The sequence below is a fragment of the Salvia splendens genome, chromosome 11 (genome assembly GCF_004379255.2).
Source record: "Salvia splendens isolate huo1 chromosome 11, SspV2, whole genome shotgun sequence".
Lineage (NCBI taxonomy): Eukaryota > Viridiplantae > Streptophyta > Magnoliopsida > Lamiales > Lamiaceae > Salvia > Salvia splendens.
Window position 1 is genome coordinate 19,335,436 of NC_056042.1, and position 72,089 is coordinate 19,407,524.

A 72,089-nucleotide genomic window follows, 5' to 3' on the forward strand; every position below is an offset into this window, starting at 1 on the left:
GTCCAATGGAACTCAATCATTGCATTGTTGTTCTTGTTTCCTTGATTAATTTTGGAGCCTTCCCGACTAAAGACATCCTTAGCAATGTTGCAATAATTTGAAATCTGTTCATATCCAAGTAAGACTGTTGGGTCAAATTTCTAATCCTTGTTACTAGACGGTTGGGAAATGCAGTAGTCGACTCGGATATACACAAGGAATAAGTTTCTATTGTCAGACATGCTTAAAAATGACACACCAACCAGAAGCGTCGACATAACCGACGAGATACATATATGAGTGAACGATCGATCTAACGATAAACGAATAAAGAATATGAGAAGATGTATTTACGGTCACCATCGTGCGAGGAAATTGTAGAGGAAGTACAAGCCCATTCATAGAGTTTATTGCACAAAATAAATATCGTCAACAAGGGAAAACATATTAAAGGTGACGAGAAAGAGCCACGGGACGACAAGACGATCGAGAAAAGAAATGTGTGATGATACCATGAATATTAGAAAATTGTGTGGGAGTTGGAAGACAATGCCCCGAGACCATGTCTTCCCCGAGACCAAGCAGAAGGAATGACTTGGGAAGGCTTCAAGGCGGAAGTGTATAGCAATTACGTGCCGAAGAGCGTGCCGAAGAGCTACCGGAAGGCGAAGGCGTCTGAATTCTACAATCTGACCCAAGGACGTATGATCGTGCACTCAACAGCATGACACGATATGCACCTGATCAGGTCGATACTGACGAGAAGCTGTCTGATAAGTTCCGCGAGGGACTAAGGCACGAGATAAAGATGTCATTGGCGATGAGGGATATCGACGTAATTCTAGGAATGGTTTGGTTAACCATGAATTTTGCGACGATTCGCTGTATGGAGAGACAAATATCTCTACAAGCTCCGGGAAAGGAACCCACCGTATACCATGGAATCTCGATGAACCGGCAAACCGCTAAAATATCTGCACTTCAAGCTACCGCAATGATGAAGAAAGGGCGTCCTGCATATCTCGTTTATCTCCACGGAGAGGAGATGGAGGAAAGGAAAGTGGAAGACGTCGCTGTTGTGCGAGAATTTCCAGGCGTTTTTCCCGAAGTGTTACCTGGACCGCCGCCAGATCGACAAGTGGAGTTTACGATCGACCTCGAACCAGGAGCCGCACCTGTGTCTAAGGCACCGTATCGAATGACGCCTAAAGAGTTAGAGGAACTCAAGATACAACTTCAAGAGCTCATGGACCTAGGATTCGTTAGGCCTAGTTTCTCACCGTGGGGCACACCGGTGCTTTTCGTCAAGAAAAAGGACGGGTCGATGAGAATGTGTATCGACTATAGAGAGTTGAACAAATTGACTCTCAAGAACGAGTATCCACTGCCGAGGATAGATGACCTGTTTGACCAACTCCGAGGAGCCGGTGTGTTTTCAAAGATGGACTTAAGGTCCGGATATCATCAACTGAGAGTTCAAAGGGAGGACATACCGAAGACCGCATTTCGTACAAGATATGGTCACTATGAGTTCGTTTTAATGCCGTTCGGTCTAACTAATGCACCTGCGGTATTCATGGACTGATGAACCGGGTATTCCATCCGTACTTGGATAAATTCGTTTTGGTCTTCATAGATGACGACCTTGTCTAGTCGAAGAACGGGAGGGAACACGAGGAGCATCTACGAATCACTTTGGAGACGTTGAGGACCGAGAAGATGTACGCCAAACTTAGCAAGTGTGAATTTCGGCTAAGAGAAGTAGACTTTCTTGGACACATTGTATCGGCAGAAGGAATCCAAGTGGATCCCGCCAAAGTTGAGGTTGTACAACAATGAAAGTTACCGTCGACACCAAACGAGATTCGGAGTTTCCTGGGATTGGCAGGATACTGCCGAAGGTTCATAGAAGAGTTCTCCAAGATAGCGAGACCAATGATCCAACAACTCAAGAAGGGGGTGAAAGTCAATTGGACCCCGGAATGTGAAGCAAGTTTTCAGCTTTTGAAGGAGAAACTGACCACTACACCAATCTTAACTATGCCAGAGCCTGGAATGAGTTACGTGGTCTACACTGGCGCTTCGAAGGTGGGACTAGGATACGTGTTGATGCAGAACAACAAAGTGATCGCCTACGCATCACGACAATTTAGACCGCACGAGTTGAACTACCCAACCCACGACTTGGACCTAGTAGCAGCAGCACATGCCCTAAAGATTTGGAGGCACCATCTCTACGGAGTTCGATGTGAAATCTTTACGGACCACAAGAGCCTAGAATATTTCTTCGAGCAGAGAGATTTGAACCTGCGGCAACGAAGATGGCTTGAATTAGTAAATGACTAAGTTGTGGCATCAACTACCATCCTGGCAAAGCCAATGTAGTGACAGATGCTTTGACCCGAAGGAACCATTCGCAACTAGCTATTTTTCTGACGGAAGAGGAAAGTCTAATACGAGAGTTAGTAAAATGCAATTGGAAGTGGTAAGGGCACCTGAAACAGTGGAAGGCCGAATTGCCACCTTAGTGGTTGAACCTAATCTAAGAACGAGAATCGATGCAGCACAACGGATGGATACGAAACTTGGAGAAATTCAAACTAAAGTGAGAACTGGCAAATCTAGAAGCTTTAGTGAAGAGTCCGACAACGCCCTCATTTTTGAAGGGAGACTATGCGTACCAAACGACGTGGAACTCAAGAACGAGAACATGAGGGAAGCTCATGAGACTCCATACACCGCTCACCCGGGAAGCACGAAGAGGTATCATGACTTGAAAAAGTCCTTTTGGTGGAATGGTATGAAGAGGGACATAGCGGCCTTCGTGGAGCGCTGCTTAGCCTGTCGACAGGTGAAGGCTCTATCAACGACCGTACGGAAAATTGCAACCATTAGAAATCCCCGAGTGGAAATGGGAGCACATCGCCATGGATTTTGTGACAGCATTTCCCAAGACGTAAAAAGGGAATACTGTCATATGGGTAATCATAGACCGGCTCACCAAGTGTGTGCGTTTCATACCGATTCCCGTAACGCACGGATCAAACAAGCTAGCTCAAGTGTATATAAAGGAAATAGTGCGACTGCATGGAGTCCTAGTGATGATCACGTCTGACCATGACCCGAAGTTCACATCAAGATTTTGGATCAGCCTACAACGTGAGCTAGGCACTCGACTGAATTTTAGCATGACGCTCCACCCGCAGACCGATGGACAATCCGAGAGGGTGATCCAAACTCTCGATGACATATTAAGAACCGTGGTGCTCGACCGCGGAGGAAGTTGTGAATCAGTGCTACCGCTGATCGAATTCACTTACAACAACAGCTCCCAAGCGATAATAAATATGGCTCCATATGAGGACTTGTATGGAAGAAAGTGTAGATCTCCTCTCTATTGGGATGAAGTTGGCGAACGAAGGGTACTTGGACCTGATGCAGTTAAAGAAACGATTAAAAATTGTTTGACAAGTTCGTGAAAAGATCAAAGAAGCTCAGGACAGACAAAAGTCGTAAGTGGATGTCCGACGAACCGACTTGCAATTTCAAGTCGACAACAAAGCTTTCCTCAAAGTATCCCCGTCGAGAGGGATAACGCGTTTTGGTGTTAAGGGAAAGTTGAAACCACGATTTATCGGGACTAATGAAATTTTAGAAGGAGTAGAACCCGTTGCGTACCGACTGGCGCTACCGCCAAGTCTCGGAAATGTGCATAACATCTTTCACTTATCACGGTTACGGAAATACGTGTTCGACCCAAAGCATGTGATTCATTACGAAGAAGTTGCGTTGAATTCCGACTTGAGCTACGAGGAGAGACCCCAAATGGTCCTGGACAGAAAGGTTCAGAATTTGAGAAATAAATCGATAGCTAGCGTAAAAATGTTGTGGAGAAACCACGGGTACGAAGAAGCCACGTGGGAACTTGAGGACAAGATGATGGAAATATACCCGGAACACTTCTCATGAAGGTACCAAATTTCGGGACGAAATTTCTTTTAAGAGTGGTAGGATGTAACGCCCCACTTTCGAAACCATAATTCGTGAAACATAAAATTTTTGCATTAAATGCTTTTAATGCCGTGAAGTATGTTAATTAAATGATGGGTGAATTAATTGCATGTTTTCTGTGTGACCTAATTACGTTTTGGAATTTAGATTTGATTTGATTAGTCAAATCCGTTGAGCATATGACGTGGTTGTTGAATAGTCAACATTGTTGGAGAAATGACATGGCCGTTGAATGGTCAATATCGTTGAAGATGTGACGAGGATATGGAATAATCAATCGTGTTGAAATGAGACGTGGTTGTTTGAATAATTGATGCGGGGTGAAATATATTGTGGCGAATTAAATTTTTCTAAGGGCGAGTGAGATTAAATAGGATCATCAATATTTACCTTGCCCATTTTTTTTATTTGAAATATTCGACCGCTATTTTTTTTGGAGAGAAATTCTATTTTCTTGGATTTAATTATTTGATCGGGATAATTATCCAAATTAAATCCAAAGCCAATTATTCTTTACTTTCTTCATGAGAAAACCGACCCCCATACTTGCTCATATGGAGATTTCGAAAATCTCCTAATTATGGAGAGAAGGAATTATTCATTATACTAATTGATCCCTTATTTATTCCTTTCCATGAATAAATAATAAATATCCTGACAAATCTTACCATATCTAAGGAAATCTTGTCTTACCTTATTCAATTAAATATTTGAAATTTATTCCTTGTGGAGGGAGCATAAAAATCGCCTACTCCTTATTTTAATAGTGGGATTTTATTATTTTATTCTGCTCCGTATTATTCTATTCTGCTCCGTAAAAATACCAAATTAAGTCATGGCTAATTAAATAGCCAAGACTTTAAATCCCCTCCCCCAAAATCACGCCTATTTCTCGCCTCCCTCATATTCTCCCAAATATTTATTTAATTGTGGGATAATATATCTTGCACTCTATAAATTGGAGAGAAAATCCTAACCCTAGCCACTAACTACACGCCTCCTCTCTCCCTCCCTAACGCCATTTTCTTCTCCCATTCTCTCCCAAAATTTTCTTCTATATTCCTCCATAAGTTCTTAATACTTTGAGAAGAATTTAAGTTGAAACCTCAAGTATTGTTGAAGAATCAAGATCATACTTTCTACCGATCCTTTCTAACAAAAAGAGGTATTTTTTTTATCTATCCTTTCTCATCAAACCGATTAATCGGTACTCTTGAACCCTCATGCATATAGTGAGTGTAGAGATTTCAAATATAAGGGTTTAATCGATGGGGAAACCTGTGTTTGTATGTGTGTATGCATTTTGAATGCAATTTCGTGAAGCCTAAATAAATCATTGGTGAATGATGTGTGATTATATGCAACCATGAGTGTGAAGGCTCTTTTAAGCATATGTGTGTGTTAAAAGCATGAAAAGGTTGTGTTTGAATGAATGGGGATAGAACCCTAATTAAAATTTTGAAACATGAAAAACTGTGAGTTCAGACAGTATGTTCCGACGCGTTTTTAACCGACCAAATGAACTCCTTTTTGTCCGATTCTTTTTTCTGAGTAAACTCCATGGTGTCTTCTGTGTTGTGTATGAATGTCAACCTAATTGGACGAAAGATAAATGTTTGGTGAATTTTTGAAATTAACTGCACAGTTCTGCCCGAAAATGTTTTCCCGACCAGTAGGTTACGCTTTCAATTCGACCGACCTAAAAAGGTTATTTTGACGCAATTTTTAATCTGGAAGTTATTTAATGAGTCTACTGCAGTGTGGTAAAATTTTAGCCCCAACGGAAGTCGTGTGAATTTTTAATGATTTTTACAAAATGATGTCGCAGTGCTGTCAGATTTCTATCTTTACAAAAGCAACTATGTTGTTATGTGAAATGATATACATGATTTATATATGGGTTAAAGAACCACTCTATGATGAAGTGATGTGTTATTCCAAGATGTATGCTATGATGTGATTTCCGTATGTTGATGGGGAAAAGGTAACCGTCGGGGACATGCATAATATTAAGTCAATGTTTGTGACTAATTGGTAATACATATCATCTAAAGGTGATAATGCGTGCGTGAAGTGTGATAACAAAGGGAAAGCAGTACTTGAAATCTAAACGGTCGAGGTGGGCTCTCTTTAAAATAAGGACTATGTCCTAATGTTTTATCGATGGAAATAACCATGATTATTATGTCTTGATTTATTTTTACGTGCCTATCTGATGTGGTTTTTGCCACTATTATATAAATCGAATTCGGGTCCTCGTAGGGCTACAAACCCTACTTGGATTAGTGTACATCTATGGTAGATCGTGTGCTAGCATACGGGCTGGCCGGTCTAGTGACCTGGTTTGCGGTCGCATTCCTTGTCATGTATTGGCAGATATGGCTAACGTCTATGGGAAAATGACTGATCAGTCGACTTTTACAATGAGAAATGATTTTGAGTGCCTCGGGCCTTTCTAAAGCTAAACCCCGATGGTTACTTACGTATGGCATGATAAATAACAATCTTTATGAAAATGTTTTCGGCATAAGTCCACTGAGTATTTTTATAAGTACTCAGTCCTGCATGTGTTTTCCTTATGTGCAGGTTGAGTGGCGACGAGCGGTTGGCGGTGTTGAGCAAATTAAATAAATTGATAGTATTGTCTTGAAACTCCGAGTGTCGTCGTGTCTTCACACATGACGTCATTCTTTCTCTTGGTCGTTTTCCGCTGCGATATTTTCTTTTACCTATTTGCTTTTGGGCTTGAACTTGATTTTGTTCGGTTATTTGACTTCTTTAAAGTCTTGTTGGATAATGTCAAAATCTATATCTTAATCTTTTCCTTGAATATTAATGTCCGGCCCAACTCATTATTTAAACTCGGGTCCTCATCTTGTTTTATACTTAATATCTCATTTAATATGTTGGTCAAACCTTCTTGATGAAACCCTAGCATATTTTCCTTGTTATATTTAAGTCTGTTTAAGTCGCGATCGCCGCATTTATTATACCCTAAAGGGCGGTCGTGACACATCACCCTCATGCTTTCATAACTTCACACGTCATCATACAATTACGTTCAAGACGCATACACGCATCTACACGCATACAAACACAAATTCCCACCGATTAAACCCTTAGATTTGAATTTCCTACACTCTCTACATGCATGAGGGAGTCAAGGAATGTTTAGATGGAGAGGAATAAAGAATGGAGGTTTGATTTTACCTTCTTTGGACGAAACAAACGGTAGGAACGAATATAACTCTTGATTCTTCAACAAACTTTTGGCCAAAAGGAGGGATCTTGAGTAGAGTAGATGAACAAGTGTGAGAGGAGTGGAGAAGGGGGAATGGGCGTGTACTTCAAGGGAGGGGGCGATTTTTTTTGGTGGGGGCTAGGGTTAGGTTTTGTTTTATTTATAGAGTTAAAATGAAATCTCCAATTAATTGCATGAAGATATGGAGAATTAATTAAGAGATATTTGAAGGAGATTTGGGGAATGAATTGGCGTGAACCATGGGGAGAAATAAGGAGGATTTTCGAAAATCATGGCTATTTAATTAGCCATGATTTAATTTGGTATTTCCACATAGCAGAGTAAAATAATACGGAGCAGAAACTTAATGAAAATCCTCCCAAATAATATGGTAGTAGGCGTGTGGAATATTCCTACCACAAGGAATAATTTCCAAATATTTAATAAAATAAAGTGGGGAAAGATTTGCTAGGACATTCCAATTAAAACATGGAAAGAAATAATTAAGAGATCAAAATAAATAATGAATAATTCTCTCCTCCCAAAAATTAGGAGATTTCGAAATCTCCCTTAGAAGAATAATAGGGGTCGATTTTTATCATGAAGAAATAAGATAATTAGGCTTTGAATTTAATTTGGATAATTATCCCAAAACAAATAATTAAATCCAAGAAAAAGAATTCCTCTCCAATAATTAATACTGGTCGAAATTTTCTCCATAAAAGGGCAAGGTAATTATTTATGATCCCATTTAAACCTCACTCCCCAAAATAAAATATTATTCACGGCTATATATATATATATATATTTCATTCCGCGACAAATAATTAAAGCCACGTCATAAAATCAACGGATTTGACTCGGTCAAATCAAAATTAGGTCACCAAAGCAAACACATTGCGGCAATCAAAGTAATAAGTACAATCGTCTTAGGGTTTGAAAATTAGGGTTCGAAAAGTGAGGCGTTACAAAAATAGAAATGAAATTCCTAGATGCGAATATTTATAGTAAAAGTTTAGGCAATATTTGTCACCCATGCCACCTTAGTAGTCTCTGGACTATTCGCCGGTATTGTGACCAAGAAATTATTGGAATCCGAATTTGTATGACCTCCCTAGAGGCGTACTTATTTTGGTATTGATTATGCATTACTTTGACTTATCAAATGGTGCGGGTTTTTCGCAACTCTATAATCCTGATATATTAGGTAGTGGTGATTAATATCTGGCGGTGCTAGGATTGCTATTATATTGAATCGTGCGCCAGGTGAGTCTCGTTTGATAATGTCCTCAAGAGGAGCTTGAAACAAGGTTTTATTATTCGGAACCTTGCTAGTTGGAATTTAATTATTCCATGAATAATAAATAAGCGTTTCTTGCTAAGTCCACTCTTGGAATGAAAAGATGTTAATTAATTAATTCTATAGCACACACTAGTTAATTAATTGACATTTCTATCTTAAGCGCGGGAAATGAACGATAAACAAAATGGAAACCCGGATTACTTGTAATTTCAGATTTGGATGGGCAGTGCAATATTATTTCTGTAGTGGCTGCTAATAATATTCTAATATAAGCTTGTATTAAATTGTGGGTTCAATTTGATTAGTAAAAAGCTAATTGGGGGAAGCCATATCCAAAACCTTTCATAGATCCCTCACCGGGCCTAATATGTAACTTAATATAAATATAAGAATAAAGGAGACATAAAATACACTTAATTATTTTGCTTAAATTTTCATCCATTCCTAAATAGAGAGGGGGACGAAATTTAAGTCCTAGTATCCTAGTGAGATCAGCTCACACTGATATCAGAATACATTTCGGAAACCTATCAGAGGATTTGTGGCCGAGTACTCAACATCTTCACGTGGAGAAGTAGCAAGCCATCTACGATTCTTTGGAGAATCAAGAAGGTACAATTATATTCCATAGAAAAGCATGTTTTAGGTTTCAATTAATCATAAAGCATGTTTTAATTCAAGTTATGAGCATGATACATGTGATAATTGCGCGAATAGAATTTGTCTGAATAATTTGCTAAATAGATCGTGTTCTCTGATTTATTCATGCTTCCGCTGCCAACCCCTCCAATAACAGATTGACCATTTTACCCTTTTATTGATATTTTATCTACTGTTTATCGAAATCTGTGAACTTTAATCTCATTCACTCATTTTAAGATCTAGTTTTTGTTTTGCGTTTCTATATATAGTGTCAAGTTAAATTGCATATAGTATCTAATCCACAACTAAGACCAATCCTACACCATTAAATCTTAATACAAATGCAAATTCTAAATATTGTACAAATTTCAAACTATGTTGATCACATTGTTGACACTGTGTTGATTATATAATCAAATGCAAACTCTAAATGTTGTACAAACTTCAAACTATGACCTGGATCGTTAGAAAATGTCATTGGATGTTCATGAAGGAAGATCAATAGCTGAGAAGGGATGAGAATTGGTTAGATCGTTGGTAGAATTGTTATGAGCTATTAACCGCTTTTTTGTCATGTGAAGTGATGAGCACGAGCTGCGAGAGGCTGAGACCGGAGCACATAAAAGAGCTCAACGCCAAGAACACACACACTAGATTTAAGGATCACATCTTTTTCTTTTTCACTTGATTAGCTTGGTAGAACAGAGTGAGATTAGAAGTGATAGTCGATTGATACTTATCTTTCTTGAGTCGTATTCCATCCATACGCATACATCAACAAAGAGTGAATCATCTTTTTGCCCGTGGACGTAGGTTTGTCAAATTCGAACCACTTAAAATCTCTCGTGTTATCCTTCTCGTTCAATCGCGCCTAGATTCTAACACCGTATATGAAGGGGTTGGTAGCGGAAGCGTGCGTTCTAACGGATCACATAATACGGATCTATTTAGCAGATTATTCAGACAAAATCTATTCGCTTAATTATCACATGTATCATGCTCATAACTTGAATTTCAAACATGATTTAGCACAAAAAATCCCTAAAACATGCTTGCTACGGAGTTAGCCAATTTACCTCGTTGATTCTCCAAAGAATCGTCAATTGCTCGCGCCTTCTCCACGATGAACTTCAATACTAGACCACGGATCTTCTGACTGGTGTCCCGAACTGTATTCCGACATCAGGGTGGGCTGATCTTATCGAAACACTAGGATTCGAATAAAGAAGACGGAAATTCCTCACGGAGGAGGAGCTGAAAATCTCACGGAGGAGAAATTCTCTTTGAAAAAATCGTCCCTTTCATTAATTTGGAATTGGCAAAATTTTCATGTCATTAATTTGTAAAAATTGTGTTTTCTGTCTCCTTTATTCTCCTATTTATAATAGTTAGATATTGGGCCCAGTCAGGGATCTATGGAAGGTTTTGGATATGGGCTCCCCCAATTAGCTATTTACTAATTAAATTGAACCCACAATTTAATTCAAGCTTATATTGGAATATTACGAGCAGCCACTACAGACGTAATATTGACCTCCCCATCCAAATATGAAATTACAAGTAATCCGGGTTTCCATTTTGTTTATTATTTATTTCCCGCGTTTAAGATAGAAATGTCCATTAATTAATTAAAGTCTGTTATGGACTTAATTAATTAACATCTTATTTATTCTAAGAGTGGACTTAGCAAGAAACACTTATTTATTATTCATGAAATAATTAAATTCCAACTCGCCAGTTTCCGAATAATAAAACCTTGTTCAAGCTCCTCTTGAGGACATTATCAAACGAGACTCTCCTCGCGTACGATTCAGCATAATAGCAATCCTAGCACCGCTAGATAATGATCACCACTACCCAATATACCTGGATCGTTGGGTGACGAAAAACCCGCACCTTTGGTAAGTCAAAGTAGTAGATACTCAATACCGTATGCTCAATGCTAACGTACATTGATTAAGAAATAGATATTTATCAAGACCTCGTCTTTCAGTAGATAGCATAAAGACTCGTCTTGCTGTTAGATCCATTCAGTGCTATACCACACCAACGTCATCTTATTTCAATAAGGCTTAGAAATAATCGGACTGACATTGCAACCTTTCACGATAGGTAGCCAAAGCCTATCTAGGTTGTGAAATTCTTCTTTTTCTTTTGCAAAGCATTGCATAGAACCGACTGTAGTTACCTTAAAGTGGACGACACCCACAACCAGTCTACTAAGCAAAAGACTTGGGCTTTGTTTATTTCTTATGCATTTAAATGTTTATAAAATATCTTATAAACGCACAAGCAAACACAATGTAATAATATATTGATTCTATTCGTGCAAACTGCTCGAATGATACTAAATCGGGTCAAAAGTGGATTGTAGAGTTTTTCCGTACACAAGCAAGATTCTATTCGTGCGAAGTCGCTCGAAACATGCTTTTCAGTATACTAACCCTAACAGTATATAGTAATAATTAACACTTTCTCACTCTTACTTGACTCTATCTTACTTTATTCTCTCGTCTCTATTCAATTTTTACTTTATTCTCTCTTTTACTCTCTCTTACTTTTTTATCTATCTACATAACACACTAAGCATCTCTTTCTTAAACTCCATGTTGTAAAGTTCTTCATCAACTATGAGGGAGCGGAGAGAGTATATAAGTAATACTACCACAAAATATATCCATCAAGTTCGCTCATCCTCCGCTTAGGATGTACACACATTCGACCATGGTGTATCTATAGATGTCATTATTAGGATCGATATGCTGAAAAACATGTTTTGAGTGTGTTATACGATTAGAATTGCTTATATACAACAGACTCTACAATCCAAATTCACCCAATACGAGATGTACTTTTATCACATTGTGTTTGGTTATGCATATATAAGATGTTTATCAAACATTTAATTATATAAGAAGCAAACAAGTCTAATCTTGTGCATGGTAAACTGGTTTTAAACTACGTTCACAGAAGACGGTTCTTTGTAGAAGTAAAACAATTTCACAACCTAGATAGGTTTTGACTACCTATTGCGAAAGGTTGTAGTGTCAATCCACATGTTTTCTTACCTTAGGAAATAAACGATACTTGTGGTATAGCACTGAAGGATCTAACAGTTGTAATAAGTTTTTCTTGGCTATTTACTGAAAGAAGAGGTCTCAATGATTGTTACCCCCTTCCGTTCGCGAATAAGAGTCTCATTTCTTTCTAGCATGTTTTTTTAAGAAATGTTAAGGAAAGAGAAATGTTAAGAAAGGTGGGTGGAAGAAAGTTAGTGGAATACTACACCTACTGGTATATATTAGTTTTAAATGATTAAGTGAGTGAAGTGAGTTAGTGGAATGCAGAGTCTCTTACCATTTATAATAATTATGAAACGATACTCCTATTCGCGGACGGACCTAAATGGAAGAATGAGACACTTATTCAAGGACAGAGGGAGTATTTCTTAATCATTGTTGACATAACATTGAGCATACGATATTGATTATGCACTACTTTAATTTATCAAATTGTGCGGATTTTTCGTAATATAAAATTCTTGATATCTTGGGTAGTGGTTATCAATATCTAGATGAGTTAGTATTGTTATTGCAATGAATCGTGTGTTTGATGAGTCCACTTTTATAATATCCTATAGAAGTGAAGCGTGTGTTTGCAATGAAGTGTTTCAATTTATTCCACGAATAATAAAAAAGATTATGAACTAATTAATTAAAGTCTTATAGCAGAATTAAACTAATTAATGTATATTTGTATATCTTAAACACGAGAAATAAGAAATTAAAGAGAAACTGGACTACTATTGTTTTATATATTGATCGATAATAATATTCTATTTAGAATTGAATTAAACTGGCTAGAGAGAGATGTTGGCAATGGAGGCAGGAGATATAATAATATTCTATTTAGACTTGAATTAAACTAGCTAGAGAGATATGTTGGCAATGGAGGCAGGAGATTAAATTATTTTGGATAAAAGTGGATCAGATCGGATCCGCTTGGGAAAATTACACAAAATCTAATTTTTCCCACAAAATCTAAAATTTAACTATTTTTAAAATTTAGGAAAAATTACATAGTGGCCAAAGTTAATAATTTTAGCAGCTATTACACCTCTTTATAACTATACGAAGATTTATTCTTTTCAGCTGAAACATATTCTAAACTAACGCAAATCTCAGTAGTGAGTTAAACATCCTCAAATTATACCAGCATATGTTATCAACTTATTTATCATGCACTTTCACTAGTCAGGTATGCACCCTTTACTTCCACATTGTGTAACTATGTACACAATTTTTCTATCAATATGAAAGATTTAAAAAAAAGAAAAAGAAAACTGTGATGAATATATCCTAAATGAATATTTGAGGTGTCCACCAAAAACAAAGGTGATACATAGATCCCAGCACCTATGCCAGGTCTGTGACATATGCATTTTGTTCTTTTTTGTTTGCCTACCAGGCATATTTTTACATGATAAAAATAAACAATAGGATAGAACAAATCAAAATTAGGGGGTAAAAGAGCAAAAAGAAGAGAGCATGAACTGAACTACAAGGAAAGAGACATGAATGTCAAGTGTCACCTTCATGTAATCAAGATTCAAGCATGTTTCCTTCCAACTAAACAACTTCAAGTTTTAAACATGATTTAGAAAACCAACTCTACTTGAAAATGTACATTGATAGACACTGATCAAAAAACACTGAGCAATTCTGAAAAAGAATTAACAATCAAGAATTTACCAAATCACAGTCACTGCATCCACCTCAAGTAGTGAGCAGCATAGCCTCGTGCCCGCGGCTCCTTTCAGCGAACCATGAGCTGAGGCTGCCTGAATCAGCAGGAACCGGGAAGTTGAGGTCCAACATCTCGCGATTCTTGCCTTCAACGACTCCATTGTAGTGAGCCCTCTTGTGGCCACCTAGGGCTTGACCCGAAGCAAAAACCTTGAAGCATATAGGGCACTCGCGCTCCTTCCCTTTGCTCGACTCCATCTCTCCACCACATCGATCATGATTCGAATCAGCACATAACAACAATCTACCTTCACTATGCTTCTTCTCCTCAAAACCCTCAATCAATTCAAGATTTTCATTCTCAAAACAAGATTCATCATCACCATCATCACTTCCATTGCTGCTGCCTATACCATGTTCCAAGAATTCATCATCACACACAAGATCCACCTTCATTCCCTTTTCAACCCTAAGCATCTCATCATCATCATCATCAAATTCAGATACATTTTTCTCAACATATGAGGCATTAGCAACAACACCTCCAAAGTAGGCAGAATCATCATCAGAATCCTCTGCATTCGAGTCAAGCTTGAAGAAACTCCCCACACCCCTAGAGAGCATCACCAAGCACCTAGCAGCTTCCTCTGCCTCCTCAAGATCAGAGACTCCACAATGAGACACATCCACATTGACAGTGCCTTTGTACTTAATCCTGGATCTCTTCCTCCGAATCGGGCAGAAGTCCGACAAACTCTCACCAGACTCAACAACACTAGGCACCTTCACCATCCCTCTCTTAGTAGAATGGCTCTTCATGTGACCAAACATGGCCCTCATCGAGTCGAACCCTCTACCGCATTCCTTGCACGAATGCACCTCCTTCTTGTTCTTGATCGAATGGCACCTCATGTGGCCCGAGAGAGCCCTCAACGACGCGAATTCCTTGCCGCATTCCCTGCAGGAATTCGCAGCCTTTGCGTGTTTGGGATCAGAAATCCTCCAAGATTTCTTCGGATTCTCCCTCAGCTCGTAGCTGGCATTGCTCTGATCACCACCATCTCCCAATTCTTCCACTTCTTCACTGATGGATTGATTGAGCTGATGATCATCATCATCATCTTCATCATCGCACACCATCTTGATCCCAACTAGTTTTTCTTGAGCAGCTGCTTTTTTGGAAGCTGCAATTTGGGATAAATGAACCCTCATGTGGCCTCCCAATGACTTCCCGCTAACGCAGCTTTTGCTGCAGATTCTGCACACATATCTCTGCTCCTCTTCAACTTCTCCCATTTCCCCCCCTTTTGATCCAAGAAAAGAAGAAATTTATCAAGATGAGTCGATTATCGAAGCAAGAGATGAAACAATTCGATCTGAAAGAGAGTGATTAGTTGAGAATCGGATCAGAAAAAAACTGATCTTCTCGGAGAAGAAATGCAAGATCTGGTGAGAGAGAAAAAGATTTAATCTGATTTTGAGAAAATGAAAAGAAAATCTGATTCTGCATTCAACTCAACTAGCCAAAATTAAGAGAGTGGTTACTTAAGGGCTGTTTGGCGTTGAAACATTCGTATATATATGCTCGAGAAAATTGAGAAAAAAAAATGTTATTCCCCTTTTTCTCTCTCGCGAGGAAGAAGAAGCCATTCAATTGCATGGAAGCAAAGAGAGGGCACGATATACTTGCTGCAAAGACCACTCACTACTTTTTCAATATTTTCATTTACTTAAATATTGAATAATTGCAAAAAAAAGGGTTTGATTTGATTAGGAGTAGTGTACACGCCAGTTTTGGTTTGGGTTTGGTTTACTTAAATAAAACCTCACTTAGTTAATCACCTACATTCTCTCGTCATAAGGGAGTGATACCACAAAAAGTGTCCTGTTTGAGGGGGAAAAAGATATTTAAAGAAGCTTTCAGATTACGAAATGATCTTTTAGTATTCATATATATTTGGAGAATATATAAATAGCTACTTTAAGGGGTGAGTATTCGGGTTTCGGTTCGGTTTTTTATTCAAACCGAACCAAATCCGAAAAACCAAATTTAGTTCAAAATTCTAACTGAACCGTACCCGAAAAACTGAACTTCGAAAACCGAAAAAAACCGAAATTCTCAAAAAAACTGAAAAACCAAAAAAAATATGGAGTATATATTAATATATATATATATATATATATATAGAGTAGTGATCTATGGCAAACACCTCTTAACCATATAACTAGAGAACAAATAATAGCCACAAGATCAAAAAAATCAAGGGCTAATATTAATTTTCGAATTTAATGAGATATTAGCTCCCTCAATCACAAATTTACTCCATAATAACAAGTCAGGGGTATTATTGTCATTGCACAAAAAAAATTAGATTATGTAAATTTTTACTTCATTTGAAGGTTAACTTCACGGACATGAAGCGAGTGGATCTGATCAAGGAGATCGCGGCGGAGTTCGAGCTGATCGTGAACCGGCTGTCGGAGACGGAGGTGGCGACAGTGGCGTCGGTGGTGGAGCTGGAGCCGCAGCATCTGGCGGAGATCGCGAAGCGCGCGCATAAGCTGACCGGGCCGAAGAATGTGAAGCTGAAGACGGTGATCGACAAGTCGCTGCTCGCCGGAATCATCATCCGCTATGGGAATTCCGGCTCGAAATTGAGTTTAATTACTCTTAGGTTGCTGAATGTTGTATGTGAATTCAAGAATTATTGAAGAATTCGGAGCTCTGTTCATCAAAGCTAGAATTTGCCCGAGCAAAGGCGGCGATCGGTTTCAGCTATAAATACGGCGAATTGAGCTACGGAAATTCTTGTAATAATAGTAATTGAAGTTCATCCTCTTCTAATTCGGCTAAATTTTCATTCTTAATTATTTATTTGATCAGAGAGAAATTTGTAAATGCTGATGCTAGAAGGTGTTTGATCAATCTGATTTTACTTCACTCTTGTTTAGAAAACGCTTCACTCTTGTTCACAAAACACATCACTCTTATTCTGATTTTACTTCACTCTTGTTCACAAAACACTTCACTCTTGTTCAGAAAACACTTCACTCTTGTTCACAAAACACATCACTCTTATTCTGATTTTACTTCACTCTTGTTCACAAAACACTTCACTCTTGTTCAGAAAACACTTCACTCTTGTTCACAAAACACATCACTCTTATTCTGATTTTACTTCACTCTTGTTCACAAAACACATCACTCTTATTCTGATTTTACTTCACTCTTGTTCAGAAAACGCTTCACTCTTGTTCACAAAACACATCACTCTTATTCTGATTTTACTTCACTCTTGTTCACAAAACACATCACTCTTATTCTGATTTTACTTCACTCTTGTTCACAAAACACATCACTCTTATTCTGATTTACTTCACTCTTGTTCACAAAACGCTTCACTCTTGTTCACAAAACACATCACTCTTATTCTGATTTTACTCCACTCTTGTTCACAAAACACATCACTCTTATTCTGATTTTACTTCACTCTTGTTCACAAAACACATCACTCTTATTCTGATTTTACTGCACTCTTGTTCACAAAACACTTCACTCTTGTTCAGAAAAACACTCCACTCTTGTTCACAAAACACATCACTCTTATTCTGATTTTACTTCACTCTTGTTCACAAAACACATCACTCTTATTCTGATTTTACTTCACTCTTGTTCAGAAAACGCTTCACCCTTGTTCACAAAACACATCACTCTTATTCTGATTTTACTTCACTCTTGTTCACAAAACACATCACTCTTATTCTGATTTTACTTCACTCTTGTTCACAAAACACATCACTCTTATTCTGATTTTACTTCACTCTTGTTCAGAAAACGCTTCACCCTTGTTCAAAAACACATCACTCTTATTCTGATTTTACTTCACTCTTGTTCACAAAACACATCACTCTTATTCTGATTTTACTTCACTCTTGTTCACAAAACGCTTCACTCTTGTTCACAAAACACACCACTCTTATTTTTTGAAAATCTCTTCAAACTAAACAATTTACATTTCATAAAATGAATAATTGATCAAGCTTGGGACCAAGGGCCACCTACCAATATACATACATGATACATCCCCTTTCATCACCACATTCTGATACCACAAACCTTACTTCCAACAATGCCATCCAAAAAACACAAGCCCAAGAAATCATCCATCACTAACACACCGCAGCCGCTGCCGTATCGCTCTCAACAACAGTGTCCTTGGACGGAGTTTCTCTCAACTAACATCACCGCCGCACACAATCCGTGGCGCACCAACGCAGCTCCGCTCCCGCTGTCACCAAATCACGGCTACCACCACCAACATCAACACGATGCGACTCCCATCACAACCAACCGCCCCAACTCTGCCACGTCGCCAGTGCCTGCATCAGCGCCGCCCCAAATCGAAGGAGATTTGATCGCAGATTTGGAAGGAGAAAGAAAGGAAATCACGTAAATTTGAATTTGATAATGTAATTTCCAAAAATACCCTTGGCCTATTTTATATAATTAAAATAAATAATATTTGTTCCATTAAGATGTGTGGCTGAGATTTGTTCTCTAGTTATACACTTAAGATTAGTTATATCTTGATCACTCCCCTATATATATATATATATATATAGGGAGATGATCAAAATAAGTATGTGTTTAAATCCAGAAATGCAGACCAAATCTTGGCCCTAGGATTAGATGATCTAATGGTCAATAATTAACCAAAAATACGGAAGGTCATAATTAAGCAATTTTAGGTCATATTATAATATTTGGGTTTAATGTCATGCTAAGATCGTTTTAGGTCATGCTTTGTTAGCATGACCTAAAAATTACCTAATTATGACCTAAAAGTGACCTAATTATGATATTGTTCTGCGTTTCTGTATTTAAATCTAGTTTTGCATAGATCAAAACCCTATATATATATATATATATATATTTATATATATATATATAGGACTGTGATCAATACCAAACCATTCTTAAACCTTAAACGGCGAACAACATCATTATAAGACAACCTGGAGTTCATTATAATGAACTAATAACAAACTTATAATGAACTTCAGATCTTTATATTATGCTAGAAGATGTCATTGTTTTTATATCTTTGAATGCCCTATAATGAACTACAAATAAAATTGTAATGAACTCCGCGTTGTTTTATAATGATGTGTTTGGTGTTTAGCGTTTAAAATTAGTTTGGTATATAAAACAACCATATATATATATATATATATAATATACTTTATTTTATACATATACTAATAGAATATAAATATATATATAATATAAAATTAATAGAATATGTATAATAAATATTATATAAAATATATTAAAATAATATATATTATATATATGATATAATATATTAAATTAGTAGAATAAATATATATAATATTATATTTAAAAATTTAAAATATAATTCGGTTTTTCGGTTTTTTCCGCCCGAACCGAACCGAACCGAACCGAACCGAACCGAACTGAAAAACTAAAATTTTTGTATTTTTAAAACCAAAGCGAACCAAAAAACCCAAAAAACTGAACCGAATTTCAAAATTTTGGTTTGGTTTGGTTCGATTCGGATATTTGGATTTTGGTTTTTTTACTCACCCCTAGCTACTTATTCTGTCCGCTGTTAAATGTTTTATACCATCATTGGATTTCCACCTTTCAATATTCTCTTATCACTACTTTATATATGGACTGTACACTATATTAGTTCATTCTACTCATAATTTATTATTTCATAAAATTATATAGTAGTAACTTTTGTCAATGTCACTTTCTTTTAAATTTCTTAAACTCGTGTCAAAACAAATTGGTACATTTATTCCCGGACAGTGGTAGCATTTGATATTTTATTCTATATCATTTCTCCCTTTGTCCCTTACTAAATGTAACAACTGTAATTTTGACAGTTTTATAATTAGATATCTAATTTCATTTTTACCATTTTTTTTAAATGAACCTTAAAATTCCACTTAATCATTCAACAAATATTTTTATTATAAAACTAACTTATGAAAATAAAACTTATATTTTATTAAATTTTCCATTCATTTTTATACATATTTACAAATTCTTAACAAGTCCACAAATATTTTTTTTTATAAAACTAACATATGAAAATAAGACTTATATTTTCCATTCATTTTTTAATTTTTACAAATTTTTAACAAGTCCAAATGGAACATTTATTCACGGGACAAATGAAATTTTGTTATCATTGTCTGTCAAACTTATAAATTTTGAATAAAACTAGTAAATATGATATCTTTTTTCAAACAATCTAGAAAGAAAAGTGATATGCATCAATTATTACGGGACAAATGGAGTACTTCGATTTTCCAAAATCTCAAATACCAGTCACTCCACTTTGAAAATTACACTGTATGGCATAAATAGTTACATGGAAACAACAAACGATAAAATTAAAAGGAGCTAGCATGAAAGAAGTGGGACAAAAGAAATAGAAAGTGTCTTAATACAAAATGTAACCAGAGATTATAAGGACCAAAATTAGGCCAAATATGGAGATCCTCCAACTACCAGAAAAAAACCAAAGAATGTTTAAATGAAGCAAAACAAACCTCCTCCAAAAAGGAAGCAAAATAATGATTATATAGTGAAAAAATAAAGATATAGAGGCCTAAAGTCGGCCTCAGCAGCTTGCTCCAATCCATCTCATTTATGCAACAGCGGGCATGTCCTTGAGCCACGCATCCAGCGGCTTCCCGATCGAGTAAACAATGAAACCGATTTCCCTCATCTTATTCGCATCCACCACGTTCCTCCCATCAAACACAAACGCCGGCTTCTGCATGTTGTCGTATATCCTCTGGTAATCGAGCTTCTTGAACTCGTCCCACTCCGTCAGGATGCAGACCGCGTGCGCCTCCCTGGTCGCCTCATACGCGTCCCACACACACTGCACCTTCTTCTTCGTGGTGGGGCTCACCGGCTGTAGGTGCAGGGGGTGGTCCCAGTCGAACTTGTTCATCGAGAGGTCCCGCTGGACCTGCTCCTCCGTCACCTGAGGGTCGTAGATGCTCAGCTGTGCCTTGTCGCCGAGAAGCCCCTGGCAGACGTCGATGGCGGGAGTCTCTCTCGTGTCACCGGTGTCCTTCTTGAAGGCAAAGCCCAAGATGGCCACTTTCTTGTTGGCCACCGTGTTGAACATGGACGAGACCAAGCGGTTGACAAAGCGGTTCTTCTGATAGTCGTTGATCTTGATGACTTGCTTCCAGTATTCCGCAACCTCAGGAATGCCGTTGCATTCGCAGATGTAGACCAGGTTGAGGATGTCTTTCTGGAAGCAGGATCCGCCAAATCCCACACTTGCGTTGAGGAACTTTGGGCCGATTCTTGAGTCGGTCCCAATAGCATATGCCACTTGGGTAACATCTGCTCCGGTGGCCTCACACAGAGCAGACATGGCGTTGACGGATGAGATTCTCTGTGCCAAGAACGCGTTGGCAGCCAGCTTCGACAGCTCTGCAGACCACAAATTGGTGGTGAGAATGCGATCTTCGGGAACCCAATGGGCATAAACCTCCTTCAATGCTTTAACAGCCTTGAACCCTTCTGGGGTCTCCCGGCCTCCGATGAGGACCCTGTCTGGGTTGAAAAGGTCTTGAATTGCAGTCCCTTCAGCGAGAAACTCCGGGTTCGAAAGGATCTGGTAGTTTATTCCCTTGCTGTTGTGAGTCAGGATTTTTTCAATGGCCTCAGCAGTTTTGACAGGAACCGTGGACTTCTCAACCACGATCTTGTCGGATTTCGACACATCAGCGATCATGCGGGCTGCACTCTCCCAGTAAGTCAAGTCTGCAGCTTTGCCAGCTCCAAGACCACTGGTCTTGGTAGGAGTGTTAACCGAGACAAAGACTATGTCGGCCTCAAAGACGTGTTTGTCAACATCTGTGCTGAAGAAGAGATTCTTGCCACGGCAGTGCTTCACCACATCATCGAGCCCTGGCTCGTAGATGGGAAGCTGATCGCTATTCCACCCGCTGATACGAGGAACTGAAATGTCAACTACGGTAACTTGGATATTAGGACACTTGTAAGCAATCACGGCCATGGTAGGGCCTCCTACATATCCTGCCCCAATACAGCATATCTTCACCATATTTCTTTGTTTTGGTGCCCTTCAAAACAAAATTATTCGTTCAGAATCAGAATTTACATCCACATAGAGAGTGTTAATGCTCAAATGATTTTACATAAGTCAACAGTTTTGTAGAAAAATCATCTGTTTCCATTGAAAAAATTGAGATACAAATCTCACACACTGTGCCACCAACCCCTGGTGTCTTCTGCTTTCATAAATTTTGTCATAGTTTTTCAATTAGACTAACTACTTACGAAAATAATTGCACCTTCTTCAAAAGGAATAAATTCAATATGATCAAGATTCTTGATCAGATCTACCTAAACACATTGCATGTTATGCTACGAGCTCTAAAATCCAACACGCTTAAATCATAACATCGAATAAGAAAAATGCATACTAAGGCTAAAACACAAAAAATCAATCAGAAATTCATAAAAATTGCATTTCACTCAAATCACATGAGCTCCGCTTCAGATCAGACGCAGGCAACAAAAAATTATACCTCAATTTATATCGAAGAACCCCTAAATCACATCACCATAGCCAAAATTACAAAGACGCAAATTGAACATGCACAATTCGATGATACAAACCGACGGTCGAATGTTGGCAGAAAAAGGCAAAATCAATGGATCAGTCAAAGAATAATTTACCGTCGGATCGAACGATATGTTTCGAAAGCAAAAGATATGCAAAAGTGGAATGTGTTAAGAGGGAATTAAGAGAATTCATATGAAGACAGAGAAAGTGGGTAGATGGTTATATAGTCGTTGGGGCCGAGACATCAACCTGAGAAGACAAAAACACCCTTCCACCCATAAAGTCGAATTGACTAAGTTACCATTTGGGTGTTTGGACAGTGGTGCAGTGGTTTTATGAAATTATTATAGCAAAAATAGTTTGTAGGAATATTTGAAATAGTCAAAATGACAAAGTCTCATATAAAAAGTTTGATTAAACTAGAAAATGGGATATAGGATTCTACCAGTAATGATATACATAGACTCTAGCAAATATTTCATCAATTATCCAATGACACCTACTTGCCGGGAATGTTGGGCGTGGCAAGATGTCAAGTGCCAAGGCTCAGTTATCATTAGACATATCTGGTAAACTCTCGGGCCATACGCAAAGTGAATTTACAGAGTGACCTTCATCTCAAATTACAGAGGGACCTATGGAATTGGAGGGGTTAGCCATACGCTAAGTGAATTTACAGAGTGACCTTCATCTCAAATTACAGAGGGACCTATGGAGTTGGAGGGGTTAAAAGTGTCTAGATATGTTGAAATTTTGGTTAAACACCCCCATGAGCATTGGTAAGTGCAAAACTACGTGCTTTAAAAAACTGAAATTTTACTACATATATGCTGATCCGTTCCTAAGACATATGTAACTCAAGCAATACGGCAAATCTAACACCATTAGTGTCGTCAATTATAGGTCTGCCCATCGCCCAAAGATAGAAACTGCAATTCTTAGCATTATGAAACCTTCAATTATAAATTATTTTTCAAAAACCTTCTAACTTTCCGCCCTCTAAAACTATTCACTCCCACTATTATGGAAAAAAAAACCTTTTCACTTCTTGGAGAGACTAGTTAACCTTTTCTAATTTAATTAGTGGTCACTTAAACGAAAGGAAAGGTTTGTACCATTCAATTCACAAATTTTTAGTGAATTTTTTTAGTATATTTTTCGTATAACAATTTTCGTTACTATTTATCTCGTAATAGCTCTCTAATTGAATGGGAATTTGAAAGGTTCTCTAGCATAAATTTTTTGTTATGAGTTTTCCGTAACTGTTCATTTTCCTTTACTCTTAAGTATAAAATCAAAACACTTTTCACTTTATATACTAAGATTGCAATAAAAACCATGATATGATTTTATAATAATTCTACTGACATTCATGTTATTACTCCCAAAAATCCATTTTTATATATGTATAGATTGCTATTTTAGTATGTAAGAATCATTAAATTATAAAATAATTATAATTACAATTATAATCGTTATATTGTGAGCTAAGTGAAAAGAATAAAGTAAAATAAAGAAAAAAAAGCTAGAGATAGTGAAATTTTCATTTTTAGAAATATATCATTTAAAGTGGGACATTCTAAAAAAACGTGTCACTTAGAGTTTGACGGAGGGAGTATTAATATTATTTCATTTTTTAGAAGTTGTCTTTCAAATTATTTTATTTTTTAGATGATAGTCATACAAATTCAAATAATGTGAATTAGTCGGATTTATTAATCTAGAAATGCTTGATGTTGTATGAAAGTTTAGAATTTCATATGATTATTACTTATTTAAGTATAATTTTTTTATCATATAAGTATCTTAATTACGGATCAGTTTTTGTCTATTATAGCAGGTCAAAAATCCAGTGATGTTTAGTCTGAACATAACGGTATTATAGAATAATTAATCCTTCGCTCCAAAATCAAACAAAAAATAGCCGTTACAAACAGAGCATCGAAGCTCAACGTTATTTTGTTCTCCCCAATTTCATTCAGCAATGAACTGCCAATTTCTCTCTGTAAATCCAGCAAAAATCTTCTCTCTCATAAAAGCGCAGTGATCTACAGATTCCCCTCTCTTTAAACTGAGTGTTTTGAGCAATTGTTCGGCGAATTTTGTTTCCCCATGGATTCGAGTTCAAAATCCGGCGGCGCGGTTACTCCTGCGAAAGGAAAAACCGCCCGATCGAAGTTAAATGAATCCCTACGCCATTCTGAGAATGTAAATCCGAACGTTTCGATTCCTTCGTTGATGTTCTCGAATTCTCCATTTATCATCAAATCTGAAAAGAGCGCCAAAAAATCCGCTTTCGGAAACCCTAACCCTAGCCCTAAGCAGTTAATTCGAGAGAGGAAGTTCGTGATCGCGAAGAAGAGAGTGCGCAACCAAGAGCAGAGTTCCCTGGGCGCTGACGCGGCGGATTGTGAGAAGTGTAAGAAGGCGATTGGTAAATCCAAGTGCTTCTGTGTGGCGTACGAGAGTTTGCGCGCCTCTCACGAAAATTTTTTCAAGAACCGGGATGAAACCGAAGATGAGGTTTCGGATAAACTAGAGGAGTTCGATTTGATGTCTCAGAAGGAAGGTGTAAAACTTGAAAGGAAATTGGAGGGAGATGGTTCCTTATCTGAAATTAATGAGGAAAACAAGACCGATGCTGATGAGTTCACGGAAAATGATGATACGGGTGTGAAGAGGAGTAGGGATAGGTTGATGGATGAAGCAAAAGCGTGAGAACGGACGCCAGGATCTGGCGGGGTGATGAATTTGGTGAAGGAATTTGAGAAGCTTTCGATGTTCAAATTGGGAAATTCAAGGGAAAATGATGTCGAGGAGGCGGAGAATGATATGTTAAAATTCTAATATCTTGTCCCACATCGGCTTGATGATGATCCTATCTCTTCTATATAAGTGTGGATAACCCTCCCCTTATGACCCCTTTTAAGGGGTGAGTGACCCATTTCTAATATGGTATCAGAGCGGGCCATCATCGATGATGGAGTTTATTAGTTTATTTTCTTTATCTCTTCTCTTGTGAGTGGCCCATTTCTAATATGATAAAGTTGATGTAGACTTGCTGTCGGATGATGGACTGGAGCCACAACCTACGTCTCCAGAGACACAGGTGTCATCTTCTTCGTTCTGTCCATCAAATTTTTATCTGACATCAGAGAGCTTAGGCCTTGATCTTCATCGTTCATATTCTTTCGACAGCAAAGATGGAAGGTTGGTGACTTTTGTAACTCAGATACAATTACCTATGCTGTTTTGGTAACTGATATAGGTTTCTTTGCAGCAGTATTTCAACCATAACGTCTGCTGGTGCTCAAAAGGACAGGCGAAGTGTGAGCACTTTTAACCTTAATTATCGTACTGAGGCCAATAGTGTCTCATTTTTTGGTATCATTATCTTTGTTTTTCGCATGTGCAGAGCACTGAATCAGCTGCAGATCGTGCTAGAAGACTCTGGAAGAGAAAGCAGCGGAAAGTTACCTCTCCAAAGCCATTCATTCTTAGAACCGAGGTATATGTAAATTGTAAGAGAGATTTGTTGCGATATTGGGAGACTTCATTTTGAAATGCAAAAAGAATTTATTAACCAGATAGTATCTTCATGTAAAGAAGATATTTCTTGTTAGAGGAGGTAGTCTTGTTCGGTGTCTTAACTAAATAATTTAATAGGGTTCTGTGCATAGAAACATTTCGATTCTATGTTAAGAGGGTAATGGTGATTGCGAAAAACATTCGCTATCATTTGAGCATGTTTTTTTAGCAGCCTGTTGAGTTCATAGTTAGGAATTGAATCACTCTGTTCTCTTTAAAGCAGGAATGATTGTGTTCTGCCAGTAGCTTTCCTCTAACTCAATAATTGGAAATTTTCCCATTGCAGGAAAGAGGAAGATGCAAGGAGGAAGAATTCATGAAAAAGTTACAACAGATGATTGAAGAAGAGAAGAAGATGAGGGTACCTATAGCGCAAGGTCTTCCCTGGACAACAGATGAACCCGAGGTCAAGCTTATATATCCAGTTTATACTCTCTATCTATCATGTATATCAATGCCGGTCCTTTTCATGTCAGGTTTTGTGCATATCTTTTGCTCAGAATCATTGAAATCTTCAAAGAGCTAATGATAAACTACTGTTGGCATGGCATTCTTGTTAGAGGAACTTCCTTTTTTAATGATATCAGATATCATGCTCTACGAAACTATTGGCACGAGCACCAAACACACTACCCACCCTGATCGGGCTTCCTAAAATACAGTGTGACAGACATGACAAAATGTTGGCTTTTATCAATTTTAATACTACACTTTTGTCCATTTGCCCATGTTAATAGGTTATGTATTACAGACTTGTGTTGATATGTAGATCAAGATCTAAATATAGTTCTCTCATGAATCTGAAAGTTGTTTCCATTTGGCTTAAAATATTGTGGCCATACACAATTTTTTTTAACAATTCAATAAATATGAATTGCCATTTCTCAGTGTTTAGTGAAGCCTCCTGTTAAAGAAATCACAAGGCCAGCTGATCTTGTGTTGCACAGTGATGTGAGGGCTGTAGATCGATCTGAATTTGATCATCAGGTATTTCTCTTGAATTACAGTGAATTCTATAAACTCAAGTTAGAATGCGAACATGTCGAATTGCTTGGTTTCTCTTGAAGTTGCATATAGGATCTAAATTCTGTGTTTTCTATGGTGATAACGTGTAATTGTAAGTCCAGGTGCGTGAATAATCAGCCAGACCTAGGAACGAAGATCAATCACCAGCGCAAAGAAAAAGTGAAGAAAAGCAGCGAAATCCTCAAGGGCACAAATGTCAAATCAAGAAGATTGTTACCCTAGGGATTGGAGCCACATCTATAAATAGGAGAAGAAAGAGAGGGGGAGTTCGATAGAAAAATCCGTTCTTAGTTAGAAAACTCTTTATGAGCTTTCGGCTCACTCTTTTTCACTCTTAGCTCAACACGCATTTGGTTTTCAGATGGGAAATCTGGGGTAGTGTGGTGTTGTTTTGGAAGTGTAACACCGTCCTAATAAGGGCGAAGAAACAATTTTACTTTTCCGCACGTACTTTCTCTCGCCGACTTCCTTGCCGGAAGTTCGGCTACTGTTTTGAGGCTACATTTGCAGTTTGATGCTTAATCTAGTTTCTATTTTCTGTTTCCGCTCTGATTCTGATGCTTTACTGTTTATTTACTGATTTGGATGCTTTTCGCAACTGTTGGATGTTTGAAGTTGAGATCGGAGAGATCTGAGTGGATTTGTTGGTTGTTGGCTTGATTCGGAGTTGAATCGGGAGTTGCAGGTTATGGATCTGAGTTTTGTTGGTGTTGAATCTGATGGATCTAGTGTAGATTCCATCTTTAATGTTTAAATCTGAGTACGTATTTTTGGATCTGCATGAAATTGTCTGTTATTGTTGATTTGCTTGACCTGGTAGATTAGATCTGGTGATATTTAGCTTAATCGTTTTGTTTAACGTTCGATTTGAAGTATACTCTGTTTATATGCTCTGTTTCGTTCTAGTTCATGTTTGTTTGATGAAGAATATAATAATAATCGGTAGTTAGAATCAGATCCGCCGTTTGTTTGTTAATTGCAGCTTTTTCTGTCGGTAGCTATTTAGGGAAATATGTTCTGTTACTTTTTCTTATGCTCTGTTGTCTAGCTGTTTTAGGAAACTTATATTGCTTGACCGAGGAAATTTGGCGAATGATCTAAAGTTAATTTTCAATTTCAAATCATAATTGCAATTAAATTTGAAGCACCTTTAGTTCTCTGGATCCAGTAGATAGAATAAATTAGTTTTAATTTCTCAGGTCTAGTAGTTAAAACTCAACCCTCATGTTGCGTGTTAGCAGCCAAACCCTCCCAAGTCCTCTTAATGCATTCATAACCCTTCCGTCCTCGTGGATTCGATCCCGACTTCCCTATACTAGCCAATAGTATAGATGGTTGAGGTTTTGAAGCGAGATTGTTGTGACAATGACTGAATTCTGAGAGTTTAGATCTCCTAGACCCTGTGCTCGAGTGAATCCTCTAGACCTAAGAGTTTACTTTTACAAGCAGCAGCAACGAATCACCCGAAGTCTTCAGTTATATCAACTACGGTGTCTATTTAGTGTTCTTGTCCGTGCCTAATTTTCTGTCAGTTAGACGACAGTTTTGTTTACATAATTTCATTGTCTTCTCTTAAGATTGCCATGAAAACGAATCTGATTGAACAGTACCAGATGGAAAGAGAGAGACAGCAGAAGGTATACAACTGCATTCCAAAACTTAGTCAATCAATATGAAGTTATATTTTGTTAGAGATTCTAAATAGTCCTGCTTTTGCAGCTGGAAGAAGAAGAAGAAGAAATCCGAAGACTGAGGAAGGAGCTCGTTCCTAAAGCGCAACCTATGCCGTATTTTGACAGGCCCTTCGTCACCAGAAGGTCAGGCTCACTTGTAACTCTCAAGAGCAAACTAAAACGTCACCACTCTGTGCTCATTCGTGTTAGGTCTGAGAAGAATCCGACTATACTGAAATTCGGATGACTTCACAACACAATGCCGGTGAACACTAATTCGGATCATTCATTCTTTTATGTGTATATGTTGCATTAATTAGTGAGAGGCTTGCAATTTTGGGTAGTGAAAAATGTTTTGTTTGGCACAATGGTGCGCCAGCTATATTGATTTCCTCATTCTTCCATTTTCACCGAGTTCTGATAGCACAGGTTCCGAACAAATGGTACTTATAGCAATTAAATGTGATTAAACGAAAGCCTTTTGATCGTCTAAAGGATCCACGTGGCTAGCGACTTCTCCATGTGTCGAGGCTTTACTCAACCGTAATCTTCTAACCTATTTTCGAACTCACAGTTCTCCATTTGTGTGACACATCTTAGAGAAACATATAATGATCTATTAGATATGAAGACAAGAATCATGATTGAAGAGAAGAAGGCAAAATTCCATCTCTCCTATGAGTTAGGGGACAAATGATACTCTATAATGTAGGTGCCACCTTCTCTCTATCACCGTAAGAGTTTTGTCTTCACTTCTATCCCTTTGATAAACACAGATTCTGCATGTTATTAGGGACCTTATTTATAGTATCTATAATTGCATATTTTATACTCCCCGTCCTATAAAAATATGGACAATTTAAATGACATGGGAATTAAATACACAATTACTAAAGTAAGAGAGATGAGGAAAATGATAGTTAAAGTGGATAACATCCACATTATTATTAGGCATTGTTTGGTAGCTATGTTATGTTTCGACTAGACATGATACAAATATTGATAGTTATCATAGTTTCGATTAGTTAATTTGTCTTGATTGAGTGTTTGATAGCTAAGAATAATTGTGAATTATCATATTTAGATGTTTGGTACAACAAGTTATAACTAAAGATAAAAATTAGGATTGTCAAAATTATCCTTATGAATTTAACTTAATGATTAAACTATCCTCATGTTCCCTTAATTTGGGTGGTTTTGGCAATTTGTTGACGATGAAAAATACCCTAGCATACCATTTCTTATTATATAAAATGCTAAAAATAGAGTACATATAAATATGATCATAACTTAAATTTTTTAATTTTATTTTTATTATATAATTTTATTTATATGAAAAATATTCAAGCATACTATTTCTTATCATATAAAAATGATAAAAATAAGAAATTAAATAAATATGATCATAACTATATTTGTTACTTTTATTTTGTTACATATTTTTGTATATTAAAAATACCCAAAACATACAACTTAGCATTTCTCATCATACATTAATTATATGAATAATTGTATACTCGTTCTTGTTTTATTATATTATTGCACATTATTAATTACATTAATTATTAGCATTTGTTATATTAAAATAGTATGTATCTGTATAAAATATAGTGTATATATATATATATATATAGGAAAATGATCAATACAAAACTTGATCTCAATACAAAATCCAGACCAAATTTTGACCATGAGATTTGACAATCCAATGGTCAATAATTAAACAAAAACACGGAGGGTCATTGTAAAGCAGTTTTAGGTCATATTATAAACTTTGGGTTTGAGGTCATGTTAAGATCATTTCATGTCATCCTTACTATAATGACGTAAAAATAAGCTTACAATGACCTAAAAATGACTTTTGTATGCTTGGTTCTGCATTTTTATATATATATGGCTAAAGGAGTGATCAATGTTTAACTAATTTTAAGTGTATAACTATTGAACAAATCTCAACTACACATTTTAATACTCTAAATTAATCCTATGGCTTAACTATTTTTACATATTTTAATTAAAAAGTAATTAACAAGGTCATTTTTGGAAACCATATTTTATGGGAGATTCACGCTTCCTCCATATTTGCTCACACAAAATCAAAACACCTACATTTCGGTGATGCTCTCCTCCGCTTCTCCACCAATAAACCTCCATGCTCGCGCCCTGACCTTCTCATTCTCCTCTTCCACCTCCTACAACTTCATCTCCATCTACGCCATCACCAGCGTCTTGCGCAACAACAAGAGAATCCTCTTCTTCCTCGACGGAGTCCATCGCTTCAACAAGACGCAACAAGACTTGAGCAGATTTGCTACAATCTCCATCGCTCACGCTCATGTTCAACAATCACATCTTGCAAAATCTTCATCTGAAGAGCTGATTTCCTCATCTTAATTGTCGATTTCGCGAACTGCTATATCACTTTTCCTCGCAAGAGCTGATTTCTCCATTGTCAATTGTGAATTTCACAATCTGCTATATCAGTTTTCATCGCAAGAGCTGATTTCTCCATCGGTAATAGTCGATTTCATGATATGCTAATTCAGTATTTCATCGCAAGAGTTGATTTTTCTATCTCATGAATTTATGAGAAGATCGAAGAAGTGCACTGTAAGACAATTGGTTCACTTTACCTTCATTACAGTTCACTCGCTAAAAATGCATATGAAGCATATGTTGATGTTAGTATATATATGTTTTGAGTGCTTAAACATGTAATCACAATATACTACACTATAAAAACAATACACTTCACTCTAAAGGTAGTATGCTTCACTATAAAACCCATACAACATTGTACACACAATATACTTCACTATATTATCAATATAGTTCACTATATATACAATACACTATAGTGAAGTATATTATGCATGTTTTATAGTGTTTTGTTTTTTCATTCAAGTCTAGTATATTGAGGATATAATGAACTATATTGAGCATATAGTGAAGTATATTTAGCATGTCATATAATGTACTTTTTTATTTAGTGAAGTATATTACCTTCACAGTGAATTATATTTAGCTTATAGATTTCATGCAGTGTATTAGGTATAGAGTGAAGTATATTCAGCATGCCATATAGTGTATTGTTATTTAATGATTTGAAACAAAAAATTGGACAAAGTTTCATGACCCTTGATCGTGCATTAGACTTTGTTGAAGGTCATCCTCATGATGTTGTCAGTACAAAGGGAAGTGGAAGTAGAAAGAAATCAAAGAAGGAGTCAACAATGAAGTTATCAATGAAACCAGGTCGAAAATGTGGAAACTGCCATGAGATTGGAGACCATGATTCGAGGAAATGCATAAAGGTGAATGAAAAGTCAAAACCGAGGCAGTGAGGATTTGGACAGAAATAGTTCACTTTGTAGCCTTTTTAGAGCACTTATGATTTTTAGTACTATTTAAGTGATATTTATAGTGAAGTAAATATTGATTATAGTGTACTATTTTCCATTTCAGTGAAGCATTTTGAGCGTACTGTGATGTATATTGTGCATATAGTGAAGTATATTCTGCATGCTTATAGCTTACTGTCTTTTCATTCCAGTGAAATATATTGTGTTTAGTGAACTATTATATGCTTACAGTGAAGTATATTACGTTTACAGTGAACTAGTGAAGTAAATATGCTTTATAATGAAGTAAATATGGACAATAGTGATGTAAATAGTGAACAAGATACTAACGTAAAATAAGAACTGACTATGGAATTTAAATGAAGTTTTCTACGATTGTTCATGAATGCTTGAAGTTTACAATCATTTTTTCCACATTTATGTCCATGTTTTTCCAACATTTTTTAATAATGCTTTGATGTTGTAGCCAAGTTCTTCAATGACTAATGGTTTCTTTCCGACAACATTAATGCGCTGCAATACTTTGCTCTTAGTCTTTGGAGTGTTCCCTTGCTTCTTGTAGACAATCCACATTCAGTAATTAGCAAATCTACGTCAACCCACTTGAAATATGGAATTCATTTCACCTCATTTTCTAAATTGTTACAAAATCTATCAATTGTGGTGTTGATGTCAACAACTTTGCCTTCATAGAAGCCAAGCTTCCAATCATCATCTTAACTTCTGCTTCCGTTGCTCTAGATCTTTCCCTTCGTCTTTCTTTAAGTAAACCAACAACTTTCAAAAGATTAAAAGTTAGTCTTTCTTTAAGTATATCAACAACTTTCAAAAGATTAAAAGTCGTCCTATCATTTATAGAAACTAAAAAGGATTAATAATAGAATTATATATAGTCAAAACAATTCACTATAAACACAATGTACTTCACTATAAGCATAATATACTTCACTCAAACGGTAAACTAGTACACTCATGTCAATATACTAGTTCACAATAAACAAAATATACTTCACTGTAAGCAGGGACGGAGCCAGGAATTTATACTTGGAGGGGAAAAAATATACATAGGCAAAATTCAAGTATTTTAGATGGGGAAATTAATGAGAAATTAAAATAAATAAATTTTATATTATACAAATTATATATATGTGAAGAAAATGGAGGAGGGGCATTTGCCCCTTCTTGATACATGCTGGGTTCGTCCCTGACTATAAGCATAATAGCTGTAATTGCTGCCAATGTCTTTTCCACTGAAATATCAAACATCAATAAAAGCACCATCATGCATCATAATACTTCACTCTAACCATGGAATACTTCTCTATAAGCATGCTTTTACTTCACTGAGATGAAAAAAGAGATCACTATAACCATGGAATACATCACTCTAAGCATGTTTTTACTTCATTGTGATGAAAAATCAGTGCGCTATAAGCAAGCATCGGAAACACTTCACTCTAACCATAGAATACATCACTCTAAGCAAGTTTTTACTTTACTGAGATGAAAAACCAGTGCACTATAAGCATGGATCACATACACTTCACTCTAACCATGGAATACATCACTCTAAGCGTGTTTTTACTTCATTGACGTGAAAAGACAGTGCACTATAAGCATGGATCACAGATACTTCACTCTAACCATGAAATACATCACTCTAAGCATGTTTTTTATTCACTGAGATGAAAAAACAGATCACTATAAGCAAGGATCATAGTCACTTCACTCTAACCACGGAATACATCACTCTAAACATGTTTTGTCACGACCGCCATTACTAAGGATAGTGAAGACGGGGAAAACATGACGAGGGGAGGGACTAAGGAGTGGGGAAGAAAAGAGGGACGCAAATATGAAAAACCCAGTTAACTTCAAAAAGAAATATTTTAGTTTATTGAAAAGTTAAGCAACGGATTTTAGTCTCAAAATACTTAATATCATAAAACAATATTAAATAGTGCGGAAGACTTCTAGAAATTAATTTCAAACACGGCAGCGGAAAAACAAGTATTCAAGAGAGTCAAAGGGAGACGCCTATGTATGAAGACACGACGCATCCGGAATTTCTTAAGGCTCGACTCAACATCCATCGCAACACCCCGCTCAACCTGCACATAAAGAAAACATATACAGGGCTGAGTATTTGATATACTCAGTGAACACACGCCAAAATATTTGATAAATGTTATGTCATCCATACCATAGTAAACTCGAGTTTTAACATTTTAGAAAAGAAATATCATCGAGTATCACAAAAACAGTATCATAGTCTGCCAAGGCAAAACAATCTCCCCACTTTCTCAACAATCAATCATTCACATCCTCTTACCATAGTGCGACGAAAGTGTGGCCACACTATTCGCCCACGAGACCGGCCGACTAGCAAGGACGGCTCACGATCCCCTCTGTGTACATAGCCTGATAGGGTTTGCGGCTCTACTCAGACCTGAATTCGTTTATCATAGCCCTATAGCCTAATGGAGCGAACTCACAAACTAGGCATCAAGCACAATCTCAACATAGCCCTATAGCCTAACGGAGCAAGCTCAAACGAACTAGGCATCAGACAACAATCTCAACATCAAAACAATCACGGCATGACATAACACTTTAAACCACCCTTATAACTCCGCAATCATACTTTTGAAAAGTAAAAGAGTTTAGTAAAGAAAGCCCACCTCGATTGCTTACAAACACGATTCTTCGATGAATCTTGAATTTCCAACTCCAAATTTCATCCTTGCTCTTTCGTTTCGTTCATCAACAAAAACGAAACGAACACTCAAGCATACATCAACGTGTAACACATAGCCACATCATAGGATACGTTTCTTATTCACACATGTATCATTTATTCACTCAAAACTTGACAACAAGTATTATTTTAACATGACAGAAATCTGGTAGAACTGCGCAGTCGTTTTGTAGAAATCATTAAAAATCCATCTGACCTCCGTTGGGGCTGAAATTTTATCACAACACAGTAGACACATCAAATATCATCCAGTTAAAATTTAACATCAAAATCACATCTTTAGGTTGGTCAAATCAAAAACGAAACTTACTGGACGAGAATACAAATTCTGACAGAACTACACAATTAACATTAATAATTCATTTAAAATTCATCTTTGGTCAAAAGAGGCTGAAATTTATACACAGCACAGAAAACATCTCAAAATTTACTCAGTTAAAAATTCGTGCCAAAATAAGATCGTTTGGTTAGTCAAACACACGTCGGAATCTACTGTCCGAACACCACAGTTTTTATGCTTCACAAATTCGATTATCATTCATCCAAACACATATATTCATGCTTCCAACAGATAATCATGCTTCAAAAAGATCTCACAACCAAGTTCTCATATATTCACATATCATTCACCAACGAATCATCCACAACCTCACATATACACATACATAAACGCATATCCACATACTTTCTCATGCAAAACATCAATCCCAACCGTTTAATTTTTAGATCTATGATTTCTACACTCACTATATGCATGAGGGAATCAAGAAACATGGGTTCAATGGAAAGGATGAGAAAGAGAATTCAAATATACCTTTCTTGTTAAAAAACAATCGGTAGGAAAGATAATTGATGCGATTCTTCGATGAATCTTGAATTTCCAACTCCAAATAGATGCAAGAACAAAGGATTGGTGAAAAATTGATGGAGAAGGAGAGGGGAGAAAAAAAATCGTGTGGGAGAGAGGAGAGGAAGAGAGCGGCGTGAATAATGGGGCTAGGGTTAGGGTTTGACTTATTTATTCTCTAGGTTTAATCCCACACTTAGATAAAATAATTAAATTGTGTGGAAATAAAATAAAATCCCACAATTAAAAATGAAAGTAGGCGTGTGGAATGGGAGAGATCAAGGAAAAAAATACTTAAATCCTCAAATCAAACATGAATATGATTTAAATTTGGTAAGATATGGTAAGGTTTAATTAGATTTTAAATCAATGAAGGAGACAAACAAGATACCAATTAAATCTACAAAAATAATTTCTTCTCCTAATTAATAGGAGATTTCGAAAATTTCAAGGGATGGACAAGGGGTCAAAAATCGTGTAGAATAACATAGGGACAATTTGGTTTGGATTTAATTTGGATAAATATCCCAAAACAATTAATTAAATCCAAGAAAAAAAATATTGTTTCCAATAAATAGGAGGGCCGAAAATTCCAATATAATGGCTAGAATAATTATGCATGATCTCATTTAATTTAATTCACACATTGAAAATTTAATCACATTCTTTCACATAACTCACAACAACTAATTTCACATAATTAACTCAATCACATAGAAATTAAATTTCATAATTGAATTTCCCAAAACAACATCCTCATCAAAAAAAAGTCACAAATTTTCGGGGTGCTACATGTTTTTACCTCATTGTGATGAAAAAACAGTGCACTATAAGCAAGGATCACAGACACTTCACTCTAACCATAGAATACATCACTTTAAGCATATTTTACTTCACTGTGATGAAAAAACATATCACTATAAGCACGCATCACATACACTTCACTCTAACTATGAAATACATTACTCTAAGCATGTTTTTACTTCACTGAGATGAAAAAACAGTGCACTATAAGAAAGGATCACATACACTTTACTCTAACCATGGAATACATTACTTTAAGCATATTTTTTCTTCACTAAGATGAAAAAACAGGGCACTATAAGCATGGATGACATACACTTCACTCTAACCATGAAATACATCAGTCTAAGCATGTTTTTACTTCATTGTGATAAAAAACAGAGCGCTATAAGCAAGCATTAGAAAACACTTCACTCTAACTATGGAATACATCACTCTAAGCAAGTTTTTACTTCACTGAGATGAAAAACCAGTGCATTATAAGCATGGATCACGGACACTTTACTCTAACCATGGAATACATTACTCTAAGCATGTTTTTACTTCAGTGAGATGAAAAAACAGATCACTATAAGTAAGGATCACAGACACTTCACTCTAACCACGAAATAGATCACTCTAAACATGTTTTTACTTCATTGTGAAAAAACAGTGCACTATAAGCAAGGATCACTCTAAATATGCTTTAAGTGATGTATTCCATCACTTAAAGCATATTTTACTTCACTATGCTGAAAAAACATATCATTATAAGCACGCATCACAGACACTTGAAAGAGCAGGTTTGTGCAGGTGTCGTTTCATGCAAAGGGTGTATCCTACTGATCAGTATGGAAGTCCCTGCTAAATCTGAACCTGGTATCAATAATTCCTCAACCCTCTTCTACTGGGTAGTATAGTGAAGGTAGGGGTCGAATCTCACAGAGATGAATGCGTTTTGGGAATTGTGGTGATATTCTGGAAAGGTTTGGTTAGCTACCACGCTTTGGGTTGAGACTTATCTAGACTGGAATTTAAGTTGGTACTCTACTGACTAGGAGGTGGGAAAGGTGTTGGACAGACGGCTGTGTACATGGAAAGTGGGGAACATGGTTTTCAGGAAGTATATGGAAAGTACTAGTTTACTATAAAAGGTTAAACAGAATATTAGAGGAAAAGAGGTAGTTAGGTGACTAGACTGACAGATCGGTAGGGTACCAGCTGAAAAGGTAGAAAAAGTAAAGGACAAAAGCAAAAGTAACTAAAAAGTAAAAGTAGTCCCAAACTTGGATGTAGATGTTATCTTCTTCAACATGAATAAACTCAGATCAACAATCTCAGATTTCATGAACGAGAAACACAGATTAACAAACTTCACAGCTCAGATCTACAATTAAAACTTCGAATCAAAAGATCGAACACTGAAACTGCAATTATGCTTACTGGTCAACATGCAGGGTGGCAGAAATCACGTAAACTGGATTTTCACACTTAACTAATTCAGAAGTTAAAACATGCGATTCCACACTGGAAATTACCGTAACAGCTAGATCTAAGCTATCTAGGCAGAAAGAAGCGAAAACAAACATGAACCGATGCTGGAAAACAACTTCATAGCATTTAGAAAACGTTTGGATCACAACCAAGACTTCAAAATAAGCAAAATACTGGAAATGCAAAAGATCCAACGTAGAGAAAACAAACAAGATTAACTAGAAAGCAAATAAAGATTGTTTTTGCCACTCCGGGCGATGGAACTGCTAACTACGATCGTGCTGACTGGAACGAGAGAATGGAACTCCGGCGAACTGATGATCTTCAAGTGACCATGACTGTGGCGAGGAACGAGAATTACGAAGGATAATGCTGAAGGATTGAACTACTGAGAGAATTATACCTAAGAGTGATGATGATAAATGAGTGCCCCCTCTCTCTCTCCAAGTGGCTTCCTTTTATAGGGAGGCTTACCCTTGATTTTTAGGGTAAAACCTCATGGCGAGATGACTTCTTTGCCCTTAATTGTGGTTGATCAGTCCCAGCTATCCTTCTTCTCCATCTCGAGCCATTTTTGCATGCATACTGGTCAGTATGTAATCGTTCTGATGCCCTTTTCACCTGAAATATCTGAAGCTTTGCCTACTGGCTAGAACACTCAACCTGCACACTTTGAGCAACTGTTTTGCTGATATAATCAATTATGCACATCATACTGACCAGTAACCAAGGCCTAGAATACGACTTATCAAACTGCTAACACTTACCACATGCTTGTCCTCGAGCGTGAAGAACAAACAAAAAGAAGTAAGTCGAATTCTAGCCTGGTTACTCCCCTGACCGACTCTACCTAAACTAGACTCTATACTCCGACGCAAAGAAAAACACTTGAACAACGCAGAAAAGCACAAAAACCAACACGAAAGACTAAAACACAAAGATGGGCTATATTTCAACCATCCCTCCCCTCGGGATCAGGTGCAATTCGGCCTTAGACAGCCTTGAACTTCCGCCGCCCCCCCTTTCTTCCCCAGTCAGTATATCCGCTTGTCAGGATCGCCCACACCTCTCGGCCAAACACTAGGTTCACTCAGTCACTCATACCTCACAAGGAATGTTAGGACTGCATTCTCTCAATATGCTCAACCTCGATTGCTTCGGACTTAGATCTCACGTGGAGCTACTGAAGGGCTTAAAGGTTTGTAATGGGGCTATTGGTTTGTAATGTTTTGGGGTGGATGTTCCTAAGGCTCTAGGTTCAAAATTTCCACTTTATTGAGGTGGGGGAACTGTGTGCACTTGGGCCTCTGGTTAGTTGCTTTTCTTGGCTTGCGCTTCTGGTTTTGATCTCCAACTGGTCAGTAGCTTCTTGTGGCTTCGCCACCCTTATGCCTTCTTCATTTTTTTTATGGCCAAGTTTTTCTGACCATTTTCCTTCATCTTTTCTCTCTTTTTTTTTCTTTCCCCCCCTTTTTTTTCTTTGTGGCTTCGCCACCCTTATACCTTCTTCTTCGTTTTTGGACCTGGGATAACTCCCTGGTCGATTTTCTTCCAAACTTTCTTGCCCAACTGGTTCCTGCCTTCTTATACACCTTTCTGGCCAGTAAGCTCCAATCGTCTCATGCCTTGCACACACAATCCCAGTGGCCAGGGGTGTATATCTGGGTATAAAGAGTTAAGAAAATGGGTTCTAAAGGTGGTTTTTTTTCTCTTTTTTTTGGGGGGGGGGTTTCCTACTGCCTTCAGTGTTCGCTACCCGTTGTCACTTCATCTTAGGCAGTTTGTGGCAGCCGCTCTTTTATTTTCAATATATGTGGAAAGTAGTTCCACTTAAAGCTTATAACTCACATTTTAAGAGGGCTTTCGTGTTTGGCTCTAAGGATGGGCTTTTCCCTCATACTTGCGTCATCTATCCTGGCTAGGAGGTACTAAGGGGGGTGGTTTCTCTTTTCCAGCATGTCTTATCTCCCTCAATTCCCCTCACCGTCAGCTCAAGACAGTTGAGTTTTAAGCCGAATCAATACAAAAAAAAAATTAAAAAAAACTAGACCTAACAAGAAACTAACACAAGCACAAACACAAACTACACATATACACATACATCATACTGGTCATTGCGTCCCCCTCCCACTTCACAAGTGTCGGCCCTCAGATAAGGCTGTGAAGTGGAAAAGGTAATGGCCAGTATGGTAGACACAACGACATGCTAAAAACTAAAACTTCTCACACTTAGACTATAAAATAGGCTAAGTGGGAGGGTTTAAAACCTAAGCAAAAACCAACAATTACAAAGCACATATATACATAAACTTCTCACACTTAGACCATGCAATGGGCTAAGTGTGAGCCAACATGCTTTCGAAAAACAACAAACAAGAAAACACAGAAAACATGCGCCAAAGAGACAAACCCTTTACTTCTCACACTTAGACTATTAAATAGGCTAAGTGTTATGAATGGGGTTTGCGCACAAACACAAATTATACTACCTAAACAAACACCAAAACATAAACAAAAATACGGAAAGCTAAAACGAAAACTAACTGGTCAGTAGGGGGGTTCATCAGTGTCTCCTGCTCCTTCGCGGCGCAGGTGGTGCAGGTGGGTTCTCTGGTGGTTCCTCTACATTCTCGGACTGGTTCTCATCAGACTTTGCCGGCTCCTCGGCTTCCGCCGGCACCTCGGCCTCTCCTTCCTCTGTCTCGGGTACTTGCGGTTCATCATTCTGGCCACCATGGCCACTCGGTCCAACATCTTCCTCTTGTCTTCTCTGTGCTAACTCCATCAGGATCCTTTCCATTACTGACACTAACCGGGTCATCTTCGATCTCATCTCCCTGTTTTCCTCAGCCATTTCCGTCACTGTCCTCTCCAAGATAGCAACTCTCCCTCCTGAGGTGGCTTCTTCCCCCATCGCGTAGAAGCGCGGTATTCCTCCTCTCATATATACGGCATTCGTTCGGACAAAGAACGGCGTGTCAAACAACCCAGGGGGCGTACCATCGGCAGTGGGGACAAGTCCTCAGCTTCTGTGATAATGAGATTGTTACCGACAAACGTTCCCAGAATATGGCACAGGGTGTGATTCCGGGCAGGATGAGTATCTATCAGATGGCACTGGTACGCAGTCTAAAAACCCAAATGCAATCTACGGCCACGCTTTGCACACCAGAGGAGATATAACTCCGTCATCGAGGTTCGGACGGCCGAGTTCGACTGCCCTAACAGGTTAGAATCTAGATGGAGTTGAACCAAACGCAAGACAGGGTCGTTGAGATGAATGGAGCGGGAGATAGTGGACGCGAATTCTCCAGCGTCAGGATGGGTTAACTCCGCCCATGCCTCCTGTGGGTTAAAATCTACATGCCTACGGGGGATGCCCCGCTCCCTGTTTCTCCAGTCTGACCCTATCGCCTCTTCAAGGCTACACATACCCAACCGACACGTCCACTCTATCAAATTCATGCTTATTTCCCCTCCATACAACCGTAAACTTATAGAAACTTCATCCAGATCAGTAGTCAACTTAAATCTAAAAGTGGTGAAAAATTCCTTCGCGAGCCGAACGCATATATGAGGATCCCCATTCGGCAACAACCATTCAAAACCTAACGCATGCACGTAAGCTAGGAACTGCTCGCGGATACCTAGCTCGTCTAAAGAGGGATAGTGCATTACCTTTCCTCATTTGATTTCCTTGGTTCCATCATCCATGCTGTCAAACGTATCCTGCAGCTTCTTTGTTTCAAAAAGCTTCATCTCCTCAGCGATCTCGTCAGTGAAATCCACCGACCACCGCCGGTATCTTATCCTCTCGATCGGGGGATGCACCAATTCCCGATGGTTGTCCGGAAGTGATTGTTCTCCATATTCCTCATCCTCCAAGGAGATATTGCTGTCTGAGTCGGATTCCTCGCTGGCAATGTACTCATTGTCACTTAACGCTCCTCGGCTTGGTGGAGTTCTCTGAGCAGCTTCAGTGATGACGATTCCAGTGCTCACCACTCGGGACTTCTTGGTTACCGACTTCCTTTGAATTGGGGACTTCCTCTTCCTCTTCCTGGCTTGTTGGTATCTGGCTTCCTCCTCCGCTCGAAGTAGGGACTCATCTTGGGCAGTAGAAGTGATCTCCTTGTGGCCTACTGACCTGGATGCGAGGTCCAGACCCTCAGCCATCCCGTCAGCCTCTTCACCTTGGCCACTCAGTGTTGGAGAGACCGCTTCGGTTTCCATTGCAGTATCCTCTAAGTCAGTAACAGGTAAAGACTCCTCCCTAGGTTTTGTGGGAGTGGTCCTCTCTTCTTCACTCAAGATCTCCACGGGATCTGCCTCTGTGTTCGGCTTCGCCTTACTAGCTGCCCACTTCCCTAAGCATCGTTGAGATACCCTTTGTGGCTTTGGCTGTCTAGCCTTAGGTTCGCCCTTCAACACCAACTTCCTCTTGACGGCCTTCGGTTTTGTCACCGGAGGTGCCACTGGGTTGGGTACTTCTGGTCTTGCTTTTGTTTCTTTTGCTTTCGTTTCTTGTGCTTCAATAGATGTATCACCCCTCTCTGCTTCTGGCTGGGGTGATTCCGGCATAATCTCTTCTTCCCTAGCTTGGCTTTCCGAGCGGTTTCCTTCTTCGGCTTCTTCACTCTCTCTTACTGCTCGTGATGCGAGGTCTAGCCCCTCAGCCACCACGGCAGTGTCATCTTCCATCCGATTGACATCATCTAAAATAGCCTGAAATTCCTCATCGGTCATTAGGCCCTGCTTCTTGGCTGATTCGTTCAGATCTATCTCCTTCCTCGCCACTTTTCGGGGAAAGACTCCCGCCGTCAGCGTTTTCTCTGACTCAACTGCTCCCTGTAGGCTCCCCTGTTCCTAACCTTTCCTCGCTTCACGTTCTTCCGAGTCGGAATCGTAATGAGATGAAATGGGGTCAATCTCCATTGAATCACTGTGTTGTTGAGTTTCTGAGGGTTCCGAGGACTTAGGTGGTGGGGTAGTCGATGGAGCTTCTCTTTCTGGTGGAATTCCGAAGGAAGTCGCAATGGGGGTGGGGAGTGTTGCTGTAGATGGCACAATCGGTTCCAAAGGATTTTCTCCGATTACTCTCTCTTGTCCTCCGGTTTGACCCAAACCGGCCAGCGCCGCCGACCAATCCCTATTGGGGTCCTGCTGTCGAAGAAACGCCGCCATTGCTTCCAAGGAGACCATTGCTGGCGCTTGAGGAGCCGGCTCCGATGGTTGCGGTTGCGGTTGTGGGCTCGGCGGCCGTTCTTCCCGCAGTGGTGGTGATTCTGGTTTTTCTTCCCTGCGGGTTGAAGTGGGTTTGATTTTTGTTGCGAATGCCTTCCTTCCCATGGATTAGATCTGTGAAATTGTGGGTATAAAGTGGGGGTTGGTGTTTGTGGAGTGACGGTGGAAATTTTACAGAGAGAAAAATTTGCAGAGTGAAATTGTGAAGTGAAAAATTGGGGAGACGGCTGGTTATGGGTTGGAATAGGGCAGTTGTGGGTTTGCAACCGGTTATAGGCGGTTCCAAACCGCGTCGTTTCGAGGGAGAGGCGGTTGAGAATACCGACTCCTGATTGGTCGGCGTGTCCACTCTCTCTGCTCACGCGCCCCTTCCAGCCGCTGCCACCCTGCAAAAGCTGCAGAAAGTCCACAAATTCAAATTCGTCCCTTAATGATTTGCCCCTATATTTCCCTAGATTAGAAATAAAGTAAAAATGACACTTACATAAAATATGAGTTTCACCAAAATGATATTCTGATGGTCAGTACGTACTCCCAATTAATATTTGAGGTCCGAAAAATATTTTTGGTTTTTCTTAAAACTAACTAGCATGCAAAGGTTCAAATTAATTAACTACCAAATATGTACCATATTTACATCTTCCTTAGGAATATTGGAATTCTACTTAGCCAGCATATGCAAGTTAAGAGCTAGCCCAGTGGAATTCCAATCCCTATCCTACCGGTCAGTATGAAACCTGAGTATGTGGTTGCAGTGGGATTTCATCCACTACAGCCACATCACTATTGGCCCTAAATACCTTCAGCCTATGCCCATTCACAATAAAGGGTTCAGAGTTAGGAAGACTCCCTGAAATCTCCACTGCTCCATTAGAACGGAGTGCGGTGATGACATAAGGCCCTGTCCATTTCGACTTGAGTTTTCCAGGCATGAGCTTCAACCTCGACTGGAAAAGTAGTACTTTCTGCCCAACATGAAGATCTTTGGTCCTCAGATTCTTGTCGTGCCACAATTTGGTTCGCTCTTTGTACCACATGGCTGAGTCAAAAGACTCAAATCTAAGTTCCTCAAGCTCCTGCAACTGCAGCTTCCTTTCCTCTTCACAGGCTGTAGCATCCATATTCACTTGTTGTACTGCCCAGTATGCCCGGTGTTCAATTCCCACCGGTAAGTGGCACATCTTTCCAAAAACAATCCGGTATGGGGACATCCCTATGGGGTTCTTGTAGGCTGTCCGATATGCCCATAAAGCATCTTCTAACCTTACACTCCTGTCCTTCCTAGAAGGATTGACAGTCTTCTCCAAAATCTTCTTTATCTCGCGGTTAGAAATCTCCGCTTGACGGTTTGCTTGTGGATGGTAGGGGCTTGATAGTCTGTGGTGCACACCGTATTTTTTCATTAAGGTTTCAATTGTGCGATTACAGAAGTGTGTTCCTTGATCCGATATGATCGCCCTTGGCACTCCGAATCTGCTGAAAATGTGACTCTTTAGAAACTTGGCCACCTCCCTTGCTTCACACGTACTTGTGGACTTGGCTTCTATCCACTTGGAGACGTAATCCATTGCAACCAGGATATACAAATTGCCATAGGACGAAGGAAACGAACCCATGAAGTCTATTCCCCAAATGTCGAACAATTCACATACAATTACCGGAACTTGGGGCATCTCGTCTTTCGCGGATATCCCACCGGTCAGTTGACAGTGCTCACAACTTCTGCAGAACTCGTACACATCCTTGTTGAGGGTTGGCCAATAAAAGCCGCTATCCAGAATCTTCCTTGCCGTCTTCTTGGATCCGAAATATCCTCCACAAGCTAACGAGTGGCAATGGATCAGAACGTCCCTTTGCTTCCAGTCAGGAACGCACCTCCTTATCACATGATCGGATCCCACTCTCCACAGATATGGGTCATCCCAAAAGTAGTATTTTGCTTCACTCTTGATCTTCATTCTTTGGGCCTTGGTAATACTCGATACTTCTGGAAGCTCTCCAGTCACTAGGTAGTTGGCTAGGTCTGCATACCATGGTTCTTGCCCTACCTTTTCTTTTCCTTTTCCTGTATCGTACTGCCCAGTAAGCTTCATCACTTCTTCCCAGTCAATCTTTCTGACCTCAAAAATTACCTCACATAAATGCTCTCCTGGAAACTTGTCGTGCACCTCTTCACTGTTTCCATCTTACACTACTCTACTTAAATGGTCCGCCACCTTGTTCTCGACTCCTCTCTTATATTCCACTGCCCAATCAAATTCTTGTAACAAGAGGACCCATCGGATCAAGCGCGGTTTGGATTCCTTCTTGGCAATCAGATACTTAATCGCTGCATGGTCAGTATAAACGATGACCTTGGATCCCAACAAATATGGCCGGAACTTTTCGAAAGAATACACCACTGCCAGCATCTCTTTTTCAGTGGTATCGTAATTCCGCTGGGCTTGATTCAGTGTCTTAGATGCATAAAAAATTACGTACCTCTTCCCATCGATCTTCTGACCTAGTACGGCTCCCACTGTATAGTCGCTGGCGTCGCGCATCACTTCGAAAGGGTAGTCCCAGTCAGGAGCCCGTATGATAGGTGCGGATATCAGCTTTTCCTTGAGAAGGTTGAAAGCGGCCTTGCATTGCTCATCAAAGACGAACTCCACTTCATTCTGAAGAAGTCGGGTAAGGGGTTGGGCGATCTTGGATAAATCCTTGATAAATCTTCGATGGCGTGCCCTAAAAAACCCCTTATCCCCTTCTGATCAGTAGGGAATGGTAATTTGGATATAACATCCACCTTGGCTTGATCCACCTGGATTCCTCTCTCTGAAACCACGTGTCCTAGAATAATCCCCTCAATGACCATAAAATGACACTTCTCAAAATTCAAAACCAGACTTTTTGTTTGACACCTTTCTAGAACTATGTCCAAATGATGAAGGCAAGAGTCGAAAGAGTCTCCATAGACCGTGAAGTCATCCATGAATATCTCTATGCAGTCCTCAACCAAATCGGAGAATATGCTCATCATACATCGTTAAAATGTACCTGGAGCGTTAAATAGGCCGAAAGGCATGCGCCTGTATGCATAGGTTCCGAATGGGCTAGTGAAAGTGGTGTTATCCTGGTCTTCAGGATCAACGTAAATTTGGAAGTATCCGCTGTACCCATCTAGAAAGCAAAAGTACTTCTTCCTAGCCAATCTCTCCAACATTTGGTCGATGAAAGGCAGCAGGAAATGGTCCTTCCTGGTCGCATTGTTCAGCTTACGGTAATCGATGCACATTCGCCAACCCATGACTATCCTCGTTGGGTTCAGCTCATTCCTCTCATTTTGAACGACTTGGATTCCCGACTTCTTTGGGACCATGTGGATCGGGCTGACCCACTCGCTGTCCGGCACTGAATAGATAATCCCTAGCGACAACAATTTCAAGATCTCCTTCAATATTTCTTCTCGCATATTGGGGTTTACCTTTCTTTGGGCAACTCGATGTGCCTTTGCTCCCTCTTCCAGCCTAATGTGGTGCATGCAGACGTCGTGGCTTATTCCCACTAAATCTGTAAGGCTCCATCCAATTGCCTTCTTGTTCTTGCTCAGCACAGTCAGTAGCCTTGCCTCTTGTTCCTTTGTAAGGCTGCTGCTGATGATCACTGGATATGAGTTCTCCTCTCCGAGGAAAGCATACTTCAGATTCGATGGCAGTTTCTTCAGCTCGACTAGAGGGTTTTCTCAGCCTCTCCTTCTTTCTCTAGTTCTGCCTCTAAAGATTCCTCTATATTGACTGGTAGCTTGGCCCCTGCGGCTCCAATAAATTCCGATTTCTGGCAGAAGTCCTTAATTGCTCCCTCTATCTCTTCATCGGTCAACCCTTGACTACTGATCAGATCACACCATGAAGCGGCTTCTACGTCAGCTTGCTCATACACATCTAAAGCTTGGAGTTTCTCCTGCAATAGTTCGGTCTCAAGAAAATCTTGGACTAAGGGGTCAATCATATCAACATAGCATACATTTTCAGAATCAATAGGCTTTTTCATGGCCTCGTTGATATCAAAAGTAAACTTCTCCCCATGAAAATCAATGCAAATTGTTCCCTCAGCCATGTCTACTATTGTCTTGGCCGTCCTAAAAATGGCCTTCCTAACAATATGCCACTAGATTCCCTAGCCTCGGACTCACTCATTTTGATCACATAAAAGTCAGCAGGGTAGGTAAAATCATGCACTCTAACCAACACATTCTCTAAAACACCCTCAGGACTTATGCATGACCTATCAGCCAGTTGGATCAACACCCTAGTACTCGACAATCTAACTCCCTTCAATCGGTTATAGATTGACAAAGGCATGACATTAATAGAAGCTCCAAGATCACACATTGCATGCTCGACTTTCACATCTCCTATAGTTATAGGCAAAGTGAACATACCTGGATCGGCCCTCTTGGGCGGTAGCTTCTCCTGCACAATTGCAGACGCGATCCCTTCTACCATGATCTTCCCATCCCCCTGGGCTTTCCCGGCTATGAATTCCTTAATGAATTTCCCAAGTGGGGGTAGCTTCACTGCTTGGAGGAATGGTATGGTGACATCCAATTTCCCAAAAATTGACAAGTAGTCCACCGGGTTCTCCTTCTTTCTTTTTGTAACAAAGCGGAAAGGGAATGGTTTCTCCCCCTTTTTCTCCTCTACCGGTCCCTCAGCAACCTTCTTGGAATCTTCCTTGGGCAAATTCTGGGTCTGAGCCTCCGTTCTGGATTCTACCTCTTGATGGGGTTCCTTCCTGATCAGTACGTTCTCGGGTTCACCTCCTCCACATGGCGTCTCCCCCAAGAAAAATGGGTCATGCATCCGAGGCATGGATCTCTTAAGCTCTTCCGCTGAGATGGTGTCGCCCCCTATCTTCGTTTCACTCGGCTCTCCACTTGGTTGTTTCGGTCGAGGTCCATCATAAGTAGTTCCTGACCTCAATGTAACCTTACTCACATTCGCTTTTTCGGGTATTTGGACTGTAGACGGGAGTTTCCCTACATTTCCTCTTATTTCTCCCATCGAACTGGCCAGTTGGGCCAACTGCCTATTCATCATATCCATGTTCGCTTTATGTTCCTTCTGGGCATTTTGCATCCCCTGCACTACTTCGTTGTGGGATTGCAACTCGCCTTTGATACCTTGTTGCGACGCGAGCAATTCTCCCATCATGTCCTCCATGGACCTCCTTGACCTGTTAGGGTATTGTGACTGATTTGGGCCTTGTTGCTGGTTATATTGGGAACTTTGGTTGGGCTGGAAATTTTGGAAGTTTTGTTGGTTCTGGTTAGGTGGGTATTAGTTATACTGGCAGGAGGGTTGTACTGGTCATGGTGATATTGGTTCTGGTTCTGGTTTTGTGGGTGTTGGTTTTGGGATTGTTGGTTCCTTCCTGACCAGTTAAACTGGTGGTCCGGGTTTGCTGGTCCACGGTTGGGGTTTTGGTTCGGGTGGGGGTTATATTGGTTCTGACCTTGACCTTGGTTTTGATTTTGGTTCCCATCTCCCCATCGAAAATTTGGGTGATCCCTCCATGGTGCATCCCGTTGTCTCCCTTGGATCCAGTGCCCACTAGAATTGTAGTACCCGGCAGCATTGACTTGCTCCATATTGAACAAGTAGTTTGGCTGATCATAGCTCGGTCCTTGGTTTCCCTGTTCTGCACCCTTGTAGTTCCCAACTGGGGAAGTCAGCGGTGTATTCTTCTCGATTGCGCTCAGGAGTGACTTCTTCAGCTCATCCATCTTCAAATCCCTTCAGCTCATCCATCTTCAAATCCATCTTCTGTTCATGCTTCTGCTCCTGGTCAGTAGACGAGGCACTTGCAACCCTTTCTCGGTTGTATCCATCTCTTGAATGGTCATACTCCTTCTTCGCACTCAGTAGCTTCCTTAGGACCCTCTTCGCTTCGCTGACCCATAGCTGCGTGAAGCTTCCTCCCGACGACGAATTGGCCAGGTCCTTGGTTGTTATGTTCATCCCCTCATAGAAGGTATGATGTATCTCAATGTCCGCCATGCGATGATTGGGACATGCATCTAAAAGGCCCATATACCTCGCCCAATAATCGCTCAAGGGTTCATCGTACCCTTGCTTCACACTAGTTATTTCCCTCTTCAGCGCGCTTGTCTTGGATGACGGGAAAAACTGGCCTAGGAATACTGACTTGAAATCGGCCCAACTCTCAATGGAGTCGGGGGGCAGGCGCATGAACCAGGTGTTTGCCTCCCCTTTCAAAATGAACGGCAAAGCCTTCAATCTGTAATCATCCTCGGTCGCCCCTGCTGGCCTCCTCTGCGCCCTACAAATCTTACAAAACTCATGAAGGAACTCATAAGGCCCTTCGTAACTCTTCCCGCAGTATGTAGGTAGAATTGCGATCACATGAGGCTTCACATCACAGGCAGTTTGCCCTGGGGTCTCAACTATGGCTTGAGGTGGTTCTTCCTCGGTATGTGCATTCAGCGTCCCGATCTCAGGATCTTCTTCTCCTTGAGCGGCCATCCTTCTCGGGTTTCCCTCTATCCTTGGTATCTCTTCCGGTATTGGTCCTTCTATGGTGTATTGCTCCTCATCACTACTCGAACCTAAGTCAGACAAAGCCGTCGACAAGCCGGATCGAGTGGTTACGAGTATAGATCCTCGCTGAAGTATCTTCGGCCTCCACTGGTCAGGAGCTGAGTTGCTTCTCATAAACTGAAATAAAAAGAAAAAGAAAAAGTTATCCACAATATATACGCCAAAGTATCACGCACAATAGCTACTAATAATGCCATCCATCCCCGGCAACGGCGCCATTTGAAAGAGCAGGTTTGTGCAGGTGTCATTTCAAGCAAAGGGTGTATCCTACTGATCAGTATGGAAGTCCCTGCTAAACCTGAACCTAGTGTCAATAATTTCTCAACCCTCTTCTACTGGGTAGTATAGTGAAGGTAGGGGTCGAATCCCACAGAGATGAATGCGTTTTGGGAATTGTGGTGATATTCTGGAAAGGTTTGGTAAGCTACCACGCTTTGGGTTGAGACTTATCTAGACTGGAATTTAAGGTGGTACTCTACTGACTAGGAGGTGGGAAAGGTGTTGGACAGGCGGCTGTGTAAGTGGAAAGTGGGGAACATGGTTTTCAGGAAGTATATGGAAAGTACTAGTTTACTATAAAAGGTTAAACAGAATATCAGAGGAAAAAAGGTAGTTAGGTGACTAGACTGACAGATCTGTAGGGTACCAGCTGAAAAGGTAGAAAAAGTAAAGGACAAAAGCAAAAGTAACTAAAAAGTAAAAGTTGTCCCAAACTTGGATGTGGATGTTATCTTCTTCAACATGAATAAACTCAGATCAACAATCTCATATTTCATGAACGAGAAACACAGATTAACAAACTTCACAGCTCAGATCTACAATTAAAACTTCGAATCAAAAGATCGAACACTGAAACTGCAATTATGCTTACTGGTCAACATGCAGGGTGGCAGAAATCACGTAAACTGGGTTTTCACACTTAACTAATTCATATCTAAAATCTAACAGCTATCTAGACTTGCAAACTCAAAGAGATTAACTACAGAAGTTAAAACATGCGATTCCACACTGGAAATTACCGTAACAGCTAGATCTAAGCTATCTAGGCAGAAAGAAGCGAAAACAAACATGAACCGATGCTGGAAAACAACTTCATAGCATTTAGAAAACGTTTGGATCACAACCAAGACTTCAAAATAAGCAAAATACTGGAAATGCGACAGATCCAACGTAGAGAAAACAAACAAGATTAACTAGAAAGCAATAAAGATTGTTTTTGCCACTCCGGGCGATGGAACTGCTAACTACGATCGTGCTGACTGGAACGAGAGAATGGAACTCCGGCGAACTGATGATCTTCAAGTGACCATGGTTGTGGCGAGGAACGAGAATTACGAAGGATAATGCTGAAGGACTGAACTACCGAGAGAATTCTACCTAAGAGTGATGATGATGAATGAGTGCCCCCCCTCTCTCTCCAAGTGACTTCCTTTTATAGGGAGGCTTACCCTTGATTTTAGGGTAAAACCTCGTGGCGAGATGACTTCTTTGCCCTTAATTGTGGTTGATCAGTCTCAGCTATCCTTCTTCTCCATCTCGAGCCATTTTTGCATGCATACTGGTCAGTATGTAATCGTTCTGACTCCCTTTTCACCTGAAATATCTGAAGCTTTGCCTACTGGCTAGAACACTCAACCTGCACACTTTGAGCAACTGGTTTTGCAGATATAATCAATTATGCACATCATACTGACCAGTAACCAAGACCTAGAATACGACTTATCAACACTTCACTCTAACTATGGAATACATCACTATGAGCATGTTTTTACTTCACTGACATGAAAAGACAGTGCACTATAAGCATGGATCACAGATACTTCACTCTAACCATGGAATACATCACTCTAAGCATGTTTTTACTTCACTTAGATGAAAAAACAGATCACTATAAGCAAGGATCACAGACACTTCACTCTAACCATGGAATACATCACTCTAAACATGTTTTTACTTCATTGTGATGAAAAAACAGTGCACTATAAGCAAGGATCACAGACACTTTACTCTAACCATGGAATACATCACTTTAAGCATGTTTTTATTTCACTGTGATGAAAAAACATATCACTATAAGCACGCATCACAGACACTTCACTCTAACTATGAAATACATCACTCTAAGCATATTTTTACTTCGCTGAGATGAAAAAACAGTGCACTATAAGAAATGATCACATACACTTTACTCTAACCATGGAATACATTACTATAAGCATCTTTTTTCTTCACTGAGATGAAAAAACAATGCACTATAAGCATGGATGACAGACACTTCACTCTAACCATGAAATACATCACTCTAAGCATTTTTTTACTTCAGTGGGATGATAAAACAGTGCACTATAAGCATGGATCATGGACACTTCACTCTAACCATGGAATACTTCACTGTAAGCATGTTTTACTTCACTGTGATGAAAAAACAATGCATTCTAAGCAAGGATCATAAATACTTCACTCTAACCATGGAATACACCACTCTAAGCATGTTTTTACTTCACTGAGATGAAAAAACAGTGCACTATAAGCATGGACCACAAACACTTCACTCTAACCATGGAATACTTCACTGTAAGCATGTTTTTACTTCACTGAGATGAAAAAATATTGCACTATAAGCAAGAATCACAGACACTTCACTCTAACCATGGAATACATCACTGTAAGCATGTTTTTACTTCACTGAGATAAAAAAAAAACAGATCACTATAAGCATGTATCACAGACACGTCACTCTAACTATGAAATATATCACTCTAAGCATGTTTTTATTTCACTATAAAGAAAAAACAGTACACTATAAGCATGAATCACAGACACTTCACTCTAACCATGGAATACTTCACTAAAAGCATGTTTTTATTTCACTGAGATGAAAAAATAGATCACTATAAGCATGCATCACAGACACTTCTCTCTAACCATGGAATAAATCACTTTACGCATGTTTTTACTTCACTGAGATGAAAAAATTGTGCATTATAAGCAAGGATCACAGAGACTTCACTCTAACCATGGAATACATCACTGTAAGCATGCTTTTACTTCACCGAGATGAAAAAACAGATCACTATAAGCATGTATCACAGACACTTCACTCTAACCATGAAATACATCACTCTAAGCATGTGTTTATTTCACTATAATGAACAAATAGTACACTATAAGCATGGATCACAGACACTTCACTCTAACCATGGAATACTTCACTAAAAGCATGTTTTTACTTCAATGAGATGAAAAAAGAGATTACTATAACCATGGAATACATCACTCTAAACATATTTTTACTTCACTGTGATGAAAAAACAATGCGCTATAAGCAAGGATCAGAAACACTTCTCTCTAACCATGGAATACATCACTCTAAGCAAGTTTTTAATTCTCTGAGATGTAAAACCAGTGCACTATAAACATGGATCACATACACTTCACTCTAACCATGGAATACATCACCCTAAGCATGTTTTTATTTCACTGAGATGAAAAAACTGAGTAATATAAGGTAGGATTTACTCGCTAATGGAGTCTTTAGTTACATTTATTTTTGTCAATCAAAACCTACATAAAAAAAGAGAAGTAATTAAATTTGCATAATAATCTATAGCAGACGTTCCTATGTTCAATTTGGATTGCATAATAAACTATAGCAGATCTCACTTATTTAAAACTGCCGATGTTTGAATTTGCAGCATTTTTTAAGTCGTTGCAATCGCAAATTTAGTCTATTACAATCTTAATGTCAAAACGATTTCAAGCCTAATTAACTGTTGATTCTAAACCTAATTAAATGTTCAAATCTAAATCAATTGAAGAAATGTTAATCAAAAATGAGTTTAACTACGGAATGAGAGAAATCGGAATGAGAAATCTAAATCGGTTGAAGAAACTAGTAAAACAACTTACATTTTGAAAAATCTTTCTAATTTGAATCTATTTGTTTTGACGATGGAATGAGGCGACAGAATGAAAGAACAGGATGTTGACAACGATGGAATGAGGCAACGGCGACGGCGACAGAGTGAGAAATTTGAAATTTCGAGAAGAAGAGAAGAGGAGAAGAGGAGCAATGGCGGGAGATGAATTAAGCAAATGAGGGAGTAATTCAAACATTAACCCTAATTTTATTTGGTAAATGTCCATTATACCCTCGCCATTTTATAGTGAAGTAAATGTTTAATATAGTGAACTTATCTCTCCTCCAATTTCGAAAATCACATAGGTTAATATCAACCCTTGATTTCTTGATCCTGTGGCTGATATTTATTCTCTAGTTATGCCTTTAATAGGCACTTGCCCTATATCACTACTCTATATGGCTATATATAAAATTGATGGGTAAAATTATATTTTCCTAAAACTACTAGGTAGACTAGATGTGTAACTTAGACAAATGAGTAGTTACATTGTTGCTTGAAACATGGGCTTTTAGGTGGGCTTTGTCCGGGTCAGATACAAAACAAGGTTCATGCAGATTTGTAGCATAGCTACCAAACACACAGCTAAACCAGAATAAACTCTATTATCTTAACATAGCTACGTAACAATGCCTTAGTGTTTAATGAGTTGTAATGGTGGGTCATAGTGATATAAGTTGTAAATAAATTGATGTATATAGTAATGAGTTGGGAACAACTTTCCATAAACAGAAATGCCATATTTTTATGTGACGGATAAGAATTGAAAGTGCAAATATTTTTATGGGACGAACGGGAGTAAAAATTTAGTGATCCCTCCATACCATGTTGGCATGGTGATCTAGTGTACCACACCACTTATTTTTTTTGACAAATGGAATAAATAGGACCCACATGCCACATTGGACACATATTTTATAAACTAACGGAGCAATAAGAGACGTCCATTTGCTCATTTTATAGAAACTCTGCTTGAATATGGAAATTTTCATATGTAATTGGCATTCCATATACTACTACAATATATTACATTTCTTAAAATCCGTGTCATAATTAAAATCCGTGTCATAATTAAATAGGACTCCTATTCCGAGACGAAAAGAGTAATATTATATTATACGTAGTATTTATAAAACAGTAATCATATTGGCCTACTATATACAACATATCTCTTCCATTATATTTGCCATATACAACATATCTCTTCCATTATATTTGCCATATATAACATATCTCACTCATAAAATAATACTCCTTGTATGTATAATTACATTTAGAATTTGTTCTTTCATATGAATACAAAGAAGAAATCACCACCGTCATATTTTGAGCAAGTTGCACGGATATAATTACTTGTATACAATAAACTCTACAATCCACTTTTAACCCAAGGCGAGAAGAAGTAATCTTATCACATTGGTGCTTGCTTATGCTTTTACAAGATGTTTCTCACAAACATTTAAATGTATAAGAAGCAAATAAGTCTAATTCTTCTGCATAGTAGACTGGTTGTGAACGACGTTCACAGAAGGTGACACAGTCGGTCCTTTGTAGAAGAGAAATATAATTTCACAATCTAGATAGGCTTTGACTACCTATCATGAAATGTTGCAGTGTCAGTCCGCATGTTTCCTTACCTTAGGAAATAAACGATATTGGTGTGGTATAACATTGAAGGATCTCACAGTTGAGATAAGTCTTTCTTGCTATTTACTGAAAGACGAGGTCTCAGTGATTGTTATTTCTTAATCATTGTTGATATAACATTGAGCATACGATATTGATTATGCACTACTTTGATTTATCAAATGATGTGGATTTTTCACAATCTAAGAATCATGATATCTTGGGTAGTGGTGATCAATGTCTAGAGGTGCTAGTATTGTTATTGCAATGAATCGTGTGACGGGGGAGTCCAGTTTGATAATATCCTCAAGAGGTGTTCGAAAAAGTTTTTATTATTCAGAAACCCGGCCGGTTGGATTTATTCTAGAATAATAAATGAAGATTTTGAACTAGACAACTTTTGAAAAAAAGATATTAATTAATTAAAGTCAAATACCAGACTTAAATTAACTAATGAATATTTATATCTTAAACACAGGAAATATAAATTAAAGAGGTAAAGCCCGGGATTGGATGGACAATCAATATTATTTTACTGTAGTGACTAATAATAATATTATGTTGGACTTGTATTAAATTGAGGCTCAATTTAATTAGTAAAAGTCCAACAGGTTTGGCCCAAGTCCAACCTCAATGGATCCCTAATCTAACTCATCATAACTCTATATAAAGGAGATTAGGAGAAGACAAATCAATTAATTTTATTCAAAATTTTCGTTCTCTCCTCTAGATTGAACATGTTTTTCAGTTCTCTCCAGAACTGAAAATTTGTCTTCTTTCTAATCAAGCTCTTTGATTCTGACAAGATTTTCCCACCCAAAGGTCATAATCTGGGTTAGGGATACATATTAGAAGGGTCGTGGTTGAGTACGAAGAACATCACGTGGAGAAGGCGCAAGCAATCGACGATTCTTTAGAGAATCAAATCGGTAACCCTAAACCGTAGGTATTCATGAATTAGGGTTTAAATTCCTTAAGCATGAATTTATATGTGTTCTAGTATGTAATTTTGTGTTTAACATGTGAATCAATTAATCTCATAATCGGTCAAATAGATATGTAGATCTGATTTATTTGTATATGCATGTCTTCCGCTGTGCAAGGGGCATCAAACCCCAGCATATTGTTCATTCTATGTTTTATTTCTTTTTTATATACATTTTTAAAAATACCCCTGGTTGTTAGTTTTATTTCTTTCGTGGAGGAATTTTAAAACAAAGAATTGATTCTAAAGAATAATTAGTTAGATATCATTCAGGTATACAACATGATGAATTATTCCATAGTTAAAAAAGAAATTTTGTTGATAGTCTTATGCATTTCATAATTCCAAGATGATCTTTATCATAAAAAAAATTTTTATTAAAAAATTATTGTAAAATAGCTAAAGAAGTTATTATTAAAAGATGTCCAAAATATAATTTCAAAACAAAATTTTGCAAGATGGCAAACTATCCTTTCTGTTTTTTTTAAATAGAATATAACAATGGAGAAAATAATTCTTTTCCTAATTTTCTAACAAGAGAATTTTTACAAGGTGTTAGCAATGGACCTAGGAAAGAAAAGTACCAGAGTGCAAAAGATTACGAGATAATTCATTCAAAATCCATAGTTCTGTCTTTATATCCAGTTACTCCTCAAAAGCAGATTCTCCCCTCTCCAAATAAGACGTGCAATCCCTTTCAAAAGTGTCCTTGCTTTAAATATCCCAAAACCCACGAACATGCAAATACCTAAATCTCCAGACCAGACTCAAAAATATTTCGGTAATGACTGGTTTGATGATATTGGAATGACTCCTCATGTAGATTACCCAGTTGCACTCACGATTTTATTCGTTATAGATTCCATAGTACGACTGTCCTTTGGGAAACTAATAATCCCTTTGTTCCACAGTAATAGAGGTATTTCATTTTGAGCACTCGTTTTGGAAAAATGATAATAAATGGTTAAAGTAGAGAAATAGTAAAGTAAGATAGAGAATAGGGTAGATAATACTCTTCTCTACACTATTCTCTATCTTACTTTACTCTTTCTCTCATTTTTTCAAAACGAATGCTCAAAATGAAATGCCTCTATTACTGTTGAACGGAGGGAGTAATAATTTGAAGTATCATAGATTTTATGAGTCCATTCTTGTAGATTCCCACTCTGCAGAAATAACCCATGCATGTGCAGATTCCAAAGATATTAGCTATTCAAAATGTGTTATCAAAAAAGTTCGTACTGTTTCAACCTTTGGAGGAACTCTTGAATTCCAAAATATTTTCATTCAGTCATCCTACAAAAGGCTTCAATTATATGGACTACAAAAATGCTTGCATTCGAGCCATCTCCATCAGGCCTTTTAGCCATTCACGGTTCTATACCTTTCACTCCCATGTTGACAAACATTTCCCAAGCTGGTTTTTTGATTGGTGGAGGAAATTCGGATAAAATCTTCGTATCACCCCACCCGCTTCAAAAGGGCTTGAAGTTTATGTTCAATTATCAAGTGATGCTTCCTTTAATTAACCCTTTGATACGCTCGGATTTTAAACTATTTTAATTATTTGGTCCGTTTTGAATGTCAAAGTAACATTACATGTCCATATTTTGCATATTTTATCTATTTTGGTATTTTGACGTGTTTTGTGAGAAATGTGTACAATAAAGCCCAAAAAGATAGCTAAAAGTTGAAGTTGGAAATCTATAATTTTCAAGACGCCCAGTGGTCTGCTGCAACCCAGCCAGCTACCACTGGCCAACATCGAACCGAACTAAGGACGGGTTTTTGGGGTTAGCTCACCCTTTCAGCAGAGAAGAAAGCTTTGGGACAGTTTCTGAGAGAAGAGGGTCAAGGGGGACTCCCAGAATCGAAGTCGTGAGTGGAAAGAACAGTTCAAATCAGTGCTTTCCTTCCCGGCAGCTGAATAGGTAGCGGTCCGCTCCGGGAAAGTTGTGCTAAAAAGAGGAACACGCCCAGCGACGGCTGAGGTACGCGCAACGACCACTCCAGAAGTTCAGTAGCTACGGGATCATTGCCAGCGACCGCTGATCAAGAGATAGAAGCTACGGATCACTTGACAGCAACCGCTGAAGATCATGCAGTGGCTCGCTGGGAAAATGCGGCGCTCAGATTTGACCTACTTTTCTCCCAAGATTTACCTTACTTTGCTGCTATTTTCCTTAATTAAGGATGCACGAATTTGTGGCTATATATACCCCCTCAAGCTTCATCATTAAAGATCTTATTTTTGCTCCATAATTCTAGAGAGAGAAATAGTTGAGAGTTCTACATTGCTCAAGGGTTTTGAAGAAGGAATCAAGAGAAGATCAAGGCTACACGGATTCAACATTTGGATTTTATTTGCTTTAGTTCTTATGTTCTTTATGACTTCCCTACAAACTATGTTTTTAGATTATTCCATCATGTGTAAATAAACTCATAGAATTCCAGGGATGTGTTAGTAACGACTTTGGTTATACAATTCCTATTTATTTAACATCCGTTTTGTTCATACTTTGTTTCTACTCTAAGTGTTGGATAACTGCTTCACATTTGAGTGAGACATTCTGTGATGATCTATTAACTTGTTACATAATCGTGAGAGGAAGTTGGCGAATTATAAGAGCTTAGTTGACGTTACAATTAGCTTCCTTTAGAACAACACTGTTAATTGAGAGTAGAGATTTTTCCAGGGTCTTAAGTGGCTTTAGGGAGTTACAAATCTAGGATTGACGCCCCTAGTGTATGTAATCTACACTTGTGCCGCATGGACAAAATTAATGTGACTCGTTCTATCAAAGTATGAACTGTGCTAGGGTGTTGTAGTTGGAATTCGTATAACCATAACTGTGAAAGCACATCCTTGGAATTCCCTTATCACATATGTTTTATCTCTGTGATTTATCTGCATTTAGTTGTTTAATTCTGTTTTTATTTTCTAAAATCTCAAAACTTTTGGTTTTCCAAATAGAAAAAGAAGCTTAGTACAAGGTGGACAATTTGTGTCTGTTTTCCCTGTGTTCGATATCCGATACTGACATTTAGCTATACTATATGTACTCTGTATACTTGCAGGTTTATTTGGTGCTAATAAAAAGTGCACCATCCATCATGTTTCATGTTGAGTTTAAAGCACCTTGGGTCTTTGCATGGGATTTCAGTTTAGAAAATTTTACTCAGACCCAACACCTCATTCATTAGTGAGGATTTTTAACATCAAATGGTGGAGCAGGTTTCAAGTAAACATCTGTTGTAAACAAGTTCTTAGTATTTTCCTGTCTACAGGTCAAAAAGTCATGTACCAGAAAGAAAAAGTTAATACGAAAGTAAATTCCCATTCCAGAAGGATTTAGCAGATTCCCATTTCGGGATTACTTTGAACTCAGCATGACGGATTTTTTTATAGGAAACATCACTTATAATTGAACATAAACTCCAAAATCCTTCGAACAGCTGGTTGGGTGATTTGAAGATTTGATCCAAACTTACTCCAACAATCTAAAAATCAGATTGGGAAATGTTTGTCAACATGGGAGTGAATATACAACCTGTAAGAAAAACGTGTGAAATGCCAAAAGGCTAGGCCTTTGGCCTTTCTCCTCCAAATGCATTATGAGGTGTCTTAATACCAAGACTCTTCATGTAGGCTTTCATATCCTATAAATAGGTAGGATTTGGAAGAAGAGAACACACAACCAACAAGCATTCTCTCTTCATCACTCAAGCATTCTAGTGGGCATTCTAGGAGCATTGTCTAGCTCGGTTCTCGCCTCCAATTCAAGTTCGCCGGAGCCTACGAGTTTGAGGTGCTTCAACTCGATAGGAGGAAAGTCGTTTCATCTTTGGGGACATTACGCCAATCCGTGAGCACTAGCCGGGGCGTATTTCGTCTTGCGGAGAGAGGGATACCTCGACTCGACTTGAAGAATAATATAGTTTGCATCTCTTTACTTTCGTTGTAATTCATATTATTATATTTACCTTCCAGTTTTGTTCTTTTGTAATAGCAAGAGTTTTCCCGTGTAAAGGCTACAATATTTTCCAACACAACCGTGGATGGCTAAAAAGCCTAATGAAGAAGGCTCGAATCTAGGTATTTTTATATTCCATATAATTTAATCCTTTTGCTAGATGGTTAAAAGACCTGATGAAGAAGGCTCATATCCATGTATTTTGATAGTCCATATAACTTAAGCCTTTTGCCAAATGGTTGACTGATTTTTTTTTTGAATTTAAGAGTTCCTCCAAAGGTTGAAACAATATGAACTTTTTTGATAACGCATTTTGAATAGCTAATTTCTTTTGAATCTGCACATGTATTAGTTATTTCTGCAGAATGACAATCTACAAGAATGAACTCATAAAATCTCTGATACTTCAAACTATTATCAGTTTCCCAAAGGAGAGTCGCACTACGGAATCTGTAACGAATAAAATTGTGAGTTCAACTGGGTTATATGCATGAGGAGTCATTCTGATATCATCAAACCAGTCCTTAATAAAATATTTTTGAGTTTGGTCTGGAGAATTAGGTATTTGCATGTTCGTGGATGTTGGGAGATTTGAAGCAATGACGCTTTTGAATGGGATTTTAGGTGTGATTTGGAGAGGGGAGAATCTGTTTAAGGTAATCTGCTTTTGAGGAGTAACTGGATATGAAGATGGAGCTATGGACTTTTAATCTATTACTCCCTCTGTTCCACAGTAATGAAGACATTTCTTTTCGGCACGGAGATTAAGAAAAAATGTGTTAGGTGAGTTAAGTAAATGGAGAATAAAGTGGAAAATGAAAAAGGTAGTGAGATGAAGAGAGAAAAAAGAAAGAGGGAGTAAAGTAGGTGTGGAAAAATGTGTTGACTTTTACTAAAAAGGGAAATGACTCTATTACTATGGAACTTACCAAAATGGCAAAATAACTCTATTACTATGGAACGGAGGGAGTATCTCGTAATCTTTTGCACTCTTGATCTTTTTCTTTTTTTGGTCCATTGGTAGTACCTTGTACAAATTCTCTTGTTAGAAAATTAGGAAGAGAATTATTTTCCCTTAGATATAGTATATTCTATTTCAAAATAAAAAATTGCCATCTTGCAAAAATTTCTTTTGAAACTATATTTTGGACATCTTTAATAAGAACTTCTTTGGCTAATTGGCAATCAATTCTTAATAAAAAAAAACTCTTATTTTAAGTCAAGAGCCTTTGTCCTAGCGGCAAGGAGCTTAGACATTATTGCATGAGGTGCCGAGTTCGAGCCCTCTTGACATCAGTTGTAATTTCCTCCTATATATAGTATAGGAGTTCGAGCCCTCTTGACATCAATTCTTTGTTTTAAAATTCCTCCATATCCTACATTTGAGGCACTTGTTCTACAATTATAAAGGCTTTAGAATTGGGGATCCCTAAACATGGAAGAATCTTTATTTGTTGTTTTATAGCTCTTACTACTTTCGTATTCTCTTCATAACCAGTTAGGAGGGTTTTGCTTGAGTGTTTTAATATAAAATCTTTCAAGTCTTTCTTAGATCTAGGAAGAAATCAGAAATATAAGCATCATAAAAGCCTATATAACTGATTTATTTTCTTGGATTTCATTGGGGAACTTATCCGTGAAAGATATAGGCATGCTAATAGTTTTGAAAGTACATTTTCTAATCTCATGCCCTAAAAATATGATATTAGTTTTAGAAATAACTAAACCATTTTTTTCTATTATTTTTAGAAATATATTTAAATATTTTATATGTTGATCTAAATCTTGAGAAAAAAATTAAAACATCTATATAAACTATACTAAATTGGCTATAAGGATTTAGGATATCGTTCAAAATCCTTTGAAATTCTGAGGGGGCATTTCTAAAACCAAAGGGTATTACATTCCATTCATAATGGCCGAAGGGAACGGTAAAAGCAGTTTTATACCTTTCTTTTTCAGCTATTTGTATTTGCCAAAATCCTAACTTGAGGCCGAATTTGGAATAGTCTATTTATTAAGTCTCTTTTATTAGGAATTGGATACCTTATTCATTGTAACACTTTATTATGGAGTTTATAGTTTACAACTAACCTAGGAGTTTCTCTTTCGAGCTCTGCCTAGTACATAAAAAGGCTTAACAACTGCAAGGAGACTTTGATGGTCTTATAAGTTATTTTTTCCTAACAATTCTTTAATTTCTTTCTTGCACATTTCTAATAATTCTTGATTCATCTGAATAAGCCTTGATTTGGTTGGAATTTCACTCTCGTTGAAGTCCATTTCATAAGGTAGTTCAATAACATGTTGCTTACTATCACGGAAGGCATTAGAAACCTCATTACAAACTTGTTTGGTAAAATCTTCTTCTATTCTTTTTATCTTAGAAATATATTTTGGGAATTTTAGTTGATCTTCTATTCTCTGGTAAGACAATTCTTCTTTTAAGAAATTTATTTAATTTTTCTTTTTACTTATGTTATTTACTTATTTGAAAACAGAAGAATTTTGGCATTAAAAACCTCATTACAAACTTGTTTGGTAAAATCTTCTTCTATTCTTTTTATCTTAGAAATATATTTTGGGAATTTTAGTTGATCTTCTATTCTCTGGTAAGACAATTCTTCTTTTAAGAAATTTATTTAATTTTTCTTTTTACTTATGTTATTTACTTATTTGAAAGCAGAAGAATTTTGGAGGTTAAGAATTTCTTGTTTCATAATAGGGGGAGAAATTTAAACATTATTTCCCTAACTTGTATCTTTGTGGATATACATATACCACTGACATTAAAAGGATGTATTTAAGTTAAAAAGGGAGTCCCTCAAATCATAATATAAGATATATATTAACTAAATTGGACATATTTGTAAAACAATAACCATTGTTGCATATATAAGCTCTAGAGAGTTTATATTTTACATTCATTTAGCTATTACTAGCCGCGTATAGTTTTGCATTAGTTTTTTCGTAATACTACATAGTAGGGACAATCCCTTCAGATATTGATTTCAAAGCTTATGTAACTTATCAAATACTCCCTCCGTTCCATAAGAATATGCACTATTTCTTTTTTAGTCATTCTCACAATAATATGCACTTTCTAGTTTTATAAACTTTTTTCAGACTAATGAGATGAGATTCATACTCCACTAACAATAATTTATTACCTACTTTTTTTCTCTACTTCTCCTCAAAGGGTACAACACTCGCTTTGCATGCGAGAGGGAAGGGTTTCGATCCCCCGCATTCCCATCTTGCTTGCATTTTTACAACTTAACAGTTTACGCCATTAACTCATCAGCTTCGAATGTAATATTTGTCATACATATATTGGTAATTTACCCTCAAGAAGGGGAATTATGGTCGTTATTGCCTACCATATTTTACTCGGATCAGAAAAAACGATGCCGAAATCATGGTCGTTATTGCCTACCACAGTTGATAGTCTGACCATTTGTCCACAAACTTCTGCCAGCTCCCATCCAAGTGAACTTCCTTGGAAGGGTTCCAATCAAAATGTAACGTCCCACTTTCTGAACCCTAATTTGTGAAGCATAAAATTTTTGCCTTAAATACTTTTAATGTCGTGAAGTATGCAAATTAAATGATGAGTGAATTAATTACATGGTTTCTGTGTGACCTAATTGCGTTTTGGAGTTGAGATTTGATTTGAATAGTCAAATCCGTTGAATAAATGATGTGGCCGTTGAAAGGTCAATGTGTTGAGAACACGAGGTGGAAGTGAAAAGGATTGAATTGTGGCGTGACAGTGTGAATATTTGATGCAGGGTGAAATATAGTGTGGTGAATTATTTTCTAAGGGCGAGTGAGATTAAATAAGGATCATCAATAATTACCTTGCCCATTTTTATTGAAATTTTCGACCACTATTATTTATTGGAGAGAAATTCTATTTTCTTGGATTTAATTATGTGCTTGGAATAATTATCCAAATTAAATCCAAAGCCGATTATTCTTTATTTTATTCATGAGAAAATCGACCCCATGCTTGTTCCTGGGGAGATTTCGAAAATCTCCTATATATGGGGAGAAAGAATTATTTATTATATTATTTGATCCCTCATTTATTCTCACCCATGAATAAATATAAATATCCTAACAAATCTTACCATATCTAAGGAGATCTTGCCCTATCCTATTTTTATTAGGATTTGAATTTAAATTCCTTGTGGGAGAAGGAATAAAAATCGCCTACTTCATATATATTTTGGGAGGAATTATTAATTTATTCTGCTCCGTATTATTTTATTCTACTCCGTGAAATACCAAATTAAATCATAGGCTAATTAAATAGCCTAAATTTTAAATTCCTCCTATTTTCTCTCCTAATTCACGCCAACTTCCACTCTTCCATATCTTTTCAAATCTTTAATTTATTTATTTAAATATTATATCTTGCACTCTATAAATTAAAGAGAAATCTTAAACCTAAATCACAAAATACACGCTCCCTCTCTCTCCCAAATTCACGCCTCCCACTCTCCCACTCTCCCACTCTCTCCCAATTTGTCTTCTATTTCTCTCCATGAATTCTTCATCTATTGAGAAGAATTGAAGTTGAAGCCTCAAGAATTTTTGAAGAATCAAGATTATACTTTGTTTCTACCGATCGTTTCTATCAAGAAGAGGTATTTTTGATCTATCTTTCCTCATCCAACCGATTAATCGATGATCATTGAACCCCTCATACATATAGTGAGTGAAGAATGGTAAATCTAAGAATTAAATGGTTGGGAAGGAAGTTTTGTACATGATTGTGTTTGTGTGTGCTGAGTATGAAAAACTGTTGTGAACGGGCAGTAAGTTCCGACGTCTATTTGACCGACCAAACTATCTTATTTTACCACGAATTTTTAACTGAGTCAAATTTAAGGTATCTTCTGTGTTGTGTGAAAACCTCAGCCTCTTTTGACAAAAGAGGAATTTTTAATGAATTTGTGAAGTTAACTGCGCAGTTTTGTCAGAATTTGTATTCTCGCCCAGTAAGTTTCGTTTTTGATTTGACCTACCTAAAGAGGTTTTTTCGATGTGAAATTTGAACTGGATGATCATTGGTGTGTCTACTGTATTGTGGTAAAATTTCAGCCCCATCGGAGGTCGGATGAATTTTTAATGATTTTTACAAAACAACTGCGCAGTTCTGCCATGTTAAAATAATAGATGTTGTCTAGTTTGAATGAATTACATGATGCTTGTGTGATTAAGGAACGTATCGTATGGCGTGATTATGTGTTATACGTTGAGGTATACTATGGTAAGTTTTCCTTATGTTGGTGAACGTTGGGGTGGGAAAATTTGAGAATGATGAAAGGAACAATAGGACATGCATGATAAATTGTATTGATGGAAGATTAACTGTGTCGTGGTGTTGACAAGGGTTGTTGTGCGTACGTGAGCACAAGGAACGAGGGTTGCTTTGAGTTTTGTATTGCGTTGTCTAAGCAAGCGAGGTGGGCTTTCTTTTAAATAAGGACGATGACCTAAATGTTTTTATCGATGAAAATGAAATCGTGTTTATCATGCCTTATTTGATTTTAACGTGCCTATCTGATATGGCTTGAAGCCATTATTATATAAATCGAATTCGGGTCCTAGTAGGGCCGCAAACCCTACTTGGATTAGTGTACACCTATGGTAGACCGCGTGCCAGCGTACGGGCTGGCCGGTCTAGTGACTTGGTTTGTGGCCACACTCCATGTCATGTTTTGGCAGATACAACTAACGTCTATGGGAAAATGACTGATCAGTCGACTTTACAATGGGAAATGATTTTAGTGCCTCGGGCCTTTCTAAAGCTAAAACCCGATGGTTACTCTCGTATGGCATGATAAATAAAACTCTTTATTGAAAATGTTTTCGGCATGAGCCCATTGAGTATTATTTTAGTACTCAGCCCTGCATGTGTTTTCCTTATGTGCAGGTTGAGCGGCGACGAGCGGTTGGCGGTGTTGAGCAAATTAAATGAAGAATTAAACATTTATATATTTTTTACTACGAGTGTCGTTGTGTCTTCACACATGACGTCACTTTTCTCTTGAATGCTTCCGCTGAAACCCGTTTTACTTATTGTTGAATTCTCGAAACTATTTTGACTTCGTTTAGAATCTAAAGACATGATATGTTTTGGAATACGTTGAACCCTCGTTATTTCGAAATAAATGATGATAATTGCTTCCTCTATTTAGTCTATCTGTCAAAGCGTCGCTCTGCCCTTTTCTTTTGATTATTTGTCATTAAATACCTTGGTCAAACCCCTTTTATAAAACCCTAGTCCCTTTTTCTTTGATTGTATTTAAGTCGGCTTAAGTCGCGATCGCCGCATTTATTATACCCTAGAAGGTCGGTCGTGACTGTTTGGTGTCAGAGCCTCAGTTCTTTCCGCTCTGGACCCAAGAGTCTTGTTTGAGTCAAAATCCATTCATGTGTAAATTTACTAATTGATAATCGTCAAAGGCTCAACACTGCAGCTTGCCCCGCCCAACCAAGAAGAAAGAGGTAAAAATATTTTTATGAGTTTTGGATTGAATTACCGAAGCTTGGAAATTTTTGATGGGAATCAAAGATAATATGACGTCTTTGAAAATGTTGCTTGGAAGTGTGGGATGATGAAAATACATGGATATGAAATTGCTTAATACGACTATGCCAAAAATGATGAATATTATTGTGCACACCACGATAAGAAAAATCGGCGAATATGTGATTGGACTTATATGAGTTTGGATAGATGAAATTCTAAATGATTGAAATTACATGAATTGTGAAACGTGACGTATGAGTGTGATTACTTAATTATACTATGAAACAACACCTGTGGGAAATAAGTAAACACTATGGCTTATGGAAAATGTTGTGAAGATATGAACCGGGAGACACTATGAGAATATACAATTGCTTTTGTTTAACAGTGAGGCATGATGGCGTTGAATGTGCTGGATATTGAAGTATGATTGTGAACTTGTATTGGTTGATGTTGAGATTTGCTATTATGTCCACGAAACTGCAAAATTTACTTGAAGAAAATATATGTTGCTTCCATGAACGACAAAATTTTAAGCCTAGGCGGTTGAAATTTCATGACCATGAAACTGTGAGCATGATACGCGTGTAGTTGCGAGTTGTGTTTGTGATACAGATGAGCATGAAATGCATGATTTATGAAATGCGATTTCATGGATGATTGATTGACTGAGTGTTGCTATTCACATATATTAATGTACGATGTTTGTTATGCTATGGAACACCAAATGACCTATACGAATAAATGTGTTGATTGTGCAATATATGGATGACGTTTATGTGGTGAAAATTCATGACCGATGAATTACGAGGTATTGTATAGAACCACTATTAAAGTGAAATGTGGAACTTTTGAACTTTGTTACGAACGTAGGAGCCATATGAAGCTTGAGTTAGGTAATGATCAAATATACGTTGAAGTACGAGACTTCAAGCTATGCTTGAAATTATAAAGTGCCTAAGAGGTTGGCCAGACTGAACGTGCTAGAACTTAGTTGTCAGTTGACAACTGCAATATCACTTTCCGAAGTGATAAAACCAACGAAAATATATATTTCAAACTTTGGTGTATCCTCACAATGGCGAGATCATACCTAAGATCTACCATGCGCAAGTGGCGAGGCGACACAAATATGACGACGTTTACGACACTTTAAGACCACGTGTACAATGGCAATACATTTCAAAAACTACGTGGCATGGCAAGGAGACTTTGAAGATGCGACCATCAAAAATAGTTATTAATTTCGACGATACGATGAATCTCAACTTGGAATCCACGATTTCATAGAACGATGTTACCATGTTCAGGCTCACGAAAAAAATGTGCGAGGGAGTGTGACCCTCGTAGCTAGAATGAACGATTTTTAAATCAACAGTACTTACTTGGATTCTAAGAATTTTTTTTTTGGAACCTTTCAATTAACGATGAGCCTTTGTCTATTTAAGGCCTTGTTCGACTCACAATTCACAAGTAATGCCCATTATTTCTTTTCCTATACCGAGTCATGACTCACTTTCAGTTCTTGGAAATTTGTGCTTGCCTATGTAACTTTGGACATCTTGATTAGTAGTCTTCTTTGATTCATCTTTCGTAAGGACAATATTTTGACCTTATGAGCTTCAGTCATTGAAATTCATTCCTAAAGTTGTTTGCAGTTATGACCTTCAGTATGATCACGCCTCCAAACATGTTTTCTTCAAAGAATGGAATATTATTCTTGGAACTACTGGTTCACCTCTTTATTTTGTAACCATGTATGTGACAAGTTCTTTCTTGCAGAAGTGAAATTCTTTTTAGCTCGATTTCACTACATATATTGTTTTATACTCAATGGTTTTTCTTCCTACAACACCAATTTAAGGCTATCTTGTTCTCTTCTTCCCTAACGGGTTGATCGTGTTAAATTTCTGAAAAGTTCCATTCACTTTGAGTTGTCTTTAACAAAACTGCGAACCCATTGATGTGATTTCATCTTTTCCAATAACATGATGTTGTTGAACCATCATTTGTACTACTTCATGACATTTGTCCATGTTTCTAAATCCTGCCGTGACTGATTATTTTAGGCCTTGACATGTTTGAACGATATCCTTCATTGCTGTTCGGAATTTTGCGAATTGTGATCTAGCAGTCGGCTATGGAATTTGAGAATTTTTGCAGTTTCATCCTGTTTCCATGACCTATGTCATGTCCTTCCGAGCTCTCATCAGAAGTAAATTATCAAAGCTCTATGGTTTTATTTGATACCTCTAAACCATTTAATTCTCAGAATGGACGGGTTAAGTCCAATGAAACTCAATCATTGCATTGTTGTCCTTGTTTCCTTGATTAATTTTGGAGCCTTCCCGACTAAAGACATCCTATGCAATGTTGCAACAATTTGAAATCTGTTCATATCCAATTAAGACTGTTGGGTCAAATTTCGAATCCTTGATACTAGACGGTAGGGAAATGCAGTAGTTGACTCGGATTTACACAAGGAATAAGTTTCTATAGTCAGACATGCTCAAAAATGGCACACCAACCAGAAGCGTCGACATAACTGACGAGATACATTTATGAGTGAACGATCGATCGAACGACAAGCGAATAATGAATATGAGATGATGTATCTACGGTCACCATCGTGCGAGGAAATTATAGAGGGAGTACAAGCCCCTTCATAGAGTTTATTGCACAAATTAAATATCGTCAACAAGAGAGAACATATGAAAGGTGACGAGAAAGAGCCACGGGACGATGAGACGATTGAGAAAAGAAATGTGTGATAATACCATGAATATTAGAAAACTCTGTGGGAGTTGGAAGACAAAACGAGGAGAGTTAATAGAAATTTTTCATGGGAGGACCGGCTAAGGCCGAATCATGGATGCACGCACTGGAGTGAATTTTCGCAATCCTATGATGCAATGATCGAGAACGGTTAAGTTGTGTGAACTACCAACTTACCGACGCTGCCAACTTCTGGTGGGACACCAGGGTGAAGACAATGCCCCGAGACCAAGCAGAAGGAATGACTTGGGAAGGCTTCAAGAAGGAAGTGTATAGCAAGTACGTGCCGAAGAGCTATCGGAAGGCGAATGCGTCTGAATTCTACAATCTGACCCAAGGACGTATGACCGTGCACTCAACAGCATGACACGATATGCACCTGATCAAGTCGATACTAACGAGAAGCTGTCTGATAAGTTCCGCGAGGGACTAAGACACGAGATAAAGATGTCATTGGCGAGCCGTGGGAGACTTCCCTACACGGAAGCACTAGCTCTAGCACTGGATATTGAGGCAGCGATGCCTAAGGAGAGAGCTAAGGAAATCACTACCTCGTCATCACACCACTCCCGGGAGAAAAGGAAGTGGGATGATTCTAGGACTCCATACAACGGAAAACGGTACCAGTCGAGTCAGCATCGATCTCAACACGGAGAGGAGAAGGAGGAAAGGAAAGTGGAAGACGTCGCTGTTGTGCGAGGATTTCCAGACGTTTTTCCAAAGTGTTACCTGGACCGCCGCCAGATCGACAAGTGGAGTTTACGATCGACCTCGAACCAGGAGCCGCACCTGTGTCTAAGGCACCGTATCGAATGGCGCCTAAAGAGTGGGAGGAACTCAAGATACAACTTCAAGAGCTCATGGACCTAGGAGTCGTTAGGCCTAGTGTCTCACCGTGGGGCACACCGGTGCTTTTCGTCAAGAAAAAGGACTGGTCGATGAGAATGTGTATCGACTATAGAGAGTTGAACAAATTGACTCTCAAGAACGAGTATCCACTGCCGAGGATAGATGACCCGTTTGACCAACTCCGAGGAGCCGGCGTGTTCTCAAAGATCGACTTAAGGTCTGGATACCATCAGTTAAGAGTCCGAGGAGAAGATATACCAAAGACGGCCTTTCGTACGAGATATGGCCACTATGAGTTTGTTGTGATGCCGTTTGGGTTGACTAATGCCCCTGCGGTATTCATGGACTTGATGAATCGAGTGTTTCATCCGTACTTGGATAAGTTCGTTTTGGTGTTCATAGACGACGTACTCGTTTACTCGAAGAATGAGAAAGAGCACGAGGAATATCTGCGAATCACTTTGGAAACGCTGAGGAGTGAGAAACTATACGCCAAATTCAGCAAGTGTGAGTTTTGGCTTAAGGAAGTAAATTTCCTGGGTCACATCGTGTCGGCGGAAGGAATTCGAGTGGATCCCGCTAAGGTTGAGGCGGTACAACAGTGGAAAGCACCTTCGACACAAAACGAGATTCGGAGTTTCCTAGGTTTGGCAGGATACTACCGAAGGTTTATAGAGGGATTCTCCAAGATAGCGAGACCCATGACACAACAACTCAAGAAGGGGGTGAAAGTCAATTGGATCCTCGAGTGTGAGGCAAGTTTTCAACTCTTGAAGGAAAAGCTAACTAGTGCACCGATCTTAGCTGTGCCAGAACCTGGAGTGAACTACGTGGTATACACGGAGGCTTCGAAGGTGGGACTTGGATGTGTGTTGATGCAAAACAACAAGGTGATTGATTACGCATCCCGACAATTGAGGCCACACGAGTTGAACTACCCACTACTTGGAGCTAGCAGCAGTAGTGCATGCCCTAAAGATTTGGAGGCACCATCTCTACAGAGTTCGATGTGAAATCTTTACGGACCACAAGAGCCTGAAATATTTCTTCGAGTAGGAAGATTTGAACATGCGACAATGAAGATGGCTCGATTTAGTAAAGAACTAAGATTGTGGTATCAACTACCACCCTGACAAAGCAAATGTAGTGACAGATGCTTTGAGCTGAAGGAACCATTCGCAACTAGCTATTTTTCTAACGACAGAGGAAAGTCCAATACGAGAGTTAAGTAAAATGCAATTGGAAGTGGTAAGGGCACCTGAAACAGTGGAAGGCCGAATTGCCACCTTAGTGGTTGAACCTAATCTAAGAACGAGAATCGTTGCAGCACAACGGATGGTTACGAAACTTGAAGAAATTTGAATTGAAGTGAGAACTGGCAAATCTGGAAGTTTTAGTGAAGAGTCCAACAACGCCCTCACTTTTGAAGGGAGACTGTGCGTACCAAACGACGTGGAACTCAAG

At 38.3% G+C, this 72,089-nt stretch overlaps 3 protein-coding genes across 4 annotated transcripts; 1 reads left to right on the top strand and 2 right to left on the bottom strand.

Annotated features, from left to right (window-relative positions):
• Window positions 1-13,774: 13,774 nt before the first annotated feature.
• On the bottom strand, window positions 13,775-15,522 carry LOC121754317 (zinc finger protein ZAT4-like). The gene has a single exon (XM_042149696.1). It carries the CDS (start codon window positions 15,215-15,217, stop codon window positions 13,952-13,954), a length of 1,266 nt encoding a protein of 421 aa, XP_042005630.1. The 5' UTR covers window positions 15,218-15,522; the 3' UTR covers window positions 13,775-13,951.
• A 4,687-nt stretch (window positions 15,523-20,209) lies between these two features.
• On the bottom strand, window positions 20,210-22,748 carry LOC121754923 (UDP-glucose 6-dehydrogenase 1-like). Of its 2 annotated transcripts, none has more exons than XM_042150209.1 (2): window positions 22,538-22,748; window positions 20,210-22,069 (listed from the first exon to the last, which is right to left on the bottom strand). In XM_042150209.1, exon 2 carries the CDS (start codon window positions 22,048-22,050, stop codon window positions 20,608-20,610), a length of 1,443 nt encoding a protein of 480 aa, XP_042006143.1. In that variant the 5' UTR covers window positions 22,051-22,069; window positions 22,538-22,748; the 3' UTR covers window positions 20,210-20,607. The 2 variants fall into 2 exon arrangements, with proteins under 2 accessions (XP_042006143.1, XP_042006144.1); XM_042150210.1 differs by having other exon boundaries at window positions 22,689-22,744.
• A 1,764-nt stretch (window positions 22,749-24,512) lies between these two features.
• Window positions 24,513-29,109, top strand: LOC121754546. The gene is made up of 9 exons (XM_042149885.1): window positions 24,513-25,289; window positions 25,538-25,542; window positions 25,632-25,785; window positions 25,856-25,904; window positions 25,991-26,083; window positions 26,450-26,569; window positions 27,052-27,150; window positions 28,767-28,826; window positions 28,909-29,109. The coding sequence occupies exons 1-9, from the start codon at window positions 24,688-24,690 to the stop codon at window positions 29,107-29,109; spliced, it is 1,383 nt and encodes a 460-aa protein (XP_042005819.1). The 5' UTR covers window positions 24,513-24,687.
• Window positions 29,110-72,089: the final 42,980 nt, after the last annotated feature.

Bases quoted from the DNA above. Each gene is read 5' to 3' on its own strand.
- LOC121754923 (XM_042150209.1), bottom strand. From the start codon at position 22,050: ATGGTGAAGATATGCTGTATTGGGGCAGGATATGTAGGAGGCCCTACC.
- LOC121754317 (XM_042149696.1), bottom strand. From the start codon at position 15,217: ATGGGAGAAGTTGAAGAGGAGCAGAGATATGTGTGCAGAATCTGCAGC.
- LOC121754546 (XM_042149885.1), top strand. From the start codon at position 24,688: ATGGATTCGAGTTCAAAATCCGGCGGCGCGGTTACTCCTGCGAAAGGA. The intron at 25,786-25,855 runs GTTGGTGACTTT...GTTTCTTTGCAG, and splicing joins TTCGACAGCAAAGATGGAAG to CAGTATTTCAACCATAACGT. The intron at 25,905-25,990 runs GTGAGCACTTTT...TCGCATGTGCAG, and splicing joins CTCAAAAGGACAGGCGAAGT to AGCACTGAATCAGCTGCAGA.